Source organism: Engraulis encrasicolus, chromosome 3 (genome assembly GCF_034702125.1).
Source record: "Engraulis encrasicolus isolate BLACKSEA-1 chromosome 3, IST_EnEncr_1.0, whole genome shotgun sequence".
In the NCBI taxonomy this organism is placed as follows: Eukaryota; Metazoa; Chordata; class Actinopteri; order Clupeiformes; family Engraulidae; genus Engraulis; species Engraulis encrasicolus.
In genome coordinates this window covers 9152893-9223767 of record NC_085859.1, presented here as the reverse complement: position 1 = coordinate 9223767, position 70875 = coordinate 9152893, and the positions used below count along the sequence as shown (strand labels likewise).

The following is a 70875-nucleotide window of genomic DNA, read 5'->3' as shown; positions in this document are numbered from 1 at the left end:
AGTAGATTTTAAGATTCTTTTATTTGTTTTTAAAGCTCTTCATGGCCTGGCACCATCTTATTTATCTGACCTACTAAAAGTAAATGCCCCCTCCAGGTCCCTCAGGTCATTAGAACAAGCGCTCCTCATTGTGCCACGCTCCAGGTTGAAAACCAGAGTAGACAGAGCTTTTGCTATAATGGGCCCCAAATTCTGGAATGACCTGCCACTCCATATCTGCCTGTCCCCCTCCTTAGCTGCTTTTAAAGCTCACCTTAAAACTCACTTTTATGCATTAGCTTTTAACACTGTATGACCTCTATGTATGTACCTAGTTATTTATCTATTTATTTCTAATTTTTTAAATCTCTTATCTATTAAACGTTGATCAGCCCCATAGCCTTTTTAAATGTGTCTTTATTAGTGGTGTGAACAATGATCGATTCGGCAATCCGAATCGATCCGGGGCATGGACGATCCAGATCCAGATCCGGCAAGTTCCAGAATCAATCCGGCAATTTTTTTAAGTTTCAATTACTTCCATGGATATTTCGGGAGCAAATGAATGTTAAATTAAATAAAAACACTTCAAAACATTGCAAGACTGATACAGACTGATACAGAAAACAGCCAATAAATTGTTGCTCAGTATCTGACTACTTGTATTTCCTCATCATGGCTGAACATTTGCTTTGCGTTCAGTAGAAATGTAATGCATTGCAATGCATTGTAGAATTGAATCGAATCGGATTGGATCTAATAGAATCGAATCGAATCGGATCTACTACCTCCCGAATCGTGATCGAATCGGATCGTTAGGGCAGTGCCAATCCACACCACTAGTCTTTATGAAACTGTCCTTTTATGCTCTGCCCTATCTAACCTATCCCTGCTTTTTTCCCTACATGATGCTCAGTTTTTAGATCTTACTGATTGTGACTTTCTCTTTTTTTGTCAAGTGGTCTTTGTATTTGTCCTATGTCCTCAAGTATGTCTATGTGTTCTAGGGGGTTGAAATATTCTTTCAAATCCTCCTACTTGTCTAGCACTTTGGACAGCTACCTCTGTTGTATTTTAAAGTGCTTTATAAATAAAATTGACTCGACTTGACTTGACTACCTCACCATATTGTGTGTGTTTCTCTGTGCAGAACATGGTGTCCATCAGTGGGAGGCCTTACAGCACAATTTCAACCAGCGTGGCCTGTAGCAAGAGCTTCTCCTTGGAGCCCCTGAAGAAATCTGTGTCTGCACTGAAGACACAGTTGGATGAGAAATTAGAGTCAGTCTTCAAGCAGGAGATAGTCAAGATATCTGCAGCAGGTTGGACAAACATATGAATGTGAACAGATACAGTGAGGAGAATAAGTATTTGATCCCTTGCTGATTTTGTTGGTTTTCCCACTAATAAAGACATGATCATTCTATAATATTAATGATAAAATGTATTCTAATATGGAGAGACAGAATATCAAAAAGAAAATCCAGAAAATAACTTTGAAGAATATATTTTAATTGATTTGTATTCCATTGAGGAAAATAAGTATTTGACCCCTCTAGTCAAAGAAGACAAAATACTTGGTGGCAAAGCCCTTGTTTTATCGTACAGAGATCAGATATTTCTTTCAGTTAATAACAATGTTTGTGGATATATTAGAAAGGATTATTGTCCACTTTTCTTTGCAGATCATCTCTAAATAATTTAAATTGTATGACTGTAGCTTGGCAAATGGGATCTTCTGTTCCCTTCACAGGATTATTATAGGGTTAATATTTGGAAACTGCCTAGGCCACTTCATGACCTTAATGTGCTTCTGCTTGAGCTACTCCTTTGTTGCTTGGGTTGTATGTTATGGATTGTTATCATATTGGGAGGCCAATCCATGACCCACCTTCAGTCTAGTGGTAGTGGAAAAGAGATGGCATGCAGCATTGTACGTTTACATGTCTCCCTCCATCCATTTCTTGACAATGTGAAGTTGTCCTGTGTATTGGCCAGACAAACAACGTCAAAACATAATGTTACCACTTTTATGCATGATGTTGGAGATGGTGTTGTTCTTGGGATCATAGGCAGCATTTCTCTTCCTCCAAACACATAGAGTTGTGTTAATGCCAAACAGTTTGATTTTGGTGTCATCTGATTCCAGCACCTCCCAATCATATCCTAATCCAGTTTGATGTTCATTGGCAAACTTCAGGTGAGCCTGAACAGGTTCCTTCTGAAGTAGGGGTACCATACATGCACTGCAGGATTTTAATCCGCTGTGGTATTAAGTGTTTCCAATAGTTTTCTTAGTGATTGAGGTCCCAGCTGCCTTGAGATAATTTCCTAGATCCTCCCATACAGTTTTAAGGTGCTTTATCTCTTTTTTTCCCTGATTATTAAATTCCCACAAGGCCAAATCTTGTATGGAACCACAGACAGGCCTAAGATTGATGATTGATAATCATTTTGTATGTCCTAAAATTGGGAAGAAATGCATCAACAGTTTGCTCCTTAATATTCAGGAGTCCATTTCAGCCTTGTTGTGTTCTAAAATTGTCCCTGACATCCTTTGACAGTTTTTTGCTCTGTCTCATGTTGGCAAGTTTAGTTTGATTGATTGACTGATTCTATGGACTGATTTTGGAAGATTCAATGTGTCTTTTGTGCAGGTTACTATTAACAGGTGTGTTCAATTCAGATAACAAGTTGATTGGAAGTGCCATTTGATCTGCAGGATCAGAACTCTTAATGGTTGGCAGGGGATCAAATACTTATTTCCCTCAATGAAATATAAATCAATTAATATATATTCTTTAGAGTTAATTTCTGGATTTATTTTTTGATATTCTGTCTCTCCATATTAGAATACATATTATCATTAACATTCAAGACTGTTCACGTCTTTATTAGTGGGCAAACCAACAACATCAGCAAGGGATCAAATACTTATTCTCCTCACTGTAACTCCAGTTAGATTTTTAAAGTGAGACATGACTCATCTGACTTTTTTTCTCTTTTTTCTTGAAGCTGTGAAAAATATTCAGATCATCGAGAGCATACATTGTGAGTTTTGAAAACACAAACACACACACACACACACACACACACACACACACACACACACACACACACACACACACACACACACACACACACACTGGCTGAAAATGGACAGTATGCCTGCGTCTCTGTGTTTGCATCACCAGACTATTACTATGTGTCCATATTTTATTTGCATTTATCATAATTTCTGTATGGGAGTGACTTGATTGTTGTGGGTTTAAGGTGATGGCGAACTAGCTCTAACGCTAACAAGTTATTTGCCTATTCGTTGAGTCAACAGGACGAGTGCTCTTACTGATTGTAAATCCGACCAGTAACACAAAGGCATTGTCTATGCTGTTTGTCAACCGGTAGTGTACAAAAGCATTTTATAGACTCTGGTTATGCCCTGTTCTGTTTGATTGTCACTTTGATCAGTAGCATACAAAGGATTTTGATTGACACTGGTTTACAGAGTAGCTATTGTGAATTTTGTGATGTAATAGCTTCAGAAACCAGTACCTATTTCTGTTTCTTCCTAAAGATTTTTTTGGGCATTTTCTGGCATTTATTATTATAGAGCAGTGGTTCTTAACCTTTTTTTCTTAACGCACCCCTTTTCCAGTGCCGAAGACAAGCCGCGCACCCCCAACACAAACTTCCACATGTGTATATGCACTAAAAATGGTTTAAACAATTAATTACAATCATTCTTGCTTGAGACATTTATCAATACCTTAATGACTTAAAAATCCCATAACATGTTATAATTTGGTCTTACTTTGACCGAACTATAACGTTTGCAAGCATAATTTTGGTCACAATCTCAACACAAACAAAATTCCGTGCACCCCCTGGAATCTCTGGCGCACCCCCAGGGGGTGCCCGCACCCCAGGTTAAGAACCACTGTTATAGAGGACAGTGTGGGAGTAGACAGAAAATGACTGGGAGAGAGAGAGATGGGGCAGGGTTGGTACATGACCCTGGCCGGACTCGAACCGGGGTCCCCATGGGCAATATAAGCCCAAATGTGGGGGCCTTAGCGCGCTGCACCACAACGCCCCCAGAAACCAGTAGCTATTTCAAGAGGGGTAGTCTTATATTCATGGCTCCCAAGCCATTGGATGTGAGGTGCATGTGGGTGACCGTGTGTCTCTGTGTTGGTCTGCAGCTACTGATCCTGAACTCCCAGTCAGAAGAACAAGCAGCAAGGAGGGCCTGCCACCACACGGTAAGTCATTACTATATTGAATAGGTTCTGCAGTTAGGGATGGGGATGGTGGGGGTGGAGTTAGGTGGTGTTGAGGAGTCTGACTGCAGAGGAGTAAAAACACTCTAGAGATGCCACCAGGCCGCTAGGCTGCCCATCTCCACCAGGCTGCTAGGCTGCCCATCTCCACCAGGCTGCTAGGCTGTCCATCTCCACCAGGCTGTCCATCTCCACCAGGCTGTCCATCTCCACCAGGCTGCTAGACTGTCCATCTCCACCAGGCTGTCCATCTCCACCAGGCTGTCCATCTCCACCAGGCTGCTAGGCTGTCCATCTCCACCAGGCTGCTAGGCTGTCCATCTCCACCAGGCTGTCCATCTCCACCAGGCTGTCCATCTCCACCAGGCTGTCCATCTCCACCAGGCTGCTAGGCTGTCCATCTCCACCAGGCTGCCCATCTCCACCAGGCTGTCCATCTTCACCAGGCTGCTAGGCTGTCCATCTCCACCAGGCTGCTAGGCTGTCCATCTCCACCAGACTGCTAGGCTGCCCATCTCCACCAGGCTGTCCATCTTCACCAGGCTGCTAGGCTGTCCATCTCCACCAGGCTGCTAGACTGTCTATCTCCACTAGAGCATGACACGGGAGTGGATTTGAACTCCTGTCCTGTCACGCTCCCAGAAAAAAATCCTGTCCTGCCCAATCCTGGTCCAGAATAGCTGGCGGTGTCCCGTAGAAATGAATGAAAAAGTAACAAACTAGCATTGGCTGTGGGGGGATTTTGAACAGGACTGACCACGAATGCCGCCAAGGTCAGTGTGAAAGGCTGAGTGGAGCACATCGCCAGAGACTCTGCGAAAAGACTGTAGTCTTCTTGCTGCCACCACGCCATGCTCTGGTGTGTAACTGACCTTATGAAGAGACTAATGGTGGTGTCATCCAGCAACTTCAGCAACGTTACAGACTGTAGACTGGAGGTAGCTGTGTGTGTTTAGGAAGAGGGATGTAGGAGACTGTGTGTGTGTGTGTGTGTGTGTGTGTGTGTGTGTGTGTGTGTGTGTGTGTGTGTGTGTGTGTGTGTGTGTGTGTGTCTACTAGCTGTGTCAAAGTAGCACATATGACATTGGAAAACACATGTCTGATTCCTTCAGGTGACTTGTTGCAGAGCAAAGCTGCCCTGACATTTAATCCACAATCTACAAACGGACCTACAGAGTGCACCCCCATCTTTACCTGTCTGTTTCACAGGAGATGCTGTCCTGATGTCTTTACCTGTCTGTTTCACAGGAGATGCTGCTCTGATGTATTTACCTGTGTGTTTCACAGGAGATGCTGCCCTGTCAGATGTCTAAAGCTGGATAGTCATAGTGTCACTTCATCATATGATCTCCACTGCTCTGATTGAATATAAAGCATATTGTGGTGTTCATGCACTTACTTAGACCAATGTGATGTTTTCTGTCTCAGTGTCCGATGGCCAGGATCTTATTGGTGAACCAGTGACCAGAGAAGACTTCTTACAATGTGAGTTGGACACCACACACACACACACACACACACACACACACACACACACACACACACACACACACACACACACACACACACACACACACACACACACACACACACACACACGAGCGCGCGCACACACACTAGAACTAAAACGTGTGTGTCCTGTCTCCTCCTCCAGATTCCTGTCACTTCGCTCTGGATCCGAACACAGCATACAGACTCCTCCATCTGTCTGAGGGGAACAGGAGGGTGGAGCTGAGACGTGGGGCCCAGTCATTGATTTGTCCATTTTCCATTTGTCCACTGATCCCAGTCAGATTTGCTGAATGGAAGCAGGTGCTGTGTAGAGAGGGTGTGTCTGCACGCTGCTACTGGGAGGTTGAGTGGAGTGGAGGAGATGTTGCTATAGCAGTGTCCTATAAAAGCATCAGCAGGAGAGGGGATGGTAATGAGAGTGTGTTTGGATATAATGATCAGTCCTGGAGTCTGCACCTCTCCGGCTCCAGCTCCTATTTCTTGCACAATGATGAAGAGACTGAACTCCATCTAGTGGCCAGCTCCAGAATAGGAGTGTATGTGGATCACAGGGCAGGAACTCTGGCCTTCTACAGCATCAGGGGAGACACAATGACCCTCCTGCACAGAGTCCACACCACATTCACACACACACTCTACCCTGGGTTTAGGTTTTATGATCTAGTTGGTTCATCAGTAAAGCTGTTGGATTAGGTTATGTTTCTCATTTGGTTCATCATCATCATCATCATCATCATCATCATCATCATCAGTAAAGTTGTTGTGAGGCCCCTGCAGCCCTCTCTCATATGCACAATATGCACTAAACACTCATTCAAATACCAACACACACACACACACACACACACACACACACACACACACACACACACACACACACACACACACACACACACACACACACACACACACACACACACACACACACACCAAAATGTCCACCTTTACCACCCAGGGAGAGAAAGAGAGAGAGGGGGGGGGGGAGTAGAGAGAGAGTAGTGAGAGCTGGTAGGGATGTGTAGAGGTAAACAGAAAAATTCTGTCCTAGCCTGAGATATCCCATGCATGCTGCTTTGCACAATCGTTCCAATCTGAAAGGCAGCATGGAGTTGGATCGTATACAACATTGATGATATTACTGTAGATTCATGGTCCAATGGGACTTTCACATTTTGTATTTCTGGTTTGATTTGGGCATCATGGGGTGCCTGCTATTTTATTCCTGTAATTTGATGGTAAAGATGCTTACACTCGTATACAACAAAATATTGTGTAATAAAATTTGAAACTGTGAGTTATTTTATGAAGACATGGATATGTGACAATAACAGCAAGCACTAAAAGACCAAAACCAGTAGGATGGAGCTGAGTAGAGAACAGAGGGTTTTTTCGGTGTGTGTGTGTGTGGGGGGGGGGGGGGGGGGTGGAGGTACAATTCAGAAAGATTACACACAATATTGTAAGATGTTCTTTCATATGTAAATTGGTTTCAAATATTGGTGTTCATGTACAGTGGTGCTCATATATTTACATACCCCAGCAGAATATACGCTTTCTCTGCGATTTCTCACAAAATGTGAATGATTACACAAAAACCTTTTTTTTTTAAGACATTTATTAACAATCTTCTGTGTTTACTCTTTCAAAAGCATGATCACAACCCAAACTACCCAAATGACCCTGTTCAAAAGTTTACATACCCTAGTTTCTGATGCTGAATATGGCCCTGTTTAACATCAAGGAGCGCTCTAAATTGTTTGTTGTAGTTGTGGATAAGGCTCTTAATGTTCTCAGATGACAAAACAGCACATTCTTCCTGGCAGAATGGTTGTTTCCTATACTATCTTTGGGTGTCTTGCTGGAACCTCACATTTGAGGTTTCCCCTGAGTGGCTCAATGATGTTGAGATCAGGAGAGTGAGATGGTCGCTCAAAAACCTTCATTTTATTCTTTCTGAAGCTAATGACGGGTTGATTTGGCTTTCTGTGTCGAAATATTGCCAAGAAATTCTGCTGGGGTATGTAAACATATGAGCACCACTGTATGTAATAAAATAATGACTCAATACAAAAATACTATAAAAAAGAGTTAAAAGCTTGGAAGTTGAGTTATTTTGTAAATTCTCACCCAATCACACAGTCATAGTAAGACACCTTTGAAGGGACAGCAAGCATTACAGGAGGGGACATCTTGACCGTAACTCAAATCCTAAACACTCCAAATTTTACATATCCAGCAGTGTGATGGAGTGACCATCACTAGTGTCCATCACTAAGAGCCTGGCTCTTTGGTGTAGCGGTCAGAGCCCCAGTTTAGTACCACAGAAGGTCAGGGTTCAAGTCCCGGCTGGGCAACTCTTCTCCCCTTCGCTACAAATGGCATCAGAAGTGAGATGGCTACCCTGAGGCCATCGAAAGTGAACCCATAGTGTGAGGGACCCCCAGGAATTAGGGACCCCAGTGATGGGTGAAACATTGATGATGGGGCACACTGGATGGGAGAAGCATGATGGGCAGTTGTGTGAGGGACACCATGAGTGTGTGAGGCGTGACCATCACTAGGGTTGTGGGTGTGTTCTGACTGTCACGCCAATGAGCCTGGCTCTTCGGTGTAGCGATCAGAGCACCAGTTTACTTCCCCAGAGGGTCTGGGTTCGAGTCCTGGCGGGGCAACTCTACTCCCCTTTGTTACAAGCACGTGGTATTCATTGAGTCAGACATCCTGCAAATTTTCATGTGAAAGATGCATTCGATTTCTTGCATCGTCGAACAACATGTTGCAAAGTACATCAGCGAGAACTTGAAGTGACAATGTGGGTGGTATTAGACACACCGATTTTAAAGACGACCACAAATTTGCATGAGACGTCGCAAAAGTTTGATTTACGAAGTAGGCTACTTGCACATCATGCGTGAGATTTTGTTGGGGGGGGGGTGGCAGGTGGAGAAAGGGGAGTTGAAGTGGCATGGGTGCCGCGAGGGGGGGGAAAGGTGTTACAGATTCTAAGGGCCCAACAGCATTGACAGGGCCCCTAGACGGATGCTGATAACATAATTTGTCATCTTGGGGGCCCAACATGGGGCCCACAATGTTTAGCAGCGCCCCTGTGAAGTGGATTGCAGAGCAAACTTTTTAGCTGTGTGGGACACCGCCTGTAACCTGGTTCTCACGATCTGGAACATTGTCAATCACTTAGCTCTGGAAAAGCGTGGGTGTGTTCAAAACAGCATGGCTTTTTTTGAGTCACGTACTACTTCAACCACTGACTTGTATATACCCTTGTATATGGCCAGGTGACCATGTGATGCCACACCCAGCACACACCCAGGTCTGATCAGCCTGTGGTGGGCCAGCCCTGGATGAGAGTGTCTTGTCAAATTGGCCGAAACATCCAATGAACACAACTGATGATGTTTTGCAATGGTGGCACCACATGGTCATCACTAAACCCCACTCCACCATCACCTGTTATGAACATGAAGGGACTTTAACACCTAGTCCTATAATGAAGCCTGCCCTGTGATCCCACCCCATGATTGTGATTGGACAGGCTGTGAAATTTCTGATTCCATTCGAGCTCATCTAAGATTTCCAGAACCTCTTGCGAGCTCACGAAGTTAAGCGGAAATGGACGAAGGGTCTGCTTGAGGGCCAGGCTTCAACGCCTCTACACACACGTGAGTGAAATTGGTAAGTCGGACAAGATTTCTGACCATCATGCAACATTTTTATCCAGAATGCATTGCTGCAAAAAATAGATTGCACCTATTGTCAACATTCTGCCATATTGCAATGGGAAAATGTGGAGGAGGCGCCGTTGAAAAGATAAAAAAATTGGATGCAAACTCATAACATTCTACTTGTCTCTTACTGTAAAATGTAGTGTTGTGTTGAAGCGTTCATAACATTATTCCTATATTATTTACACTTTTTATGTGACATTGCGTGGCCACCAGTACTCCCATTTTAACATAGGCTATGTAGTTAAATCACAGTAAAAAAAAAAATACATAGGATGTTTTCGTCTATGTGTTTGCATTGCTGAGTTTAACAGTATAGCCAAATGAAGTGTGGCAATGCAAGTCTTTGGGAGCAAACAAAGCATCGTCAAATGTACTTTAAATGTACTACAAAGCATGGTCAAATGTACTTAGACTACTCTAAAATAAATTCAAAATTTACCAGAGTGCAAAGCAGCTAGTAAATCCCGTCCTGTGATCACTTGTGGTATGACGCTAATGCTCCCATTTACTTTCAGTGATTATGCTAAGCTCTGCTAATAATTCTGATACCAATACATCTAAGTGCCCAAAACACTAAGAAGAAAATTATATGCACATTCATCATGAATAATGCTTGGAGATACTACAAATCTGTGAAAATCAAAAATGGGTGGACTGTTCCTTTAAACAACCACCTGCCATCTTCTCCTGTGGCTTGTGGCCTCTTGTCTGGTTCATCCCACCTCTGTGGACAAAGAAAGTGGATCTAACAACAGGTGAAGGTCAGGTCCTTTATGGCAAACATTCAATAGGGGGCGTTTTGAGTCAAATCCGCCGTTCTGGAATGAACAGGCAGTCACGTACGCCACTGTGTAATGACCAGTAGCCATAGCAACGTTCTTTGGCCATAGGAAAAAACGCAGATCTAATGCTCAAGTTAGCATAATATGGCTAGCTACTTTGGCAACTTTAGCCTTATAGATTCTAACTTCTGCACCGATTGTGCTGAAAAAAAAACCCCACATGAGATGGTATGAGCGTTCATAAATGAAAAAAATCATTTAGCTACATAAATGTATGTTAACCACATTATTCAGAAATTCTGTATACATTCCCAATGCATTCCAATGTAATTTGTCCGATGTTCATTCCAGAATGGTGGCCATGCCCGAGGGGTTGAATGTTGCAATGGGACGTTGTATTAGCCTTCGCCTCTTGTTAGCTCCACCTTCTTTGCTATGGAGAACACAATAAAGTTCCCCTGCTGTCAACCCAACCAACGCAGAGCAAGTTTCGCTGACTCGGGGAGAATATGACCTTTAAATAGTGATTGTGCAAGATATTGATTAAAAACTTTGATCATCTGACGCCGAGTCTTGCGTCATTCACAATCCCTAAGGCCCCAGAAAAGGAGGGGAGGAGATAGTTTGACTTACACCCGTGCACTCACCTAACTCACCACACCCATGTCCATGCACTCGCATAACTAAACACACCCATATCCATGCACACAAGGGGTGCATTCCAATATGCGACCTTGCGTCCTCCACTTGTGCTTGTGGCCTCGCCCTGCCTCCTGGCCCCTCCTCTGTGGAGAAAACAATAAAGTTTCCCAGCTGTCAGCCTAGCCACAACAACTTTTGGGGGACCGTTTTTCATTCACCATCCAGTTTACAAATGAGAAAATGACTTAACAGTTGAGCTTTTGTGAGATATTGAAATATAATGCTGTTGTCAGTGATGTCATCATGACGTATTACTTCCTGGTACGCGGTCACAAGCACAAGTAGAGGACGCAAGGTCGCATATTGGAACGCACCCCTGGTCCTACCTTCCCTCTTCCTGATAAAAACAACCATTCTGATAGGCCGATCCCTAACCCCACCCACTGGGCTCCTCCTTAGTGTTCTGAGGAAGTGCTGAGGAAGTCAATTTCTGTATGAGATGCATTAATGGCTGCTGGGATCAGGAGGATTGTAAAAGATGCCCCCTGTGCAAACACAACTTTGACCTTACTATGTGGCACTAATCGAAGATCTCCCTTCAAAATATAAAGCACGAGTGGCTTTTCATGCTGTTTAAAACCCATTTATTTCATTCAGTACTGTATTCAATTCTACAGGTGAGTTAGAACAGCTTAGCCAATGTACTACTGTACCCCCATGCCTTCATGGAGGCTGACTTTTGAAGGTAGCACTAACACAAGTTGCATGGTCAATTTTCACTGTAGTACAGGATGTGCAATACTCTATTATTTTCAAAAAGAATTGACTTCTGCTGACTTCTGTATGCAAATTACAGTTTCCCATGTCTTCTGGGTCTATTTCAAGTGAGCTCGGGTGGATAGGGGAATATTAAACCCCTCTATCATTTGCACACATGAAGCATCCTTAATATGGTCAAGTTTTAAAGCAACACTCCGTTTTTTGGACACAGGACCTCATTTCCGAGTCAACCAGAGTGTTAGAAGTGTGTCCAGATCGTTTTTTTGAAATTCCATGCAGTCATTGTGAAACCACAGGTCGAGGTTGCTAAGCTAGTGCAAGTGATCCACTTTTGGTAGAATGGCCCAAAAAAGCAATCTTAACAAATTCAATAAACAATCAAATCACATCAATTACTTCGCCAGGCTATCGATACAAATACCCACGTTTGAATTTGTTAAAGGAGAAAACCGGTTTTTTGACATTGGGCCTTTGATTTCACATTATTACCTCATGTACTAGTGATCCATGGTAGTTTTGTGTCATTTGGAGCCCTCCCGAAGATATTCGGTTTTGTCATATCCAAGTAACGTCTTCCTTTGGGCAACGAGTTGGAAGGCACAAACTAAACTGTTCATATTTTTTTCTATGTGGTACGCCACCACCCATAACATGTACGGACATCACTACCGTCATTACGTGCAGGTTTCGTCCCGCTTCTAATTTTTAAAAATAAAGTCGCTGTGACATCATCAACGTGCGACGCCGACGCTGCCAGCCAGGCTGTTGACAGCTACTAGAGACAGAGCTCGTTCGCCAGCGACTGCATACAGGGACAAACAGGCGAATCATATGAAATGATCTATTTAGTTGCAATGGGTTGAGTTTGCGCATATCCAGGATACAAAAATAAAATGTCAACTCGGATAAAGTACAGTTTTCACCGGCTTCCTCTCGGCAATTGGGATATTTTGAAGCGGTGGCTTCACGGCAGTCACGGGACATCCCACGCTTACAACCATCTTACAATGCTTGGACCATCGTGTGTAATAGAACTACCCCTTTCTCCGCAAAGGACTTTAATTCCAGGAAAAGATGTCCAGGGTTTTCAACAACAGCATACAAGAATGATGTGCCGCTGACCGCTGAGGAGCATACAGACTAAACTGAGGTAAGATGTTGCTAACTACCTAGCTTTCTAAACTTCTACTAGAGTTGCCAATGTTGTTGGAAGCTAAACACACTATTTAGGGACACTGGAAGCGTCAGTGTTCATCTGGTTGAACTATTCTGTAATCGTTCAGTAACGTGGCAAACGGAGCAGCTAGATTTGCCTACCGGGTAGGCCTACACAAAGATGACATGACATAACATGGGAGTATCCGTGTATAAACCGTAGTGTCCATTAGTCTCTATGTATTATGCAACGCGATCGACTTTACATGTTATCGAATGTGCAGATAACATGTATGGGGAAACGGCGACCTCAGTAAAAAATACTATCGGCTAATACCCAGAGCCAGCTACACTATTCTCGTGTTGCCATGTCAAATTGTATCAGAAACATGTTTCAAACATCCGACAAGACTGAAAGAAAACACAAGAAATGTGCTTAGCCTACCACTAAACTACACAAAGTGTAGCATGTCTTTATAGGAAGTCTTTCAAAGTTGTAGCTAATGCATTCTAAACATATTACCAATAGAGGTCATGTTTGTGGCTTGACAGCTATAGTGTTTTCCCAGTGAAATGCAATGCTGAAGGCAGGTCTAAAAGTGGTTTAATTTCTTGAATACTGCATTCAATTTATTCATGTAAACCTGTAGCCAAAACATGAAAACACAAGCTCTGATCTACTGTGTGTGTACTGACACCTCACACATCTTATTTTTGTAAAGAACAACAATGTCAGTCAGTAAGCATCCACTTCTATCGTTTCAGCGTTGCATCCACAGATGGCTGTGCCTACTGTGCTTCAGCAGTATTCATCGATGGGAGGAAGATGGTCCTCAGTACACCTGACAACATCCACCCTTGACTGATGAGGAGCAAGAGAGAAAACAGCAGATAGCACCAGATCCTCCTGCCACTGCTTCTCACATTGCATGACCTGAATGTGTGCTGGAAGTCTATCACCACAGGTTAGCAGATATTGTTATCATGGTAGATTACATTGCTATTGCTGTCTTTCAGGCTAAACATTACAAATGCCTTTGATGTTCCCAATGGAACAAACAGTTGACATGTATAGTAAAATGCACTTTCTTTGTTGTCATATCATTGCAGGAATTCGGAGGAGTTTCATTCAGTTGCTGCACTGTGATGACAATCAGAAACAACTGGAGACTTTTCTGGCTTCATAGATGCAGAGATGCTGAACATCTTCGGATACAGCTTTTACATTTTCTACATCCTGTCTGCATTGTGATCATATAAAGTGGACACCATCTTCAATATGCCAACTGAGTTACAGAAGCATTTGTAAATATATTTCATGTACCGGTAAATACGTAAATGCCATTATCAATTATTTCTGCTTCATATAAAAGGAACGAAACAAGCACTGTTTTTATTTGGACTTTATTTGAAATGTAATGCAGTTACCAACAGCACAGTCTGTCTTTGCGGTCCATCATTCGTTCAGCACAACAAAGGGCACACTAAGAGCCCATGAAGCTACCTCATTACAAAAAAATCTGTTAGACTAGTAGGTGTTAGTTCTGTCTACCAAAACGACTGCTTCGTCTAGCCACTGAAATACTTTTTTGTCAGGCCTCAGCACTGGTGGAATGTTTTGTAGTAGGGATGTCTTGTAGCGTTCAGTGTATACCAAAGGTGGGGAACCCGTCTAATCCGGCCCCAGATGTAATTGAAATGTGCAGTTTCACATGAATTATGACATGTTTTGTTTGTAAATCTTTGAAATTACATTTGTGATAAAAGTTTCAGGGGGCCTAGTGAAATGAGGTCTGTTGTAAGGGTGACCACCTTCAGTATAGGCCTAAAGTGCAGGGGGAAATCCTAGTTTGAGTTCATAGTACCGCCCTTAGAGCACCACAAATGAGAAGAGTTCCTCGTCGTTGGTATACAATACAATGGTTGGGTCATCCCTCAACTCCAGCACATACTCTTCCTTCCTGAAGTCATGTGTGGTTTTCTCGTAGATGGGCTTCGAAACACAACCTGTGTTGTCTTGAATATGGTTTCGCCCAACAGAGTTCACCTAGAAAATAAAGAGAGTGTTTTGAGGTTCTAGTAAATTATTCGATAGGCATGTCATAGGCGTTTCTGTTCTGGAAAACACTGAATGAGGTGTTATTATTGTGTTAAGCCACTACTGTAAATTCAAGAGAGCCTGTGGGTAGGCCACAGGACTCTAATCCTAGGATGGCCTGAGTAAATGGGAATATACCACAGGGTACAATATGCGACCTTGCCTCCTCCACTTGTGATAGTGGCCTCACGCTTTGCTGATGCAAACAGTAAAATTTCCCCGCCGTCAGCCTAGCCACAATTTTTGGGGGATTATTCTTCATTCACCATCCAGTTTGCAAATGAGAAAACGACTTTACTTCACATATTGAAATATAATGTTCTTGTCAGTGATGTCATCACAACGTATTACTTCCTGGTACGAGGCCAGCAAAAGTGGAGGACGCTAGGTCGCATATTGGAAGGTACACACACTATTGTAAAGGACTAATACAGTCCAGTAAGGCAGTGGTGCACACATTCAAAATACAGGTGCGGGACAAAATGGTCAGACAACAATAAAGTTGAATGTCCGCACGCTTGCTCCTGTTGTGCTTTTTTTTATTATTAAAAAAAATCGTTTTTCCCTTTGGGACGAGAAATCATTTTTTAAAAAGTGGAACAAGTGTGCAGATATTCACCTTTATTTTCAAAGCACAAGTACAGAAATTGTATTCTTACCTTCAGTGGTAGCCTGTTGTCTGTCTGCCAACATTTTCATTATCCAGGGCTACCAACTGTGCACGCTTGCGTGGAATCATGCAGTCTCTTGAGAACATATATCAGCATCACTGAATGAAACTCCTCCAGGATTCCTGCTGTGATAAATGACAACAAAAAAGTACATTTTACTATGCATGTCAACTGTTTGTTCCATTGGGAACATCAAAGGCATTTGTAATGTTTAGCCTGAAAGGCAGCAATAGCAATGTAATCTACCATGAAAGCAATGTCTGCTAACCTGTGGTGAGACTTCCAGCACACATTCATTGCTCCTCATCAGTCAAGGGTGGATGTTGTCAGGTGTACTGAGGACCATCTTCCTCCCATCGATGAATACTGCTGATGCACAGTAGGCACAGCCATCTGTGGATGCAACGCTGAAACGATAGAAGTGGATGCTTACTGACTGACATGGTTGTTCTTTACAAAAATAAGATGTGTGAGATGTCAGTACACATACAGTAGATCAGAGCTTGTGTTTTCATGTTTTGGCTACAGATTTACATGTATAAATTGAATGCAGTATTCAAGAAATTCACTGGGAAAACACTATAGCTGTCAAGCCACAAACATGACCTCCTATTGGCAATATGTTTATAATGCACTAGGCCTATCAACAACTTTGAGAGACTTCCCGTAAAGACATGTTATACAAGTATATTTCAGTGATAGGCTAACCACATCTGTTGTGTTTTCCTTCAGTCTTGTCGGATGTTTGAAACATGTTTCTGATACAATTTGGTACGGCAATACGAGAAAAGTGTGGCTGGCTCTGGGTATTAGCCAATAGTGTTTTTTACTGAGGTCGCCGTTTCCCCATACATGTTATCTGCACATTCGATAACATGTAAAGTCGATCGCGTTGCATAATACATGTAGAGACTAATGGACACTACGGTTTATACACGGATACTCCCATGTTATGTCAGGCCATGTGTAGCCAGTCTGTCATCTTTCTGTACCCGGAAGGCAAATCTACCAGCTCCGTTTACCATACTGAACGATTACAGAATAGTTCAACCAGATGAACACTGACTCTTTCAGTGTCCCTAGATAGTGTTGTTGTTGTTTTTAAATTAACCTTTTTACAGTCGAGTTACATAGGTTTAGTTCCAGCCATTGCACATGCAGATGAGCTTCCAACAACATTGGCAACTCTAGTAGAAGTTTAGAAAGCTAGGTAGTTAGCAATATCTTACCTCAGTTTAGTGTATGCTCCTCAGCGGTCAGCGGCACATCATTCTTGTATGCTGTTGTTGAAAACCCTGGACATCTTTTCCTGGAATTAAAGTCCTTTGCGGAGAAAGGGGTAGTTCTATTACACACGATGGTCCAAGCATTGTAAGATGGTTGTAAGCGTGGGATGTCCCGTGACTGCCGTGAAGCCACCGCTTCAAAATATCCCAATTGCCGAGAGGAAGCCGGTGAAAACTGTACTTTATCCGAGTTGACATTTTATTTTTGTATCCTGGATATGTGCAAACTCAACCCATTGCAACTAAATAGATCATTTCATATGATTCGCCTGTTTGTCCCTGTATGCAGTCGCTGGCGAACGAGCTCTGTCTCTAGTAGCTGTCAACAGCCTGGCTGGCAGCGTCGGCGTCGCACGTTGATGATGTCACAGCGACTTTATTTTTAAAAATTAGAAGCGGGACGAAACCTGCACGTAATGACGGTAGTGATGTCCATACATGTTATGGGTGGTGGCGTACCATATAGAAAAAAATATGAACAGTTTAGTTTGTGCCTTCCAACTCGTTGCCCAAAGGAAGACGTTACTTGGATATGACAAAACCGAATATCTTCGGGAGGGCTCCAAATGACACAAAACTACCATGGATCACTAGAACATGAGGTAATAATGTGAAATCAAAGGCCCAATGTCAAAAAACCGGTTTTCTCCTTTAAGACTGCTTTTTTTGGTCATGCTAGCAAAAGTGGATCACTTGCGCTAGCCTAGCAACATCGACCTGCGGTTTTACAAGGAACGTGTTGCAGTTATCAAATTAGAAATGAGTACATATGTCCCCTAAAACAATATTTTTTCTCGGTTTTCACACTTGATATGTTGTCTTTTCACTATTCTCCATCTAAGGAATATATTGAATGTTTTGAAAATGATAGCATTTTCATTTTATTCTCAGTTTACCAAACGTCCCAACTTCACCGGAGTTGGGGTTTGTATGTGGATCCTATTTCCATCCTAATAATAAACAAACTAAACTCCCTCTAGTGGCCAGCTCCAGAATAGGGATGTATGTGGATCACGGGGCAGGAACTCTGGCCTTCTACAGCATCTCTGACACAATGACACTCCTGCACACACACACACTACCCTGGATTTGGATGTGATATTTGTGGATTACTTATGTATCATTTTTGGTATGGAGGTGGTGGGTTTTACATTTGTGATTGGTCTCAAGGATGAATGCATATGTATGTAATAAACCATATAAATATACATAAAATATTTACTGATAAACCTTGAGGCTGTGAATGTGTGATCTATGAAAGGTTATAGTAAAGAGGCACTTATGGATCGCTTAAATGAAGTAAACTGGTCACCTGTGTTGAAATGTAATGATGTTGATAATGCCTGGCACAATTTTAAATGTTTATTTTTGAGCTGTATAGATAAACTTGCACCTTTTAGAGAAGTTAGAGTTAAACAGAGAACTGAACCTTGGATAAATGATGAGATACTTGAGGCCATACGGAGGAGAAATAGATTGTATGAACAATTCAGAAAAAATAAGAATGATAAAACATGGATAGAGTATAAGAAACTCAGAAATGAAGTGAATAGACTAGTGGTTCATTCTAAAAAGACCTATTATAATGAGAAAATTCTGGAGCATAAAAATGACTCAAAAAAGTTATGGAAGACCCTGAAAGAGTTGGGCTGCAACAAGAGGCTGAAAACTAAATCATGTAATATAAGCCTTGACCTTGGAAATAGGATCATATCAGAAAAGGACGAAGTAGCAAATAGTTTTAACACATACTTTTCAACAATTGCTAGCAAATTAGTTGAAAAGCTTCCTGCCATGTCCAAACATTATGAAGAAAGAAACGTTTCCGAGTTTTATATCCAGCAAGGGGTTCAAGCAAATTCATTTGCTCTAGAGAAGGTGTCAGAGGAAGATGTACTTCTGAAACTTAAACAACTAGATAGCTCTAAAGCAACAGGTCTTGACAATATTCCATCCCGTTTCTTGAAAGATGCAGCAGAGAATATCAGTCCTAGTATCACTCACATAATTAACATGTCTATTGAGTATGGTTACTTCCCTAAAGACCTTAAGAATGCTAAAGTAATTCCACTTTACAAGAAAGGGAGCAAGCTAGACCAGGGCAACTACAGGCCTGTCTCAATTTTATGTACTCTATCGAAGGTAATTGAAAGAATTGTTTTTGAGCAGGTTAATAAATATTTAGCAACTCATAACCTAATATATGAACTTCAATCAGGATTCCGTAAATCCCATTCCACAGACACATGTTTACTGTACTTAACTGATTATATTAGACAAGAGGTTGACAAGGGCAACTTATGTGGTATGGTAATGTTAGATTTGCAAAAAGCATTCGATACTGTGGACCATAGTATCTTGCTGATAAAGCTGAGGGCCATTGGTTGTAATAATACAGCAGTTAAATGGTTTGAGTCATATTTGCAAAATAGAAAACAAGTGGTGGATGTTGGGGGAGCGCTATCTAAACCACAAACCGTGCAATGCGGGGTCCCCCAGGGGAGTGTCCTAGGCCCCCTTTTGTTTCTTTTATATATTAATGACCTCAAATCAGTGTGTTCGTGTGAATTGTTTTTATTTGCTGATGATTCTGCATTAGTATTTTCACATAAGGATAAAAAGATTGTTGAGTCCATCTTAAGCTGTGAACTTTTAAATGTCAGCAAGTGGCTAGCATACAATAGATTATCTCTTCACTTAGGCAAAACTGAATCCATCTTGTTTGGATCTAGAGTGAAGCTGAACAAAAATCCTGGGTTTGCTGTACTAGCTGGTAATGCTGCACTACAGGCTAAGGATTCAGTCAGCTATCTTGGGTGTGTGCTGGACAGTCAGCTGTCTGGAGTTGAGCAAGCCCAGAAAGTCATTACTAAGGTAAATCAACGAGTACGTTTTCTGGCTAGAATTGCGAAGTATCTGGACACAAAGGCTATGATGACCTTGGCAGGTGCTATTATTCAACCCTACTATGATTACGCCTGTTGTTCTTGGTATAATGGCCTAAGTAAGTATTTTAAAAACAAGCTTCAGACCTCACAAAATAAACTGGTAAGAATCATACTAAACCTACCCCCAAGAACCCACCTTGATCCCATTCACTTTCAAAGGCTGGGATGGCTAAAAGTTGAGGAAAGAGTTTGTCAAATTGAGATAACCATGGTACACAAGATTTTAAAAGGAGATGTTCCTAAGTATTTAAGTAACTTTTTTAGGAGAGTGCGGGATGTTCATAGCCACTCCACTAGAGGGAGTGCCACTGATTTTGTTCCTCCTAGAGTACAGACCAAAGTAGGAAAGGACTCATTTTTATCTGTTGCATCAAGTATGTGGAACAGATTACCAAGTAATGTAAAGACAATCAGTAACTTAGATGGGTTTAAACGTGCTTTGAAGACGTGGATAAAGGGGCAGTCAGTGTAGGGAGTCCTTGTTATGCTATATGTTGTTGTATGTTGTTTTATATTGTATATGATATGAAATTGTGGAGCTTTTATATACAAAACAAGTAGGGAGTCCTTATGTTGTGTTGTTGTTGTATGTTGTTGTATATTGTATATAATTTGAAATTGTGGTGCTTTTATATGCAAACCAAGTAATGTGGTATTGCAGTCTTAGTAGTAATTGGTGTTTCTTATTTATTCATTTTCAATGGAGTTTTAGTTGCCACAACGCCACTCATGCCATTTTAACATCTGCTGCCATCCAACATCAAGGACCACAATGGAAATAAGCCCTTGGGCTTTATTGTGTAATCCTGACTCTCTGTTGTTTTCTTTTAGTGAAGTATGTGGTGTGGTTTTTGCTTGAAACTAATCATGTATTTGCTTTTATTCAAGAACTGAGACTGTCAAATAAAATCAATCAATCAATCAATCAATCAATGATCTGTAAACATTTACTCATGTAAGAATCACATGATAATGTGATCCTATTGGAAAGAACTACAGTGGAGCCGCTTTTGATGCCATTCGGTTATGGATTAAATTCTCTGTGGCTTTCTTAACAGTGAGATAGAAAATGTTTGTGTAGAATTCCAGACAGGTGGGGACACATTATTCACTCAGAGTCAGAGACGGTTGCTTGTATCCAGCCTGTTTCCTCTACCAGACCTGTGTGTGTGTGTGTAAGTGTGGAGTCCCCTTGGTGGTGGTCAGGGCTGGACTGGGATCTGAAAAGTGGAGTGTAGTAGTGGAGCTCATGAAGCTGCTCGGAACTACAGGTCGGGCAAGAGCCATGCAAGCTTGCATCTACTGTGCACTTACATATTTGTAATATTTGAAATCACCCTAAGATTTCTCAGACTTAATGAAAGTCTTAACAATTTTTGTCATAGAGGCTGAGTCACTGTAAGACATGTGCATATCTCCATATTGCTGAGTCATTATGAATAACGTGTAAGTGTGTGTGTAAGTGTGTGTGTGTGTGTGTGTGTGTGTGTGTGTGTGTGTGTGTGTGTGTGTGTGTGTGTGTGTGTGCGTGTGCGTGTGTGTGTCTGTGTGTGCGTATGTGTGTGTCTTGTCTGTGTAATGGCTCAGCTGGGGGCTGGGAGGGACTTAAAGAAGGAACTAGAGAAAGTAAGAGAAGAGAGAGAGAGAGAGAGAGAGAGAGAGAGAGAGAGAGAGAGAGAGAGAGAGAGAGAGAGAGAGAGAGAGAGAGAAAGAGAGACAACCCTTAGCATAAACAAACATGGGGTCATAAGTTACATGTTAATAACAAAACGTTAATCCTCTCTCTCTCCCTCTCTCTCTCTGTCTCTCTCTCTCTCTCTCTCTCTCTCTCTCAAAGGTACAATGTGTAAGATTTTTAGTTGTTTATTCCCAGAACTCATGCTACCTATTCTCGAATGTTACCTTTTTCATGAATACTTACCACCACCATCAAATTCTAAGTATTCATTATGACTGGGAAAATTGCACTTTTCATATTAGTCCATGGGCCGGAGCAGAAGTTGGTATCACCTGGGGTGGCAAAGTCTATCAATGTTTTTTGTAATCCTCCATGCCTGAGGGACATTATTTGGTATGATAGCCCTCTGGAAGTGGTAGCGTTCTTATATTTTTACTCACTTTTATAATGACACCCAGTGCATTTCGCAATACATGCCTATATATGGATGTAGGCATATGTAAGTGTCTGTGATGATGGGATATATTTTCATTGATGTTACATCACATGTAGACAACTTGGGGATTTTGAAAATATACAGTTTTGATGTATAATGTGCTTTCCTATGAATTATATAGGTCAAAATATATCAGTCATACACTTTTTCAGCAATATAATGCAAGGTTAGATTGATGCAGAAGCCTGTAGGAGGGTGGGTCAAATCCTAATACTTGCTATATCATATCTGTAGAGTGTGTGCTTTCAGAAAATATATGGGTTTGCTAGTTTAATATAAATTATACACCTATTTAGGCCAAAAACCCATAACTGTCTAATGGATTTCAATGGAAATCAATGCATTTCAATGTAATCCCAAACACATTACATAGTTTAGTTTAGTTTAGTTTATTTAGTTTAGTTCAACAGGGACCATGCACAATACACATTGATTACAGAAGTAAAAAGATGGCTTGTGCCAGATTATAGCTATATAGCTAATTTCCATCTGCAGTCCCTGGACAGGTAAAACAAATATTAAAATACAATAACATAAACAAGATATAAACAAGTAAGCACATCCATAGGCCATAGGTCAAACACACACACACACACACACACACACACACACACACACACACACACACACACACACACACACACACACACACACACACACACACACACACACACATTAAAATGGCATACAGTGCGAGTCATATTCTAAAAACATATGATTAATGTTGACAAGACTGGTTGGTTAATATCCATTTTTTCACACCCCTTGAGAAGGCCTGATAATCAGTAATACTTTTTAGGTTGCTGGGTAGACTATTCCATGTTTTGGTTGCCCTGAAGGAGAAGGCTGACTGAGCAAAAGCAGTTCGTCGGATTGGGAGACTACAATCACCCCTAATGGTGGATCTTGACATTCTGCTCATCAATTCAGAGCAGGGTTGAACAAATGTTCTTAGGGGTGGGGGTGCTGCATTGTGAATAATTTTATGGATTAGCCGCAGATCAGAAAATTGTATGATGTTTTCAAGGCTGAGCATATTATACTTGCTCAGTATAGGACAATGGTGGTACTGAAAAGATCTTCTATCTAGGACCTTCAGGGCCTGCTTGTATAGTGAATCAATAGGTTTTAAGACAGTCTTGTTGGCCTGGGACCAGCTTGATAAACAATAATGCAGGTGGGACATAATCATAGCATTGACATAAGTCACAGTAGCATCAATACTCAGAGAGTTACGGATAGGTCTAAAATTTGATATGCTATACTTTACAGTATTACCCAGCTTTTTAATGTGTTTCTTAAAACTAAGAGTAGAATCTAAGGTCACACCTAAATATTTAAACTCATCAACATTATTTAGCTTTGGTATAGAGGAATGTAGGAAGTTGGGAGATGTCACAATGCACATTATACCACATCTGGAGTGTGTAGACCTTGGAAAATAAATGGATTGGATAGCTTAATAGAAACTACACAGTTATTTTATGCCCACGCCTCATGGCCGTCCATTAAAAATCAATGCATTTCAAAGTACAAAGTACAGAACTTAAACACGGATAGAGGAAGTTGGGAGACCCCAGGGGGATAGGTTGGATTGCAACTTTTGCTATATCATATCTGGAGAGTGTGTGCTTTCAGAAAAAACATGGGTTTGATCGCCTAATATAAGGTATGCTGCTATTTTAGGCCTAGAACTCATAATTGTCCAATGGATTTGTCAAGTCAAGTCAAGTCAAGTCAAGTCAAGTAGGTTTTATTGTCAATTTCTTTACATGCACTGGTCATACAAAGAATTTGAAATTACATTTCTTGCTTTCCCATACAGACATAGACTAATCTAGGTAAGGACATAGACAGTATAGACATAGACAGTACTTATACATGGACTTAAGACAGTATGGACATAGACAGTGCTCATACAGACATTTAAAGTGCAAGACTGGACAACAGAAGACTTGTAGAGGACATACATTAAGAGGTATTGTTGTGCTTTTGTGCTTTTCCTAAAAAAGTCCTTTATAGCGTTCTGACATGGTAATAGTAGCATTTTGAAGAAAAATAAATATTAAAAAGGTCTGTCAAGTACACCAGCAGCAGTGTGTGTGTGTGTGTGTGTGTGTGTGTGTGTGTGTGTGTGTGTGTGTGTGTGTGTGTGTGTGTGTGTGTGTGTGTTTGTGTGTGTGTGTGTGTGTGTGTGTATGTGTTTAGTGCAGGTAGAAGGTGCGGTGTGCGTCTGTGTGTGTGTTTGTGTGTGTGTGTGTGTGTGTGTGTCAGTGTGTGTCAGTGTGTTTATGTTTGGGTTTAGTGCAGAAAGTGCAGTGTGCTTGTGTGTGTGTGTGTGTGTGTGTGTGTGTGTGTGTGTGTGTGTGTGTGTGTGTGTGTGTGTGTGTGTGTGTGTGTGTGTGTGTGTGTGTGTGTGCATGTTTTGAGTTAGTGCAGGTTGAAAGTTCAGTCACAAGTATAGTAGTGCAGGTGGAATGTTCAGTCGCAGATATGGTGGTGGGGGATGGGGGGGGTTGTCAGTGGCCTTGCTGGCTAGAGGCTGACAGTGGAGGGAGAGTGGGTTGAGTGTTCAGCATCTTGATCGCTTGGTGCATTGTGCTGCTCGCCAGCCTGGTGGTACGGGAACGGAGGCGCCTGTACCTCTTTCCAGAGGGCAGGAGGCTGAACAGTTTGTGTGCAGGGTGGCTTGTGTCTTTGATGATCATCAGTGCTTTCCGGGTGAGGCGTGTGGTGTAAATGTCCTGCAGGGAGGGGAGTGGTACTCCAATGATCTTCTTCGCTGTGTTCACAACACGCTGGAGTGTCTTCCTGTTTTTCTCCGATTTGAATGAAAACCCATGCGTTGCAATGTAATGCAAGGTATAGTACAGAAATGTGTTGTAGATTAATGTAGGAAATTGTGAGTTGTCCCAATGCATATCACATCTAGACCTTTAGAAAGTATATGGACTAGATCAATGATTCACGAACTTTAGGCCTGGGTCCACTGGTTGGCCCTTACTGTATTCCAAGTGAGACTTGAAATCATTTTCTAAAAATCAAAATCATATTTGTTTGTAGTGTATGTTTTGTTTTATTTATTCAGTCAGTGATGAGCCCTGAAGAAGTATGAACATTTCAAGGGGACCCCGAGTTGGAATAGGTTGGGCACCCCTGGATTAGACAGTTTGATACACATTACAGAGTTATTTAGACCCAAACCTCATAGCCGTCCATTGAAAATCAAAGCACTTCCAGGCAAAGTGCATTACAGAACTAAGGTATAGCTCAATGTAAGTTGACAGATCTCTCAATGCACATTATATAGCTATGTAGACCTTGGGAAAACAAATGGGCTTGATATGCAGTACAGTTATTTTAGACTCAAAACTCATCTAGCCATTGAAAATCAAATCAATAGGCTATATTACAGAATGAAGGTAGGTCTAAAGTGTAACGGAGAAAACTGGAAGATGCAATTGGAAGTGAATTGAAATCATTGACTGCATGTGTAGAGCTGGTGGGGTCCTGATCTCTATCTTGGAAAGTAATCTCCTTTTCAGTGTTATTTCACAAAGGATGGGCAATCATGCACATTGATACTTTTCAAAGGGTGGCATGTCTGGGTAACACACAGCATGACCTGACATTGAATCCAAACAACTAAGCTGGAAAAAAGAACCTCCATGTCATCTTCATGGTCTTTGGCGCCATACCCCATGAGCTTCTCCGAGTGATGTGCCTCCCCATTTAAGAAAGTGCCCATTTGAACAGCAACTGGAAAGAGGACTTTCAAGCTTGCATCAAGATGTGGCTTGAAGTTTCAAGATGTCCATTACCAATCTCACAACTTGCAGTGCACCAAGGCATGGCTACAGATGACACTGAATTCAGACATACTGTATTGTGAGATCAGTGGTGAGGGAAAAGGCATCACTTGTGGTTACTTAGTAAAATCGGAGACCTGCGATCGGAATGAGGCAGCATCAGCTCCCAAGAAGGCTGGAGATATTGGTGTATCCTTCAGTTTCCTATTCATACAGCCATTTCCTTTGGAGATTGCCCCCACATGCCCTCAGAAAACCAGCTCATTATTTAATACATTGTACCATGGAAAGGTACATCGCAGCCGGCAAGGGTCTCACAGCCACCAAAAGCACAGGTATGATCACCCTGTCACTTCCCAGTAAGGGTTTACAGTATGAAGTTCAAAGACACCCTCAAAAGCCAGAGGAACTGAGCCAGAGGTCGTTAGTGTCATGTGTTCTAAAACCAGCTCATTACTCAGAAATTGAAACTGTTCATGAAACTTACCCCTATCATTCTCCAATTTGTTGCGCCAGCAACCAGCAATCACCAATGATGCTGATTGGATGGGGGAAAAGCCACAGGACCCAACAAATGGCAAACAGCTCCTAAATTCAACTTCATCATTTATCATTCACCACGTTTTCTATACAGCTATAACGCAAACACTGAATCTCTTCATGACTGAGTTTTTGGAAGACTAGATATAATAGCCCAACCTGGCTGATTATGATAATAGTGATGGAGATTTTGAAAATTATAATTCACACACATTATAATTTGTTAAAACAACATACCATAGGTGCAATTGCCATGTTATGTGTGAAGGATTCTGAATGCACTATTTGCTTTCTTTTCATTGAACAGTTAGTGTCATTAAATTCTCATTTCTTCTTTTGCAAATGCCATTCTGAGAGTTACGTATCCTCTTGACCTCTTGCCTTGTCCTAATTAATCTTGTTTTCAAACACTTGAGTGTCCACCTCCTGTAGACTCAAGTTGAGCCATTTTTGCAACCAAGACACTATGGTCTCTATCAAGATCTAATATGCCTGGTCAGCCATTGAATAGTACTTTCTGAAAATAACATCCACATGCCCATCAACTAATCATCCACAGGGTGTCAGAAACTTTTTCCATAACTGCAAGTAGGCTATATGATAAAAGGAGACCAGGCAACATTTTTTCACTTCATGGGTGACCCAATACTACCAGTGCTTATGGGTTTGAGGTTCAACAAAACAAAAGTGGCAAAAGAAAATCTCATTTCATGTAAAGAAGTAAGCGTTATCAAGTTTGTATTGATAGCACTCTGGCCCATTTTAGGACATCTTAGCATGCATCTCCAGCACATGCCTACCATCACTTTAATTTATTAGAAATATAGGCTAAATGTGTCCAGGCCCACTGACTGAAAAAAAGATTATTTAACATAATGTATATAGGCTTTCTAAAGATCCACTGGATGTGACATTTGTGTTGTGATATCTCCCAACTTCCTACACTCCTCTGCCTTAGTTCTATAATGTAATTGCAGAACTTGCATTTACAATGCATTTCAATGGTCAGCATCGCAAGTACCTGAATTATGTGCATTTAGCAATCTAATCCATGCATTTTCCAAAGGTTCATAATGTGCATTTAAACATCTCCTAACTTCCTCTATCCCTACATAAGCTCTGCAAAGTCCTAAAGATTTCATACTTTTAAATGCATTGATTTTGAATGGACGGCCATGAGTTGTGGGTCTAAAATAAGTGGGTTATTCTTAGTAAGCTATCCAATCCATATATTGTCTTAGGTCTATACACTGTAGATGTGATATAATGTGCATTGAGGCATCTCACAACTTCCTACATTCCACTATACCTTAGTTATGTAATGTGCTTTGCAGTACATTGAAATGCATTGATTTCCATTGAAATCCATTAGACAGTTATGGGTTTTTGGCCTAAATAGGTGTATAATTTATATTAAACTAGCAAACCCATATATTTTCTGAAAGCCCACACTCTACAGATATGATATAGCAAGTATTAGGATTTGACCCACCCTCCTACAGGCTTCTGTATCAATGTAACCTTGCATTATATTGCTGAAAAAGTGTATGACGGATATATTTTGACTTATATAATTCATAGGAAAGCACATTATCCATCAAAACTGTATATTTTCAAAATCCCTAAGGTGTCTACATGTGATGTAACATCAATGAAAATATATCCCATCATCACAGACACTTGCATACGGCTACATCCATATATAGGCATGTATTGCGAAATGCACTGGGTGTCATTATAAAAGTGAGTAAAAATATAAGAAAGCTACCACTTCCAGAGGGCTATCATACCAAATAATGTCCCTCAGGCATGGAGGATTACAAAAAACATTGATAGACTTTGCCACCCCAGGTGATACCAACTTCTGCTCCGGCCCATGGACTAACACTACTCTAAAAGGCAGCCATCAGTCTGCTACTTCTCCACTCTACCCACCAAAGGCAACTACGTATTTGGTCAAAACGGAGTTAAAATCGATATAACAAACTTCTTGATTACTATCCCAGCTAGATTGAATGCCTTGTAAAGCTAGCTCTTGGGGGCACGTTGGTAGTTAGCAAAATAGCAACCTCATAAAGCTTTGATAACAGCCAAGCTGTATAAAGCTTATGAAGACAAATGTTCTCTTACAAATGTCTTAAATGCAAGCAAATGTCTAGAGTACAACAGCAATGCGCAATATTGTAATAGTCTTACCTCTTTGGAATGATAGCGTGGCAGGTCCTTGCAGGCGGCACCAGGGGTCTGTTGGGGGGCACCCGGTTGTGATGCACAAACTAAGCGGACTGCTGGAACGGCACGACAGCACACGTTGCTATTTTGGAAATTCAAGTTTAGGCGGGATGAAATGCAAGTTTAGGCGGGATGGCATATTTGGAAATGCAAGTCGCCCTGTTACTGACATCACAACCTCAAATGACTCCTGATTGGTTGGCTATAACATCGGTCCTGGGCAAACATCTTTCACATCGGTCCAGGAGTGTTAATTAAATTACTTGGCGATATCAGATCGTGCGTTACAGCGCGAGAAATTGTGAAACCGGAATATATCCTCTTTAGTTGACTACAACAGCCATTCTCTAATCTCCCTAGTATGCTGTTCAGTCACGAACACTCACTGAGTAAAACTGAACCAACTCCCGCCTCGTCATTCATCGAGCCTGTTTGATACGTCCAGCCTGTTGTGGCCAATTGAGTCGCGGGTATGTGTGTGCTTCTGATTCTGTTGAGGTCTACATTTCTAAATGTTAACAGTGCTCTGCCAACGCTTTAACGTCTCAGTCTGTAGGCTACTCTTAGGGAAATTATTGTCTACAGACGTGACTCTACTATCACTCACTGCGTTACAGCGTACAGTCTTTAAAGCCACTGCTGTCACTCCCCTCGTCTGAGTCACTCAGCAGCGGCGCCCTCTGCGACTTGGTGAGACGAATCCTGACTGAGTTGTTGGTAGCAGCGAATCCCCTACGGATCGGATCAACGCTTAAGTTTCGTTTTTGCCACGAGTGTGCAAGTCGCAAGGCAACTCGGCAGCGGAAGCGAGTGGTCATCTGCTGCTCGCCTCCTGACTGTCCCTGCTCAACTAGACTTCTGCTCCCAAATATTTGACTTTTAGTCTTCTTAAATACAAACACACACATTATTTATTGCAAAATCAGGAACATGCCGTTTCACTGCTGCCAAAGGCTGTTCGAGTTGTGGTTGCATGTTTAGTGAGGAGACCCAGATCGCAGCATGAGTTTAGGAACTGTGACATTCATTAAGTGAGTTTTGTTGATCAAACTGTCTTACTCTTTGATTTATCAACGTGAATTGATAAATGGAACAACAAAGGCGAGGCGCATAGCTACTTAACGGCAGAAACGTTTTTAAAAAATACATTATTATTATTTATTTTTATTTATTTTAAATAAGTGATCCGTGTGATCCGTCTAATCCGGATACCCTCCTTGGAATGATCCAATCAATCCGGACGCCTCAAAGATTCGAGTTAAGCACCTCTAATCTTTGAGTTCATGTACGCGTGGAAGTATTTCAAGTCTTCAGTATTACCACTCCAAATAAAACATAAATCATCAATGTAACGCCAATTTTGTTTCAGAAACTTTGAATAAAGATTATTATTATACACAAAGTCCAACTCAAATTTTCCCATAAATACATTTGCATAATTAGGCGCCATTGGTGAACCCATGGCTGAGCCCCGTTGCTGCAAATAATATTTGTCCTGAAATTTCATTGGTAAGGCTTAACAAAAATTCAGTAGAGGAATCATGTTCATCTCTGTTTCAAATAATATTCCATAGCTTCCAAACCATCTTTGTGCGGTATACTAGGATAAAGACTTGACACGTCCATTGTGCAAAGCAAATCATTTGTGTCCACATGACAGTCACTAAGTTTCTTCAAAAAGTCCATCGTGTCTTTGAGATAAGAGGGTAAACCATAAACCAAGTCTTTAATGTGGAAGTCCACAAATTGAGACAATGGTTCCGTGAGTGAATCAATGCCCGAGACAAATGGACGTCCCGGAGGCTAGTAGGGTTTTCCTAGTAGGGTGACGCCAGAGGTGGCCTTCCAGAGCGGCAAGACAGCAACATGTGAGATGTGTTACAGGAGAGTCTTGAAGCCGCAAACATGCCGACACTCGCCACACTTTTGATATGTGCCTAAACCTAAACCTTCCCTAAACTTAACCTGTCAGGAAAGCAATGTTTCTTATTCTTTACTTTTGCCAAGAACGGCGAAATAAGCAAGGTATTGGCGAATTTGATGCGAAATTGTGCCCAGACCAAAACCCATGTCTAAACCCTAACCTGTCACAGGAAGTTGTGAAGGTTGACCAATGAGAAGCCGAGTTTGGCCATCTGTGGCGTCCCTGTACTAGGGAAAAAAAATTACCGTTCCCGGAGGGTTCAACAAGTTCTTGTGGATTTTTGGTAGTGTGTACATGTACTGGTCTAATGGGAGAACGCTTCCTGCTCCTTCTAAGAATCTGACCGTCACATTCGGCTATTCTGATTGGTCGACAGGAAACACATTTTTCTTATTTCCCTTAGCAGCAAAGCCATGATTGGCTGTTTATCTACATTTCGAGAACGTAGCTGTGTGCGCCCAAGAAGAGAAAGATTTTAGATAGGCTAGATGGGATTAGGCTATATTAGGAATTTCAAACGGACACTTTGACCGGTGATATTTTTTTCCCCGGACATTCACATTTTTTCTCGGCCAATAACCGGTAATTACCGGACAACGAAATGTCTGGCCCTGGCACACCCTGGCCCAGTTGGAGGCTGTAAGCCTATTCCCCGGTGGCCCTATTACTGGCTGTTCTGCACATGGTGCATCGAGAACGTCTGTCTCTGCTCTTGGTAGCACCCTGATGAGGTGGGTGGCCTTAGTTGGCGGAAATTACTAGCCTACTTGCGGGCGAGCGTAGGGAGCTAAACTTGAGGAGGGACCTGCTTTCCCAGGCCTGTGCTGAACTCTTTCACCCACATCCAGAGCGGTGGGCTTTATGGATGTGGCCCGTCCAGGCTAAGCGGACGTGGGCGTGAGTAGGGGTACGACCGCATTACTCAGAGGCGTCTGCCAAAAGATCGATAGGCTGTGCCCTGCGGTGCTCCACTGTTCTCATGGGCTTCATTCTCTCTGCACAGCAACCCCTGGGCATTAGTGTTACGGGAGTGTTTGTATATCCCGTAGAGAGTAGTCGAACAAAATTCAACTGATAAGAGAACAATATTACATGTATATGTCCCCGGTTCTCTGAAGGAGAATGAGAGGGACTACTCTCTACCGTTCCCTTGTCTTTCAGAAAGCTTAGGGATCTTGTGGTGGAAGAGAACTTGCGCAAGTACACGGCCGCCTTCTCGGAATGCGGCAATGTTGGCCCCTTGCAGCCTCCATGCCTATCGGCGGTGATTTTATGGTGTTCGGTGGATGTCTCATACGATGAGGACCTCTCATAGAGAGAGTAGTCTCTCATTCTCCGTCAGAGAATCGGGGACATATCAGTAGCATCTAGTGGGCCCCCAAACGAAGATTAGGATTTGTCTTTCAGATTGACAGTTATCTACTACATTTGATATACAGAAACCTCGTAGTCAACCCATTAAACTAAAGCCGGGCAACTTTTTGCCCGAATTTGCCACGATTTGTCACTTGCACTACTTTTTGGGAGTCGGGCCGAAAATAAAGTCACTGCAAACCAAACAAAACACACAGAAAGCATATGAATACAGCATACTGGTTTTCAAATAATGCCCCAATTAGCTGGGCAAGTTGACACACAGAATCCAGAACACGTTCATGGGTGTAGCGCAGCAAACAATTGAGGGAGCGCCATGCACCCCAGTCCATAGATAGAGCGACAGCCACCGTGAATGGACAGGAGGAAACTTCTTATCTCAGTTGGATATCACACGGCCCCTAATAGGAATGAAAGTACATAATTACTTGACTGCAACATTTGACCATAATTTCAAGAGGAATAGGAGGTGAGAGCCTACCAGGTAGCTGGCACACTCAAGTCACAAGATGCATCCACTGTCACAGAGAGACTTCACTTGCCAAACCTTCTGCTGATGCATTCTGCAAGCCAATATAAAGGTCACTACATTGCCCAACTGAAGTATTCAGTGCATATCGCAAGAACGTTTTGCATAAACTCACCAAGGTTAGAAGCAGCAAGTGCAAGAGAGTGGGAGAAAAGAGGATGAAGCTTAACTGCTAAGCAGTTAGCAAATGGCAGCCAGAGCGAGCAGCCACTGGCAAGAATACGATCCAAGGCATAACCAAGGATTTTGAGCGCAGCCACAAAGGAGTGCCCTCTGGGACACCGCAATGAGGATTGGAGCCGCCGGATAGTGATGGGGAACTTGAAGCGAGGCTTCGAAGCCTGCTTCGAGCAAAAGTGGGCGTAACATATGAAGCCTTGCTTCGAGGCTTGTGTCGGCAACGTAAAAACCACGTGACAATGCCAGATGAGGCTTCACATTTTGCGAGGCGTGTGGAGGTTTCATTGCGCGCCGCTACCCTCAAGTTTTCTAGATTTCTTGTGTGTGTGTTGAGACTGGATATGTAGTGAGTGACTTTGATTTGGTTCCACTCTAGGCCTACAATAAATTCAGCTCATGCCGTAGATTGACCCAAATGTCCAAATAAAATCTATGCACCTCCAATTCCCTTTTGAAGTAGTTTTTCAAAGTGAGACGCTTCCGAAGACGAAAATTGTTTTAGTTCTACCGCTAAGCAACCATAAACGAGACAGTAGTTCTGTCAGCAATTATTAATACTTAACTAGGCCTACAGCTAAATAAGAGAGCAGACCTATTTTATTTATTATAGGTTTTGTGCGGGTTTTAACAGTCTACAAGTTGATTCATGTTGACTACAAGAAGGAAACTCAGCTACGTCGTTCAGAGTCAAGCGACTAGCGCGGTGGTTAAACTGTCCGACCTAGAATCTTAGGATCATCAGATCAAATCCCTGTAGTAGCGACGCGATGATGATAGTTTAACTAGTTCTTGATTTCGCAGGGTAGCTTTCTAATAAACTTGACCAAGTAAACCATGACATCATCTGCCAGCCTGGTATAGTGATGAAGGCGACAGAGTGCTACCTTAATAATTGTGAGTTCGAATATAATAGTTAGGGAAAGATATGGATATTTTGGGAAATCTGTGAACTAATTTATTACCAATAGATTTTTTTACCATGTGTTCTTACAGGTGTCTGGACACACCTCACAATTTATCCACGGCCAAATCCAATGGGAATTTCCGTGACACCCCATCAAAGTTGGGGTGCACAGAAGGTCTATGTAAAAATTGGAACACTGCAGATTGGGGGGAAAGGATGCATAATGGGTCATAACTTCTGAAGTAAACTACATACAGAGACAAATGAACACATTTTTCCATACATTACTGACCCAGTGAATTCAATTCAGGGGTATTTACCACATTTGACCATATTTGAACCCTGTTTTTGGTCAAAAACGGCAAAAAATTGCCTTAAATGTGTAGAAATGTTCATTTTTTAAATCATATTTCCAAGTTGTGTCCGTTATAACCACTTGCTCTTCATTTCTCATTTACAGTATGACAATATACTGTATATAGTCTGGGTTTGATTATTCTATTGGTATTAAGCTGAAATAATAACCCAAAGTTTACCATTTTTAACCCTTTAATGCCCTAGACTGGAACCCAGAAAAAAAGGTTACGAAAGGGGCCATAACTTCTGAAGTAAATTACATACAGAGACAAATTAACACATTTGTCCATACAATAGTGACCCAGTGAATACAATTGAGTGGTTGTTTTGGACATTTGACCACATTTAAACTGTGCTTTTGGTCCAAAAACTGCAAAAATGGCTTTAAAAGTGTAGAAATTCAGTCATATTTTTAAGTTTTATTGCGTCCGTTTTCACCTCTCTTTATTTCTCATTTAAAGGGTGACAATATACAGTATAAGGTATGAATTTGAATATTTAATTGGTTTTAAGCTGAAATTATACCCCAAAGTTTACATTTTTAACCCTCTAATGCCCTAGACTGGAACCTGGGAAATGATAAAACTGTCAGAATGAGGAATAAGTTTGGAGGTAAAAGGCATGCAGACAGAAATAAGTACATTTTTCCATACAATACAGACCCAAGAAATGAAATTGAGTGGTTGATTTTGACATTTGAATTCTAAGACAAAACAGCCTAAAATGTGTTGAAAATCAACCGTCTTTTCATTTGTTCAAATTAAGAATTTCATCAGTGTCCACTTTACAGTCCACAAGTCCATTTTATAGGCCTACTCTGTATTTCTTTTCAGGTTTGATGCAAAAGATTCACTAAAGTGAGATTCTGTTTCAGATTAATACCCAATACAATAACCAAATTGATTCGGTACATGATAGATTAAGAGGTGGTAAAAAAGTACACAATAACATTGGAAACAATGAAAGGCCATTTTAGGCCATTTATTGCTTATTTTGTCCAGAAATGCTGTGCAAGTGTTGCCAAAAGTAAAAAAAAAAAAAAAAAACCCAACCACTTCATGTCGTTTCTTGGGTCATTATTGTATGGAAAATCTGTGTTCATATGTGCCAAGGGCTTAGTGCCAGGCAAATTCTNACTGCGTAGGCNTATATATTTTCGAAACCTGTGTGTCTCTGGAGTATAGTTGTCTGATAGCAAGTTAGACATCATAGCTGTTGGATTTAACGTTTGTACATCCTCTCAAGAACCTGTCCCTGAGAGGGATTTTCTGAAAAGTTACTTTTTGTCTACCCACTAACAACAGGCCACAGATCATTCCAAGCATCACTTTATCATTATCATATCCTTGATGTTGACAGATATAGAGGAATTCATTATATGTAAATTGTATAGCCTAAACCATGGCCGACAATTAGTTTTACAATTGAGAGCCTATTTTCTAATAATAAAAAAATCTCAACTAGTAGAATCATGCTTTCAATCCATAGTGTTGTGAATGTTAACCTTTCACCACGGAGTTGAATTATATGAAAAATGCCATACTATGGGTATACATTAGAAATAGTTTTACTTTTCTGTAAGTAAGCACAACCTAATAAATGAATCAGATTTAATATTATTTAATATTATTTAATGAAATTAGCTCCTCTACTATTGCACTGAAATGAAAAAGGTACATAAGAAATGCATTTGTAGCATGATGAGACATGTGCCTTTAATTCCTAACAGCAATCTGCTGTGACAGGGCTCATCATGTGACCGGTAGGCACCAATACTCATGAACGGTGTGACGTTTTCCATGTGCGTTACGCCCTTTTGTGGGGGAAAACAGCCAATGCAAGTCAATTGGTGGTGTTGGGGTTTAATAAACGAAAGATAAGGACCTGTAGACTAGCGTTGTTCACGCGCAACATGCCGAAAACATGTTGTGTTGCCGGCTGTTAAAATAATATAGCCAAACAGCCTGGACTGTGTTCATTTAGGCTAGCCGATGTAGCATGTAAGTTGATGAGACATTCGGTTTGATTTCCCCCATAAAGGGGCGTAACGCACATTTACGAGCAAAGTACCCGGATGGCCGTTCATGCCTATAGGCAGCATTTGGTGTTTTCAGGTACTCTTGGAGGGGGCAGCTTTTGTTGTTTTTGGCATTGTGACCAGTTTCCTTTCTCCTTGCACGGGCGTCCATGCCCAGACGGATCTGCACTATATGGAAAAGTGGCAGTCCTGTGTAGTCTCTTCAGCTCATGAAGCTGCTTGGAGTGTGGCTGCTAGCCGGTTTCTAGCCAGACTGCTGGCTTTGCTACTTGTGCAGCCACCATGTCGTCAGTAATCTGCCCTGATTGACAGTCATCTAGTTGACGTGAATTGAGTGTCCAGTCCACATGTTTGTGACGAAGTTCACTCACTACTTCATGAAGCAGCTTTTTATGTCTTGGGAAGTCACATTAGATATTTCTGTCCAACTTGTTTGCCAAGCATTCAACCCCACCTTTATTAGACCAAGCAAATCTCATTGTGATCATGCAAATATCTGCGGAATTGCAAACACGAGTATTAACTGCTGGGGGTGGGGTTGTGGCTTGACCTGGTAGACTGGATCACAGACTACCATCTCAGTTTGTCAGACTGGGGGACCTAACATCAGAGTGTGTGGTCAGTAGCACTGGTGCTCAGGACCGCTGACTGCTTTGGCTGTGCCCAGGACAAAGCCATCAGAAAGGGCCCCCAACTCAATACATTCAATGTAATGGAGACCGGATTCTGGGCCACATCTCTCCCTGGGCCCAGGACAGTTGACCCCTCCTGTCAGCTTCCCTGCTGGTGCACCACAGGAAACCACATTCCCCAGTAGCATTTACCCTATTCTGTACTCCACCGAATTCATCTACAGCTCAGAGCACTTTGTTGGTGGGTGCCAGGCTAACCAGATACAGCTGAGTACCACTAAATCCAAGGGAGATTGGCTAGGTTTGAGTATTTCAGAAACACATACATTAGAGCATCTCTGAATGCACAGCATGTCAAACCTTGTGCTGATGGGCTACATTTGCAGAAAACCACACCAGATGCCTCTACACTCAGCTAAGCTAAGAACAGGAAAATTAGGCTATAACTCACACAGGCTCACTAACATTGGTCAATATAAGATTGCACAATTACTGTAGCTGCTGCTTTTTTTATCCAACACACATATTGGTGACAGTCCTTGGAGCAATGTGGGGTTAGGTGCCTTGCTCTCAGTCATGAAGGTGTAGGGAGAGGTATGGGTGGGATTTGAACCGGCAACTCTGTGAACTTCAATCCAACTCCCTAACCATTACACCACGGATGTGAAAACGTTTTTTTGGGGGTGACCATGAAATCCAAAGTTAACCATAGTTTATTGAGCATGGTTTGTGGCTATGGTTAAAACATGGACACAAACCATGCTTTAAAAAAACCATGAAAAACATAAATAACCATGATCCAGTTTTCATGGTTACCCAAAAAAACATGGATAAGCCATAGTAATACTATGGTTGTTTCAGAGTACTTAGAGAAACCATGGTTACTTTACTATAGCAAACCCATGGTCGATTTTCGTAAGGCCTTTAGCACCATTTGAACTATGTTGGAATGCCACAGCCTACCTGAGTATCGTTGAAGGCAGTTAAAGCAGTTCTGTAAGCAAAAGGGGGTTCAACATAGCACTAGCAAGGTGTACCTAATTAAGTGGTCGTAGAGTGTATACCTAGATACAACTTTCTTTTTTTTTTTTTTTAAATCTCCAACAAAAGCTATTATTAGCAGTGATGCAATTATGTATGATTTGCCAAAGCATTAATTGCCATATTACATCATTTTATTTTGAAACAAATAAAAATGACAAACTGGATGGGGTAACCATCAGGTTAAATGTTTATCTTAATTAATATTTTCTTTTTTTTTCTTCAAATGGCATATTTACCAAAGAGGGTGATCCAACTAGCTATCGTACCGATATACAGATATATACTTCAGAGATACATAACTCTCAGAAAAAAAACATAGAGGAAATGTACCCCCCCCCCAACTGCTACCAGTGACCAGCACATGCCCACCCAATTGCACCTCCACCACACTGACGTCTATGACAGTTTGTTCATTTTAAATTTGATCAAAAGTAAAAAAGAAAAAAAAACCACTCCGTTTCATTTCTTGGGTCAGTATTGTATGGGAAAATATGCTCATTTGTGTTTGTATGTGGTTTACCTCCAAACTTATCCCACATTCTGACAAATTTGATCATTCTCTGGGTTGCAGTCTAGAGCATTAAAGGGTTAAAAATGTAAACTTTGGGGTATAATTTCAGCTTAATACCATTAAAATAATCAAATCCATACCTTATTCTGTATCCTTTAAATGAGAAATAAAGAGCTAGAGGTGAAAACGCGGACGCAATAAAACTTGAAAATATGACTGAATTTCTACACTTTTAAAGCCATTTATTTGCCGTTTTTTGACCAAAAGTGCAGTTTAAATGTGGTCAAATGTCCAAACCCACTCAATTGTATTCACTGGGTCAGTGTTGTATGGACAAATGTGTTAATTTGTCTCTGTATGTAATTTACTTCAGAAGTTATGGCCCCTTCTGCAACCTTTTTTCTGGGTTCCAGTCTAGGGCATTAAAGGGTTAAAAATGGTAAACTTTGGGTTATTATTTCAGCTTAATACCAATAGAATAATCAAACCCAGACTATATACAGTATATTGTCATACTGTAAATGAGAAATGAAGAGCAAGTGGTGATAACGGACACAACTTGGAAATATGATTTAAAAAAGAACATTTCTACACATTTAAGGCCATTTTTTGCCATTTTTGACCGATAACGGGGTTCAAATGTGGTCAACTGTCCAAACATAACCCTCAATTGAATTCACTGGGTCAGTAATGTATGGAAAAATGTCTTCATTTGTCTCAGTGTGTACAAACAGAAAAGGTTGACTGAGCGCTCTTGTTCTCCAACTTAGTAAACTCCAAACTGTGGGTGCTCTTGAAGTAAGAAGACTAAAGTCCTTTCATTTAGAGCGTGTTGGCACTAGGGCCGACTTCAGGCAACTCCACAGGCCGACAAGGATTGTCCTTAGTATAAAAACCCTTTATTAATCCATGGGCATTGTTACAAAGATAAAACCGCCAACCGGTTTCAACCCGCACTGGGTCTTCATCAGGGCGTAAACAGAGGAGGAGTCCCATGGGTGACCTATTTATAAGTTCAGGGGGTCACATGGTTACCTCGGTGATGATTGACCTTTCAAAAATTAGTTAAAATAGAAATATATTTAAAGAATATAGTCCATTCTGGGTGTGTAAAATAAACACCATTTCACATGAACATTGCACAATGTATCATGGAATAACCAGCATAATCACAGCAGTTAAATTCTATTCATTCACATAGACATGTTCATGGGCACAAACATAACCATTTCAATTTACAAGGAAACTTAATCAAAATCATAAGATAGTCACAAAAATGGTCTGAAATCTATCTCTTCGTTGAGACCAGGGGGGCGCATTGCGTCAAGTTTGTGAATCCAGTAAGTTTCACGCTGGAGAAGTAACTTAAGCCGATCACCGCCTCTAGGTGGCGTCTGGACATGCTCCAATGCCTCTACTTGGAGTAAACTTGCATCTCCATTATGCGCGCTGTTGAAATGACGCGCCATCGGGTAATCCTCATTATTGCAACGTATTGCGTACTTATGTTCCGCTACTCTATCCTTGAGGCGCCTCTTGGTTCTCCCGACATAAAAATGATTACAAGGGCATATGAGGCGATAGACAACATAAGTAGTATTACAGTTCACAAAGTGTTTGATTTTGTGTTTCTCATTAGTTTTAAAATCAGTGAAATCTTTGTGCTGCTTAATGTTACCACAATGGTTGCAGTTGGACTGCAGACACTTAAAAGTTCCAATAGGCTTCTTTAACCAATGTTCCTTCTTTCTGGCGGGGAGATAGCTGCGCGTGAGTCTATCCTTCAAGCTTGGGGCGCGCCTGTAACAGAACATAGGAAAGTCTTTAAACGTATCATGCAGTGTTGGGTCGCTTTTTAAAATGTCCCAGTTGGACCTTATGATGCGTCTAATCTCTGGTGCGTGTGTACTGTATCTGGTGACAAAGCAGACGCCAGTATTTTTCCTCTTTTTCCTTTTGGTTGACGGCTGCAGTAGGCTACTTCGATTGGTGGAAGCTGCCTTGGTCCTAGCAGCAGACACCACTGATCTTTTGTAAGACCTCTCATGGAATCTCTTTGACATACGGTCAGACTGTTCACAAAAGTCCTCATCTTGATCACAAAGGAAGGAAAAACCTAGGAAAAACCTAACAATTCCTGAACAACAGGCTCTACGTGACCTGCAACTGAATAAAGAAATAGTAATTAAAAAAGCGGATAAGGGTGGAGCTACGGTTGTTTGGCATTACGATAAATACTTGAGGGAAGCGCAACGTCAACTACACAATACGGAATATTACACCGAACTGTCCAGCAACCCGTTGCCAACCATGCAGAAAGAACTCAACACACTCTTAACTAGAGCAAAATTGGCCGGGTGGATTACGGAAAAAGAATATGCCTTCATGCACAATGAACATGCTGTCATATCCACTTTTTACATGTTGCCCAAAGTACATAAAGCACCCAGGGACAGCCCACCAGGAAGGCCCATAGTGGCAGCCAATGGGAGTATGACGGAACCAGCCTCCCAATTTATCGATCACTACCTGAAACCCTATGTACACAAATTGCCCTCATACGTCAGAGACACAACGGATGTACTCAATAAAATTAACAATCTTAGTGACACAACTTGGAACTATCTGGTGACAATGGACGTAGAATCGTTATATACCAACATTGACCATACCGAAGGATTAAGAGCAGTGAACCACTACCTGTCCGAGAGAGAGGAGATGACACCCCCTTCTAGTTTCCTTACAGAACTAACAAGTTGGGTACTCCACAATAATGTGTTTCTATTTCAAGACGTAATGTATAGACAGCGCAAAGGCACCAGCATGGGCGCATCTTTTGCCCCGGAATACGCATGCTTATTTTTGGGACTTTGGGAATCGGAATACGTTTTCAATGCAGAAAAAAATCGCTTTAAAGACAACATAAAGCTGTACTGTAGATTTATTGATGACATTCTGATCCTGTTCAAAGGCACCGAGATGGACTTAAGAGAAATGCATAATTACCTCAACAACACCAACAAGAACATAAAACTGACATTAGAACATTCGGAAAATGAAATCAACTTCCTAGACCTGACTGTATACAGAAAAGACCACCAGCTACACACTACACTATACAGAAAGCCCACTGATCGCAACACCATTTTACATTACCAGTCATATCACCCTCAGCACTTGAAGGACAATATCCCATACGGGCAATTTCAACGTCTCAAAAGGATTTGTGATCAAGATGAGGACTTCTGTGAACAGTCTGACCGTATGTCAAAGAGATTCCATGAGAGGTCTTACAAAAGATCAGTGGTGTCTGCTGCTAGGACCAAGGCAGCTTCCACCAATCGAAGTAGCCTACTGCAGCCGTCAACCAAAAGGAAAAAGAGGAAAAATACTGGCGTCTGCTTTGTCACCAGATACAGTACACACGCACCAGAGATTAGACGCATCATAAGGTCTAACTGGGACATTTTAAAAAGCGACCCAAGACTGCATGATACGTTTAAAGACTTTCCTATGTTCTGTTACAGGCGCGCCCCAAGCTTGAAGGATAGACTCACGCGCAGCTATCTCCCCGCCAGAAAGAAGGAACATTGGTTAAAGAAGCCTATTGGAACTTTTAAGTGTCTGCAGTCCAACTGCAACCATTGTGGTAACATTAAGCAGCACAAAGATTTCACTGATTTTAAAACTAATGAGAAACACAAAATCAAACACTTTGTGAACTGTAATACTACTTATGTTGTCTATCGCCTCATATGCCCTTGTAATCATTTTTATGTCGGGAGAACCAAGAGGCGCCTCAAGGATAGAGTAGCGGAACATAAGTATACGCAATACGATGCAATAATGAGGATTACCCGATGGCGCGTCATTTCAACAGCGCGCATAATGGAGATGCAAGTTTACTCCAAGTAGAGGCATTGGAGCATGTCCAGACGCCACCTAGAGGCGGTGATCGGCTTAAGTTACTTCTCCAGCGTGAAACTTACTGGATTCACAAACTTGACGCAATGCGCCCCCCTGGTCTCAACGAAGAGATAGATTTCAGACCATTTTTGTGACTATCTTATGATTTTGATTAAGTTTCCTTGTAAATTGAAATGGTTATGTTTGTGCCCATGAACATGTCTATGTGAATGAATAGAATTTAACTGCTGTGATTATGCTGGTTATTCCATGATACATTGTGCAATGTTCATGTGAAATGGTGTTTATTTTACACACCCAGAATGGACTATATTCTTTAAATATATTTCTATTTTAACTAATTTTTGAAAGGTCAATCATCACCGAGGTAACCATGTGACCCCCTGAACTTATAAATAGGTCACCCATGGGACTCCTCCTCTGTTTACGCCCTGATGAAGACCCAGTGCGGGTTGAAACCGGTTGGCGGTTTTATCTTTGTAACAATGCCCATGGATTAATAAAGGGTTTTTATACTAAGGACAATCCTTGTCGGCCTGTGGAGTTGCCTGAAGTCGGCCCTAGTGCCAACACGCTCTAAATGAAAGGACTTTAGTCTTCTTACTTCAAGAGCACCCACAGTTTGGAGTTTACTAAGTTGGAGAACAAGAGCGCTCAGTCAACCTTTTCTGTTTGTACATGCCGACGCAAGTTGACGCTTCTACTGAGCAGCCCCGCCATTCATAGTGCGTTGTTCCAAACCTGCAGTTCAAAAATGTCGCAGGCATCGTTTTCATACTCCAACGAACAAGGAAACAACATAATTGTGTCGGAATCTTTACGTGAAGACACTGACACCCCTCCCCCAGAAGAAGATCTAAACGGAGCCTTCTACGATTTACGTAAACTGATGGAACGTGACCTTAAACTACATTGGCACATCGTCTTTCTATCAGACCACTGGAGAGATGGATTGATACCAAGAGGACTACGAATAGCCAAATTCCCCTCCTTCCCGACCGACGACGAGGAATTCAAGACAACATGGGAATCCATTCTAAACAAGTGTTCCAGAGACCTAATGCTTCTACTCATTAAACAGGCGAAGAGCGAGAGGACAGCCGTGAACGAGCGCATCCAGACCCTCAGAGCTTCCATGGCCCCAGCAAATGACGCACAGATCCCATATGAAGAGAAACTAAAGACGGACTTGGAAAAACTTGAAACAAATATAAAACAGGCCAAGATGCGGAAATTAAAGAGAGATGAGGACGACTACAAACGTAACCAGGTGTACCAATGGGAGAAGCGACCCAGACATCCACGCCCCCATAGGCGCACTCCATCCAACCCACGCGTAAGACGCGTCTCCTTCAACCTGACCAGCAGTGAGGATGATCTACGCTCTGAACCCGAAACACCCTCTACACACCACCAGGGAAGACCATCTCGCTCTTTTTTGGAGGAAGAATGGCCACTACCGAAGCCAGGATTACACCAACAACCGCAATACGCAAGACGCGCAGAGGAAGAAGAAAAAAGAGGAAGGATAAAAAGGCCGAAGGAAACTGCAACGGCGAGAGCGGGCCTGAGACACCGAACACCGATGAAGTATCCACAGTAATTAACCTGTCCCCAATAGAACTCACACCATGCCAAATACAGGTACTGTCAAGAGGCTTATCGTTTGCCCCCACCTATCATGCAAATCACTTTGATACAAAAATTGATCTATTCAGATTTTACAGAAACCTGCATTTAAAGGCATGGTATGCACAGAGACCTAACATCCAGGATACACAAGATCATAGTGTCGAAACCCTGTCCTCCACAACTAAATTCAAACCCAAGTCTACTTTTTTCCCACTGAGCACCAACCCAAGTCTATTGGCCTTCACAAAAAAAGTTGATTATGACGTCCAAAGACTGTTTGCAACACCAAACCCAACACCTAGAAAAAACCTAACCATTCCTGAACAACAGGCTCTACGTGACCTGCAACAGAATAAAGAAATAGTAATTAAAAAAGCGGATAAGGGTGGAGCTACGGTTGTTTGGCATTACGATAAATACTTGAGGGAAGCGCAACGTCAACTACACAATACGGAATATTACACCGAACTGTCCAGCAACCCGTTGCCAACCATGCAGAAAGAACTCAACACACTCTTAACTAGAGCAAAATTGGCCGGGTGGATTACGGAAAAAGAATATGCCTTCATGCACAATGAACATGCTGTCATATCCACTTTTTACATGTTGCCCAAAGTACATAAAGCACCCAGGGACAGCCCACCAGGAAGGCCCATAGTGGCAGCCAATGGGAGTATGACGGAACCAGCCTCCCAATTTATCGATCACTACCTGAAACCCTATGTACACAAATTGCCCTCATACGTCAGAGACACAACGGATGTACTCAATAAAATTAACAATCTTAGTGACACAACTTGGAACTATCTGGTGACAATGGACGTAGAATCGTTATATACCAACATTGACCATACCGAAGGATTAAGAGCAGTGAACCACTACCTGTCCGAGAGAGAGGAGATGACACCCCCTTCTAGTTTCCTTACAGAACTAACAAGTTGGGTACTCCACAATAATGTGTTTCTATTTCAAGACGTAATGTATAGACAGCGCAAAGGCACCAGCATGGGCGCATCTTTTGCCCCGGAATACGCATGCTTATTTTTGGGACTTTGGGAATCGGAATACGTTTTCAATGCAGAAAAAAATCGCTTTAAAGACAACATAAAGCTGTACTGTAGATTTATTGATGACATTCTGATCCTGTTCAAAGGCACCGAGATGGACTTAAGAGAAATGCATAATTACCTCAACAACACCAACAAGAACATAAAACTGACATTAGAACATTCGGAAAATGAAATCAACTTCCTAGACCTGACTGTATACAGAAAAGACCACCAGCTACACACTACACTATACAGAAAGCCCACTGATCGCAACACCATTTTACATTACCAGTCATATCACCCTCAGCACTTGAAGGACAATATCCCATACGGGCAATTTCAACGTCTCAAAAGGATTTGTGATCAAGATGAGGACTTCTGTGAACAGTCTGACCGTATGTCAAAGAGATTCCATGAGAGGTCTTACAAAAGATCAGTGGTGTCTGCTGCTAGGACCAAGGCAGCTTCCACCAATCGAAGTAGCCTACTGCAGCCGTCAACCAAAAGGAAAAAGAGGAAAAATACTGGCGTCTGCTTTGTCACCAGATACAGTACACACGCACCAGAGATTAGACGCATCATAAGGTCCAACTGGGACATTTTAAAAAGCGACCCAACACTGCATGATACGTTTAAAGACTTTCCTATGTTCTGTTACAGGCGCGCCCCAAGCTTGAAGGATAGACTCACGCGCAGCTATCTCCCCGCCAGAAAGAAGGAACATTGGTTAAAGAAGCCTATTGGAACTTTTAAGTGTCTGCAGTCCAACTGCAACCATTGTGGTAACATTAAGCAGCACAAAGATTTCACTGATTTTAAAACTAATGAGAAACACAAAATCAAACACTTTGTGAACTGTAATACTACTTATGTTGTCTATCGCCTCATATGCCCTTGTAATCATTTTTATGTCGGGAGAACCAAGAGGCGCCTCAAGGATAGAGTAGCGGAACATAAGTAGGCTACGCAATACGTTGCAATAATGAGGATTACCCGATGGCGCGTCATTTCAACAGCGCGCATAATGGAGATGCAAGTTTACTCCAAGTAGAGGCATTGGAGCATGTCCAGACGCCACCTAGAGGCGGTGATCGGCTTAAGTTACTTCTCCAGCGTGAAACTTACTGGATTCACAAACTTGACGCAATGCGCCCCCCTGGTCTCAACGAAGAGATAGATTTCAGACCATTTTTGTGACTATCTTATGATTTTGATTAAGTTTCCTTGTAAATTGAAATGGTTATGTTTGTGCCCATGAACATGTCTATGTGAATGAATAGAATTTAACTGCTGTGATTATGCTGGTTATTCCATGATACATTGTGCAATGTTCATGTGAAATGGTGTTTATTTTACACACCCAGAATGGACTATATTCTTTAAATATATTTCTATTTTAACTAATTTTTGAAAGGTCAATCATCACCGAGGTAACCATGTGACCCCCTGAACTTATAAATAGGTCACCCATGGGACTCCTCCTCTGTTTACGCCCTGATGAAGACCCAGTGCGGGTTGAAACCGGTTGGCGGTTTTATCTTTGTAACAATGCCCATGGATTAATAAAGGGTTTTTATACTAAGGACAATCCTTGTCGGCCTGTGTCTCTGTATGTAGTTTACTTCAGAAGTTATGACCCATTATGCATCCTTTCCCCCCAATCTGCAGTGTTCCAATTTTTACATAGGCCTTCTGTGCACCCCAACTTTGACGGGGTGTCACGGAAATTCCCATTGGATTTGGCCGTGGATAAATTGTGAGGTGTGTCCAGACACCTGTAAGAACACATGGTAAAAAATCTATTGGTGATAAATTAGTTCACAGATTTTCAAAAAAATCCATATCTTTCCCTAACTATAAGTAGTGGATAACTGATATTTGTTGGTACCCCTTGAATTACATTTAATTCATATAATGTGAATTATAGTAGGCCAATATTTCTTTTTGGTTAATTTAACTGGCTGCTTATTGTGTTGCGTTTATGGCCGATCACTCCCAGTTGCTCGCCGACCTCCACACAATGATGCTCTCTCACTTCCACGATAACACAGGGTCAGCGTTAACCTTGATTTGAGTGTCTCACAATCACGAGTAATTAATTCCATACACACACACCATCACATTTATTGAAACAGAACGGATACAAGACACGAGAAATTGCACACCAGATGGCGCCAGTGAGAACTGAGGCTTCGAGAAAGGCTTCGAAAGCTCGAACCTTTTTGCCTGAAAGCCTCATTGGTTCAGGAAGCCTCATTTCGCCATCACTACTTGGGTGCATCCCAATATGTGACCTTGCCTCCTCCACTTGCCTCCTTCTCGTCATGATGACATCACTGACAACAGCATTATATTTCAATATCTTGCAAAAGCTCAATTGTAAAGTCTTTTTCTCATTTGCAATTGGGATGGTGAATGAAAAACAGTCCCTCAAAAGTTGTTGTGGCGAGGCTGACAGCTGGGAAACTTTATCATTTTCTCCACGGAGGAGGGGCCAGGAGGCGGGACGAGGAGACAAGCACAAGTGGAGGAGGCAAGGACACATATTGGGATGCACACCTTGTCTGTTACTCTCCACAAAGCAAGGATCATGTGCTCAGCCACCTGGTTTTATACAGGTGTGGCTCCTAATCGCCCAATCGCGAACCCAGGTGGGACAGAGCTAAGGGACCGTCAACTAGGCCTAATTGCCATTTCATTTAAGACACAGAGGAGAAGCAGACACAGTCACAGAAGGCGGTTTAACAGCACAACTGCTACATGTATTTTCAGGTCAGTGGTTTCCTGTAATCATTGTGTCCACTGTGGCATCATTTTGATATCATGTCATCCCCTTCACATAGGGTCTTTCTTGTTGACACTCCATGTCATATTGTCATCAGGCTAGGCAGGCAGCCTGGGGTGGGGTCCTTAAGTTAGTGAATAAAACCCACTCAGTAGTGGCGATTTTGATTCCTTTAAACATTTTCTTGGGGCCCCAGCTGGCAGAAGAGTGTTCTATTTTTGTTCAGATGAATTGCATTTATCCATTCATCAAACATTGAAAAAAAACACAACCACTAAAACAACTTAAGTAGTAAAGTTATTAATGAAAAGCAACTCCAGTTTAGTAGCGAGAAATAGGCTTACAGATGATCATGAGTCACAAAAGAAAGTCACATGGTCTGATAGACCCACTGAGGGGACTCTACACAAAGCAAAGGTTGTGAAAGCCACAGAGATGTAGACAGAGATGTGAAAAGTTTATTTTCGGTTTCTGTTGTTCGCTATAAAAATCAGTCATTGTATGGTCAGCAAACCTGTAAGATCTGCAGATCTGCAAAAGTGCAACGGTCAACCACAGCTCTCCTGCGCAGGACAGCCTAAACCCAATGTAAGTTACTGCAGGGTTGTAAATCAGTAACCCAGTTATTTTCAGATATTTTCTATTCATGAGTGGTGTGGATTAAAGTTTTCCGTTGCCATGACGGATTTCCGTCAACTGGATTTTCGTTTGGACGGATTTCCGTCCTTATAATTCATGTCAATTAATTTACAATGTTTACTTTCCAACTGAACTCAAATCGAGAGCACTCCTGGTGATGAGAAGGGGAGGAAAGGTGTGTTTGTTGTACGGATTTAGTTATACACTCCACCACCGGTTGTGTCATACAACAGATTCACTCAGTAGGTTTGAGCCATCCCCTGTTTTTCCGTGTTCCAAAAAAAAAAAAAAGTACACGAGCGGTCAACAATTCGGTTGCGGCGCAGCGCGAGAGATTAAAAAAACAAATAGCCAACATTGTTGCTGATGGCAGACAAGAAAATAAGTGTAATACTATGTCTTTAAAGTGCAATGACAATCATTAAACGAGTTGGACTGGTATTCCAATATGGGCTAATAATGCATATGCAGGGAAAGCAATGCTGGAAGAAGGTAGGACACGTATGTTTCCATTATCATCGCACCTGCCGTGGCGGATAGTTAGAAAAAAAAAAGAATAGTTTACTTCGACTGCGCATGATGTCCTTTTCATGAAGGGTTTTCATTTTAAGCATTGTGACTTTTACTAACATTACTCATAGGTAGCCCCAACGGGACGGCTATCATTGGCAGCTAGCTAGGATATACCATGCGTAATACCATGCGTTTCATCCTTTTTTTTTTAGTTTAGCGCGTTTGACTGGCTACGTGTAGAACTAGCTCTAGTTGTCTTTCTGACAACGGATAATTTACAGTCTCATCTGTAATCATAGTATATTAACTTTGTTGTTGCCGATATATATTTAAGAAATAAGTTAAAAATGGGTTGCATTTTACAGGGGTCACAGTCACAGAGGCTATCCCTGGCAGAGCCAATATTTTATGCCACGTCTTGTTCTGGGAAGCAGTGTTCTGATGGGTGGACTCATGGTCAATAAATGCCGTTTCGGTGTTTGTTTCACTTTCAAGGCTTGTTGTAGGCTGTGTGATGCTATTTTTGCTATCTGGAATAGTGTGCAGCAACAGTTGTGTGTGTGCTTGTTTTTGAGTGGCTCAACGTCTGTGCCCATCTTCTCGGACTATACGTTATTTTCGCGCTCAGGACTGATAGGTGGGTGATTTGTCCTGATTCGAGTGGAAAGTTGCGCGACAAGCTTGGGAAAGTGTGTTACTTTTGTTAAACAATAGACCTATGTCTGTGACTGTGTCGTGTCTGCTTGCGTTGTGTCAGCTTGTGAGAACACGAGTGGGTGTAGGAATCGGGGACGTTTTTAAATAAAATAAAATAATGGTAAGCGTGTCTGGCAACGCACATCGAGAAGCCACAGGTTTTCAAAACGGTAGAACACAAGAGGTAGACTACCGCACCCTGTTTGTAAACGTCAACAAGTTATTTGTAACAGGATGAATAGTGAAAAACATACAAAATAACCCAACAACTAGTTTTCTCCCTCTGATTGCTATGACCAGTGCATTATTTTTTAAATGTCAGAAATACAACTGCAAGCAATGCGCACCAGTGCTTTCACCAGAACAGTGTTTGCCCATTCTGATGGGAAAGACAAAATATAGCCTACTACTACTAAAAAAAAAGAAAATGGGATCACTGTATCAACGCATTGCAATTCCAAGTCAATATTCTGTGATATCAGCTAGACCATTTTGAAGCAACACTCATTGTGAATCCATTCTGCATAATGTTGTGAACAATTCATAAACAATGGGTAGAAATAAGTAAATAGCCAGTTCTAGTCAATCGGGTGCCCTAGGCCTGCCCCCTTTCCCTCTTTCCTTTTTCTTGTATTTAGAAATTGGCATCTGTAAACATAGCATTAAGGTCTACATCTGATTGAGCACATCTGATCTAGTACCTACAGGTACATTCATACTGAGTGTGTATATAGGCCTACTGAGTGTATAATAAATATTCATTGTGAATGTGAAGTGTAAAGTTTTATATTGGTTGAAGTTCTGATTTTGTGGCACTTTTTGGTACTACTGGTGCCTTCAAGACATAGGCCTATTCTGCTCTAGACGACTGCCCTGTCTGCCTATGCCTAGTGCTGGCTCTGGCACCATTCCTTGCATAAACCCAGTGTATGCTACGTTATGAGGGCAGAGCCTGGCTACATTGGTTTTCATTGGGTTACGGAGTGATACTCAATCGGGTGCCTAACCGGTAAAAAAGTTCAGTCAGATGACTTTTTTTTGCTTTAATCCCTGACTGTACTGTACTATATTGACATAATAGACATTGTCCATCGGTGCCTTGTGTTCTAGGAGACACATTTCAATGCAGAAGGAATACTATTATGTTGTGCAGGTTTACCTTAGTTTAAAACAAATGTGATTAATTACAAGTGTTGTAATTAATTCATCTCAATCACTTTTTAATCACCTAACAATATTTTCCTATGAGCAACATTTTAATTTTTATTAGAATTTCTGAAAACTGATCAAGTCGATTTTCACTACTTTCGCAGATTTTGCCTTCTTTTGCCCACTGTGTGCTAACTGTGAGTTAAAATGTCTTTATATTTCAAATAAGTTAATTGCCTTTTAATTTATAAATCATAGTGAATCATCAATGAAAATCTTAATGCTGCCTCTTATGAACTGTAGGCTTACTGCATGTTAGGCCTACGTATAGACGGCTAATGGGCGTGTGGTTTTGGAAATAAAGGCTCAGCTTGGTTTAAGTGAAGTCTTGCCTGTTTTGCTTGTTTTGACAGCTACTCGTTGAACAAAGACATTTCAGCAGATTCAAGACCTCTTCAGTCTCCAAGATCGTCATGGCAATGTAAGTATGATCAGCCTGTTTAAAGGCTGTATCCACTACTTAGCACATGTAACCCCTTTTAACTTCTGAATGTTGTAGTGATGTCAGTAGTGTTTATTTTGTTTACCAAAATACAGCTCAATATTTTGAATCAGTGGATTAAGACATCCAACCAATGATATGTAGCACATATGTATTTAATTAAATTCATATTATTTTACGTTTTGTGGCTGTCAATCAAAACTAAATTCAAAACAGGAATTGGCTATTATAATTGCATTTATTACATTATTAAAGCCAAATACAAATTATTAACAATTCATTTCGGGACAATCATCTTGTTCTATTAGTTTTTGATAAAGGCTGAATGTTTGCAAATACTTTCTCATTAATATTAGTTTTAAAATTATATAGCCTAATATTTAATATAAATATTAATTTAATATAAAATAATTTAATATTATATAATAATATTTTTGAAATGAGGAATAGCCTACACATTAACAGGTTTAACATTGCTTACTTATTTACATATATTTTTTAATATGTTTTAATAGTTTATTACTTCAATATTTTTTAAGTGTTATAAATATTGTACAAGCATATACTATTAAGGTGTTAAATGTGTTAGCAAGTTATGCAAAGACTAAATCCTTGTAGGCCATTATACACTTGGGGACCCTATCCTTCATATTGGTAAAACGTTTCCATCACATATAATTGAAGGATAAATAATGCTGTGAAGAAAGCAAATAATTAATTCATTAAGGTATCTTTTAGCAGAGGCAGCAATTTGATACCACAATTTAAATTCAGTTACCTGTTTCCAGATTCACGTTTGGTAATTTCATTTAATCAAAAGCCTTGAGGGAACATGCCTTACAGATCACTCTGTAAGAAAAAAACGTGCATGTGATTTCCCCTTCCTGTCAGCCTATTGTGGTTAAGCATCGTGAGCTGACAGGAAATCTGCAAGCTTGCTGTTCTGAGCTGAAAGGCCACCTCTGAGATAAAACGGTGGTGTACATTTAATCAAAATATTGCATAATAATCATATATGACGTAGAATAAGCGAGAAGCATATTTGCAAACTTAACAATTGACTTGGTTAAGACTAGAGGTGTGACAACTCTTTCCCAGAACACACATATGAGTGATTCTACGATTCCACTGTGCTTTTGGCAAAAGCAAAATGTCAATTATCAGTATTTTTTTCAACTAAATAACCTAGATATTTACAAAGTGTATATATTTAAGTTTCCAAACAAACAAATTGCCAAGCTTAATCTTAAATCATTTGATAAATACTCTATTGAAAGCGAACATTTGCTTGATTATTTTGTCAACAGTGTTATGGACAAATACTATGTCATTTCAAACATAAAAATACTACAGAGTTGAAACAACATACGTTTGAAAGTGCTTATATCCCCTAGCAATAATGTTGTCATATATCTGTGCCACTGATATAGGAAATGTGATTGTTGAGCTTCATAAGTAGGATTTTATGATTCACTGTGATACAGACTGACACATTTTTCATTATAAATCCCTGTAACGTCACCCTCCTTACACAAGACTTCCCTCCAGAAATAATCCCTAGTGTCTGTTCATAGGATTTTTCAACACATATAGCACAATAGCACAAAAACACTTTCCAAACAGTCAACCGTGTTACTCAACTGTGTTACGGTCAACAGTGCAGGGGAACAAGTCTGCACTTTTGTTAGGAGAAAAAACAGAGCAGACAAACCCATCTCCCTAGAACACAAATAATTTTGCTTGTTTGTCTGTCAATATGGAGATAGATTGGCAAAAACCAGTGTTGGGGGGTAACACGTTACTAAGTAACGTTGTTACGTAATTTAATTACTTTTGGCAGTAACTTAGGAATGTAACTTAGGAACGTACCCATGCTACGTTTTGGTGTTAACTCACCAGTTTAATTCAAACTCACCAGAAATAAAACCCCACTCATTTTCAATGGGGTTTCATTTCTGGTGATTTAGAATTAAACTGGTGAGTTAGCGACAAATCTTGGCATTGAAATCTACAGGGTATATTGAACAGTGAAGTGTGGGACACCAGGTCAGCAAACGAGAGAGAGAGTAAAGAGTAGAGAGAGTAGACTTTTATTGTCACTATATAAATATAGCGAGATTATGTTTAGTAGTAACCCACAAATGCCCACAAAATAAGATATATTAACAGTAAATAAATAATATATAAAAATCCATAAAAATCCATGTGCATCTCACAGTATCGATAGTCCTGAAGTATTGAGGGGGGGCAGGTGACGTATTGAGTTCAAGAGTCTAATGGCAGTAGGGTAAAAGCTGTCGTTCATTCTCGTAGTGCGGGCACGCAGAGTCCTAAAGCGCCTGCCAGATGGTAGCATGGTGAAGAGCCTGTGACCAGGGTGTGTGTGATCTTTAAGGATGTTTAATGCTCTGTTTGTGCAGCGACAGCTGACGGCAAAGCATCAAGGATATCTGGCCTTCCATTACTCCCATGCACTATTTCTGCCATTGACTTCAATGTTAAACGCATCATGGCCGTTATTAAGACAGAGAGAGTCCTAACCAAGTATTGAACATTGCATGTTATGTAGAAAGTACCAAATTTCAACTGATTTGATGTGCACTGATGTGAAACAAATTTTGATGAAGAAAATTGTGATTTCATTACAATATTCTAATGATGCGAATTCCCCAATTCATGGGTTTTTTGAGCTGGAAGACCAAAATGTGTAAAAATAAACACTTTAATGATTGGAATAGTTAAAAAACTGGGCCATGAATGGGTCATTTCACGTGAAATCAGACACTTTGGGACCCGACCGACCCGGATTTCAATCATACTTGGTGTGCCTTTTTAGTAGCAAGGTAGCACCCCAGAACTGCATTGGTTTGAATCTGACACTAATATTAAGGGAGAAACAGACTAGGAAAGGTTGACATGTGAGGGTAGGACACTATACATTCAGCCTTGAATATATCAGTCAGTGTTAGTCACAAAAAGATGCCTGTGGTGTTGTTTGAAAGCTCTTTTCTGGCTCTACATATTACACAATCAGCTTGGAATACAACAACTCTCAGAATATGAATTATGATAAATTGAAAAATTAAAAATTGAATATCTAAAAAAACTATGTTTTAAAATGGCCAGTTCCTTGTCCAAACGTAGCCGGCAATGTCGTTAGCAACACCTCAAATGCTGGTGTTCGGTTCTTTATTCATTTCAGAGAGAATTTGACTCACAAATATGGCATCATACAGACCACTTACTAATAATATGGTAATACCATAGTAGCATCACATGACAAAACAAAAACAAAACAAAAATGGTCAGTTTCCATGGTCCCAGGTTTCAGAAACTAAGGCAGATGTCCATTTATACACACACCAAATGATATGTGAATGTTTGAACATTCCTTCTCTGTGTACCTGTGTCATCTTCCCTTTACCGTACTTTAAAGAGAGAATAAATGGCTACACTCTCATTTTGTACTCTACCAGTGCATTTGAAGCAGCAGCTGTGTCTTTTGTAGATAATGTATAAATACGTCCCGTTGCAGTTACAGGTTCCACTACCAGAAGCACATCCTGATCATCCATGACAAGTCTATCTGGTCTGAAGGGAAACGTGAAGGATGGAGATGGTCCATGAGGATGCAGGAAGTTCAGTTTCACCTCTCCAGTGCTCGGCATACATTCCTCAACACATGCTAGCCACCAGTTGCCATCATATACAGCTACAACATACCCTTTGATGCTTGAAAATGTAACACATTCCTTTACTGAGCTCACTCTTTCAACTCTGCCTTCTCTGAATGCTGAAAATGGCCTAACTTCCACTGTGTCCATTGACAATGGGCAGACGCTGTGTAGTTTTTGAGTACCTGGAATAGTTCTTGCAGATTCCAACCTTTTCAACAGGTTCTCAGCTTCATGATGGTACATCTCTGTTGTGGCAAACTGGCAATGGATGTTCTTGAGAGAGATGCACCATCATGAAGCTGAGAACCTGTTGAAGAGGTTGGAATCTGCAAGAACTATTCCAGGTACTCAAAAACTACACAGCTTCTGCCCATTGTCAATGGACATTAGGCCATTTTCCGCATTCAGAGAAGGAGTTGAAAGAGTGAGCTCAGTAAAGGAATGTGTTACATTTTCAAGCATCAAAGGGTATGTTGTAGCTGTATATGATGGCAACTGGTGGCTAGCATTTGTTGAGGAATGTATGCTGAGCACTGGAGAGGTGAAACTGAACTTCCTGCATCCTCATGGACCATCTCCATCCTTCACTTTTCCCTTCAGACCAGATAGACTTGTCATGGATCATCAGGATGTGCTTCTGGTAGTGGAACCTAACTGCAACGGGACGTACTTATACATTATCTACAAAAGACAAAGCTGCTGCTTGAAATGCACTGGTAGAGTACAAAATGAGAGTGTAGCCATTGATTATCTCTTTAAAGTACGGTAAAGGGAAGATGACACGGGTACACAGAGAAGGAATGTTCAAACATTCACATATCATCATTTGGTGTGTATAAATGGACATCTGCCTTAGTTTCTGAAACCTGGGACCATGGAAACTGACCATTTTTGTTTTGTCATGTGATGCTACTATGGTATTACCATATTATTAGTAAGTGGTCTGTATGATGCCATATTTGTGAGTCAAATTCTCTCTGAAATGAATAAAGAACCGAACACCAGCATTTGAGGTGTTGCTAATGACATTGCCGGCTACGTTTGGACAAGGAACTGGCCATTTTAAAATATAGTTTTTTTAGATATTCAATTTTTAATTTTTCAATTTATCATAATTCATATTCTGAGAGTTGTTGTATTCCAAGCTGATTGTGTAATATGTAGAGCCAGAAAAGAGCTTTCAAACAATACCACAGGCATCTTTTTGTGACTAACACTGACTGATATATTCAAGGCTGAACGTATAGTGTCCTACCCTAAAATGTGAACCTTTCCTAGTCTGTTTCTCCCTTAATATTAGTGTCAGATTCAAACCAATGCAGTTCTGGGGTGCTACCTTGCTACTAAAAAGGCACACCAAGTATGATTGAAATCCGGATCGGTCGGGTCCCAAAGCGTCTGATTTCACGTGAAATGACCCGAATCTATAATCCATGACAGTTTAACATTATTGATGGAATAATGGAAATAAATCTACTTTTTCATGCTATTCTAATAAAGTGGCCTGGAGCTGTATGCTTTATCTGTGTTTTTCTACATGTGATTTATAATTTAGATTCTTATGAATATGTTGATAACACAGTTGACAGGCAATTTTCCCGCTATGAGAAAAAATTAAATTATTGAAGGATGGAGCTCAAAACTTACCAAAAACTCTTCCCATATCCTGCCAAAGAGGTTATGACACCACGTGATGTTATTCGTATAGCCCACGGGTCCCCAAACTTTTTTTCTATGGGGGCCATATTATCGTTCCTGACGGTGATCAGGGGCCGAAATCAATCATGTGGACTGTATACTAGGCGCCTGTTATAGCCATCATTTCTAGCAAAAAATAGTTAATCATTACACAGGCTTTGCAAAAGAAGTGAGTAGCCTACTCCACATGTTTTTCAATTTGAAATACCACAGGTATTAATTTTAATTTCTAATAACCATGTAAAAGGGGCAAGGAAAGGTTAGAAAAATATGATGATTGACAGTTTATGAGTGATACAATAGAAGTGGTAGGCTTGTTTATATTACAGTCAGTGAGATGAGAAACTATCAAGACAAGAAACTTCTGGTGAGTCACACTAGGTTAGTGAAAATTAAACTGTAGGAACGCCCAGGGGCGCTACCAGAAATGTTGGGCCCCATGAAAGATTCCAATTTTGGGCCCCCTTTTAAGGGCCCCTATCAGTGCTTGGTAGTGATGCGCGGGTCACCCATTGACCCGCGGGCACCCGCGGGCCGGGTGGGTTGGGTTGCAGTTTTTGTAAGTATCGCGGGTTCGGGTGGGTCGGGTCAAAATAGTGAAAACCCGCAACCCGGAACATTTGGAAATGTTGGTGAAATTGCAATTTTGTGTTACAGAATTTCTCAATTGCATACTGCCGACATGATGACCTGCGAGTTTCAACAATACTGGCCACAAAAACAAATCGCCTCACTATACTGGCTAAAGCGCTTTCTTCGTCTTGTGCGCTCCCTCGCTCTCTCTCGCTCACTCACTCACTCACACACAGGGAGGCAATTGAAATTGCCTCAGGAGTTGTTGCTTCGTTCGATTTTGATGTTTTGCACATTTCCTCAACTTAAGCCCTTAAAGCCTGTCCTTTAAAATAAATGTAGAAGTCAGTTAATAATAATTGTAGTAATAAGGAACCTATCCTTCAGCTGGCGATTACAAAGCTCTCTCTCTCTCTCTCTCTCTCTCTCTCTCTCTCTCTCTCTCTCTCTCTCTCTCTCTCTCTCTCTCTCTTTGTCTCTCTCTCCCTCTCTCTCTCCCTCTCTCTCTCCCTCTCTCTCTCTCTCTCTGTCTCTCTCTCTGTCTCTCTCTCTGTCTCTCTCTCTCTCTGTCTGTCTCTCTCTCTCTCTCTCTCTGTCTCTATGTCTCGCTCTCCCCCCTCACTCATGCCGTTTTCTTATTGTCTCGAACTGTGCTTTAAAATACATGTATGAAGTAATCAATTATCATTATAGTGTAAGGGATATTCGATGCTACAGCGTTGCTATCTTCATGTTTTCCTGTCATATAGCGTCATGTGGAATGTGTCATCAACATGATGATCAAGAATGAACAGGTGCTGCTTGTGTGTGATATGGTCTAGTGCTGCTTACTTGGGTGTAAGGTATCATGCTGCCTATAATAACGTTAGTATGCCCCATATTATTTATTAATGTAAAAATGTCAGCAATAATTTGCAAAGGCCTAGGCCTATTTACAATTTCTCCTATGGCCCTGCCATTGTCACAAAGTTAGGCTATTGCTCTCAAAGCTCTCACTTGCGCAGTTGTCGGTTTGAATTAGGTTAGGCCTACATAACCTTGGTGTCCACAAATTGAATATACTATAGGCTAGCCTATATTCTGTAAAATGTTACCTTTTAAAACTAATATTTTTTTCAGCTCATGTTTCGAATAGTTGTTTATGCACGCTCTCCTTATCGTTTGCACAGCCAAACTTGTCTGTGGGCTCGAAGGCTCACTTAAAACACGAGAAAAAAAACATGAGAAAACGCGATGCAAATGGTTGTAGCCTACGGAAAGCCGACCGAAAGAGCAAGATTTGTAGCCTATATTTTGGTCAAGGCGTCCTGTGACACAGTTGCAGACTCACTGCTAGACTGTACAAATAGGCCAATGATGGACAAACAGATAATCTGTTACAGACATCCATAGGCTAGCTGGGTCTCCCGACCGCTTATGCAGGGCAATTCTTAATGTCATCGCTCCTAAAGGCACGACACAACTCCATGCAAAGTTTAAATTAGTGCATGACTTCGTATTCTGCTGCGTGGATTTACGCACATTTACTTTTGTCCCGGAAGGGCTTTATGCAGGTTGCATATAAGTGTTTGTACAGGCACACGGTTTGGATATGCCAGATGAAGCGCGAATATAGTCATACAGTCTCGAGGAATGTTACGAGGACGTCATTGGGTTTTGGAGGGCTCACAGCACGGCCGTAAAGTATACCCCCGCAGCCCCCGCGGTGCAGGGGGGCCCTGCTCAGGTGGGGGCCCCTGGCTGGGGGTAGTTCTGAAGAGATTTAAGGCGGGGCCCCCCTTACGCGAGACAGGGCCATATCTGTGTCGTCAACACTGAGCTGATGGACGCTGCGTGTGAATCAACGCGTTCTGGCATGTTCTCGCGATTTAACTTTAATTGTAAAATCCGTTAAATAAACAGTCCGCGCACACAACCTCCGCAAAAAACGCTCAATTTCGCTAACTGTCCGCGAGCGTCGTAGGGTGGGGTTGCACAAGTTATCAATTTAAGATACAGAGGACAGCGTGCGTCTTTTCCCCCAAGCACAGCTCTGTCATAACATCGTAGCCTAGCCCTAATGAGACCACACGCTGGTTTTTATGGGGTGGAGACTCAAGAACAAGTCGGCAACACATTTTGCAGTATTCAGAAAAAGAGAAACTACCAACCAGTGCGTTGCTGCACAGCTGAAAAATGAGCGGACCCCGCTGATTCGGCGACGTCTTCTGCCTCGTAATATCCTCACGTTTCTTCATAAACGTGCGATTCAAAGGTTACTCAAAATAATTCTAACCTACTGAATCTTTATCTCTTATACTTTCCCAAGAGTCCCAAACCCTACACTCCTTTCACCTTTTTCCTTGATACTGGAAAGTTGTCCGTGTTTGCAACACGGCCGGTGTGGAGAGTCTGTTCTCTCGCATCACGTTTGCAGATCAGTAAAAAGCGTCTTGAAATTACGGTCAGTAGGCCTACATTCATTACAAATCGCAAACTTACAGCTGTCACACAAACTTGCTGTTGGAGAGGCATTCAAATGTGTGAACTCAGGTTTGCTACACGGTGAATGGATTTGATGAGTGAAAAAGTAACTTCACTAATAGCCTAGTGGTTAGGGGGGGCCCACTCTAGTATCTTGCAGGGAGGCCTGAAGTGTTTGTGTTACGCCACTGGCTCACTGTTAGGTTTTGTCCCTTCTTTAGATGTTGGCAAGAGCGCAATGTTGTCTGGGATTTGCTCTACTACCAAGCTTCAAGCGAGCGCGCACTCAGTTCGGTAGAGTGAGGGGGGCAATATGCATATCCACTGGACCTCCTAAAATGCATATAGTTCTGTCTGGTTTGGCCTGTAGTGTCACATTAAACATTGCATTAGAAGAATATGTCAGGGTTAGGCTATAGCCTACTTTTGAGAATTCCATTGATTGTCTTGACTTCTATTTGGATTTGGAGTGATGATACATTAAAAAATGTGAATAAAACCATTGATCATGACAGAGCTGCGCGGTCACACTAGATTTCGCCACTAATCCTATTGATAACTGATGCAGTAGGGAATTAAATTCAATTCAATTTAACTTCTATCTACTGTACATCCAATGAGAATGACGGGGGGGTGTCCATTCTGCGGTTATCCATCAGACAGACCCAAAGCTCAAGTTTATAAAGGAGCAGCGGAAAAGGAACAGAGGAGGGGGGAGGGAGGGAGAGAATCACAGGATAGCAAACATGATACTCGCATATGTTTTATGTTTCAAGCGAGGAGGTAAGTGACGTCTGATGCTATAGCGATAGACCTATGAAGCTATGCTTTTATGAAAAGCGATAGAGGGACAACTTCGTCATTGACAATCAGATAGTCAGTAAATGCAGTTGGTCTAGGTCTACAAATAGTTCTGAATCTAAAATTAATCGAAGTCACACATGAATGTATGGTGGCAAGCAACATCATTATTTGGAGCAAGTGCCGAGGCGCGCGGTCCGGCGCAGCCAGCCGCACAGCCCAGCTGCTGCGCATGGAAGGCCTATAGGCCTCCTATGACAAGCAGGGAGAGAGGGAGAACGGCGAACGATAGAAGCCAGAAATTATCTGCGCTGATGATAACTATGCCTAATTGAAATGCACATTTGCTCTACTCCATATGGGGTTTACTTAAATTTGTGATTCATTTATTATCACCCTCAATATAATCCGGACAGGCTACAGAATTTTCCATCATCCATCAAAAGAATCTGTCAATGACGGACATTTGTCGGTTAACGCGACCTATGTGTTAAGTGCAAACCCTTCTCCTTTAGGTTGGCTTAACACTAGAACTACCACGGAGGGGTCAATTGACCTTTTTACCTAAAAGCCCCACAAGAGGGTCATTTGACCCTTTGGACCCCCTGCCGACGCCCCTTTTGTTGTGGAAATGTGGCTGTTAACACCTCACAGCTGTCACTTGAGACACAGTGTGTGTGTGTGTGTGTGTGTGCGTGTGTGTGTGTGTGTGTGTGTCATTTCCAATGCCTGTTGAGTGCTGTATCTCTGCATCTTCGTTCCTTGGAGAGGAGCTTCTTTCACCACAAAATTCTTGAGGGAAGTGAAGCAGTAGTCCACATGCACTGATATTTATCCATCTAACAATTGCCAGGTTGCATTCACATGAGTCGTTATGGTCACATGGCATGGGAGATTCACACGTTACAGTTTTTCTCGATTGGTTTGGCTAATTTCTCGAAACTGAGATGACATTCTCAAAACAACACGGACAAATCCCCAAACCAACTTGCAATTTTCCAAAACAGAATGATATTTTTAATTGCTTTCATCAGATATCAAATGCTTTGTACATGTCTCAAATGTTTAGTACATCTCTGCAGATGGATATGTACAAATACCCTTCAGTTGACACATTCAGCATAGATTTAGCACATTTTCCAAATAAATTGACCTTGCTTATCTAAACGAATTAGACAATTCTCAGTCTAATGGTTGCCCTCTCCAAAACACGTCAGCATTATTTCATTGTGTAAGTCATCATATGCAAAGTGGTCTATGCAATTCCCAAAACAGTCAAGGACATCATATTTTAAGAATTTCATTACATAGTAAATGTTCAACAGGTCAGATGGTATTGTAACTTTACTAGTTAGTAGAAAATAATTTTACAACCGTGTATACTACAGTTTCCTCTGTTATTTGGCTAATTTCATGACATTTTTTCAAACGACATTCTGTTTTGAACAATTGCTAGTTGCTTTGGCATTTGTCCATGTTATTTTGTGAATGTTATCTCTGTTTTGAGAAATGAGCCAAACCCATGAGAAACCTGTGATATATGGGCATTACTTTCTGTATATGAATTTACAGTAAAGAAAGTTACTGATAAATGTCCTTGGTAAATTATCTGTGTTGTCAAACTTCAATGGTTTCACTCACTTTTTCATTTTTATACATAGTCGAAATCTGTTAGCTGAACGTAGATCTATGTTTTTCTGTTTTCTGTATTGTGTTTCGTCTTAACGAGTGTTGCTCAGGGATGCAAACTGAATTTCAGTGCAAACTGACAATAAAGTATCATCGTATCGTATCGTAGATAAAACACCTAACCATTTTGACTGGCAGTGCTTACACAATGGCAAAGGGACACTTTATTTTGGGGGTACTGATGATATATGTGGGGAAGAAATGTAGTTTTGACACATGGGTAAACTGTTTTTGGGGTGATATGAGCGAGTGATGAGGATCCATGTAGTTATGCTGAACCATCCAGTTTATTTTGACAGAAGGACTAAATGAATGCAAATGAGCCAAAGCAATTGAGAAGGATCTATGCCATTTTGATGGTACTGACTATTTATATGTGAGACGGTTTAGTGTTGATGCAAGAATGAGGTGTTTTGGGAGGTATATGACATTTTGCTAGTTATCTGAACTGTTGTGCAGAAGTGTAAGAATGTTTGGCCAAATGACCCAATGGTTTGTCATCTCAGTTTCAAGAAATGAGCCAAACCAAAAACTGTAATTCAACCATTATCTGGTTGCAGTCATATGATACGTCATGATCACATGGGACATTCACAAGTTCATTGATGACTTATATGAAGAAAATGTGCTGACATGTTTTCAGGACAACCATTACACTGAGAATCAACCAATTGGGATAGATCAGCCAGGTACATTCATTTGAAAATTCTACTAAATGTAAGCTGATTGTGTTAACTGTAGGATACTTGTACATAGCCATTTGCAATGATGTACTAAATGATTGAGACATGTACAAAAGCATTTGAAATTTGATGAAAGCAATGATAAATGCCATTCTGTTGTGAGGAACTGCAAATTAGTTTTGGGATTTGTCCATGTTTTGAGAATGACATCTCAGTTTCAAGAAATGAGCCAAACCAATGGAGAAAAACTGTAACACGCTGTCCGCCAAACTGTGCTATCTGTCTTTGCTGCTGATATCTTCATGCAAGTTGCTATTTACCTGTGGTGATTTTGGAGGCTGACAGCCCTTGGGAAGAAGCTGTCTGTCCCTGTTTGTCTTGGCTGTTAGCACTGTAAAGTGTGACCCCCTCACCCCACACACGGCCCCTAACAGCCTCATTACCATAACAACATGAGTGATTAGTGTATTAGGTAAAAGCCGCCGGTGTCCTGTCTAAATGAGCGACCCATCGAGATGTGATTCTCTTCGCTACTGAGCATGCGCACGCATGCGCACACCCTCGCGGTGGTTTTCGCGGGTGATTGCCCATCGAATTGTGAGACCGCAAGTTACGATAGGATCCCTTGAGACTCAACTTTAGTGACTCAAACACTGTAGCGCAAGTTACGATATGATCCCCTGAGACTGTCAACTTTAGTGACTCAAACTGTAGCGCAAGTTACGATAGGATACCCTGAGACTGTCAACTTGACTCAAACTGTCCTATGTCCTCCTGAGGTTACCACCAGTCATCCATATTAATAGTCTAGTTAGCCTACAGCCTGCCCACCGACTGTCATGGACTGAAAGTTACGATATACAGGTATATCCCCTGGGGGGAAATAGCGTGGATCATCCAGCAGATCATTGGAAAATCTGCGAAATAGCGTGGCCTCGTACAGTTGCTACTTTGTTGCCTAACCGTAATCGCTCACACACTCAGCCTCGAACATTGTAACATCGATCAGAAAAGACTATTTATGGAGGCGTTCTCATTGCAAAATGGAAAAAATCGCCACCTCTGATTGAGCTGTCAAAATGCTCCCTCCACCCTTTTCACTCAATAATTTGAATCGACTGCATTGTAAAATGCCTGAACATGGTAATAAGAAATGCACTGGTGGGGATGTTATGAAAATATGATTCCGGTCATTAAAATACAGACATCTGCAAAAACAAAGCCACAATACGCTATCTGCTATCTGGGAATATCTAAATTGTTTATCCCCATAGCACATGATTTCATGTGGCAATTTGCCTTGCGAGCCCACGTCGCATTGAAACCAAATGACTGCATAAAACAACCCGTAGGCCCTGATCCCAAACACCTTCTCCAGTATTTGCGCAAACTCAACTCAGTCTCTTTCATATGGCACGTTTCTTAACTTGCTCAAACCAGAGGCTCACGGTTGTCAGCAGCCGCATGTTCTTATTAAACTCCGCTCGAACGATTGCACACCCCTGTCCGTGAAATAAACTTAGGCCTAATGGTTATTAAAACAGTCCAACGTGGACCGATTGAAACGCCTTCCGCGGAAAGTCAAGGTCGCTCATTTAGATGAGGCATCGCAAATCGATAGAACACCACTATCGAATAGGGCGACCGGTCGCTCATCTCGACGAGGCAACACATCTCGACAGAACACCGGGTCAAATGACCCCTCTCTGGTACTTCTAGGTAGGCAGAAAAATCCTGGTAGTTCTAGCGTTAAAATTAGCCATCTGTACAGGACGTGTTTTTTTATTTCATTTTTTTAATCATTTTTATTTTTTGCGGGTCATATTGGGCGGGACGGGCGGGTTACTTTGAAATCTCTCGCGGGCCGGGCCGGGCGGGTGGAAATATTTGTTGGGTTGGGGTGGGTGTTAAAATAACACCCACCCACGCATCACTAATGCTTGGACCCTTAGAATCTGTACCACTCCAGTTAGTTTGGTATGGCCTAAGACCAAACCATTACTGATTTATGGAGGGGGTTTCAGATCGTGACACGGTTAACACAGTTTTCGTGGACACACACAAAATGGCAAATTTCATGTATAATGGAAAGCACAGTGGTCTTTCTGACAGTTTTGTCATATTGTGATGATTACTGTGAATCAACATTTGCAATCGTCTTGGGCAAAACAAGTTTCTTTACATGCTAATATGAAGACTGAATCTGACATTTGGAAAACAGGATGGCATGAAAACGCCCAAAACCAGTATTAAATATTCATTCTTGCTGAGGGAAATAATGCCATGTCTTCACTTTCTGTATTATATGAAAGATAAATGTGTGCTAATGTCCAAAACATCATTGGATGCAGTTAATAGTTAGTGGAATTGGCAAATAAAATCCATGGACTTAAAAGCGCAGTCGAATCGTAGAATCACTCATATATAAACCAACACAGTATACCAAGAAAGTGACATAGTGCCAACATAATCCCAACGACAGCTGCAGATAGTCATAGAAATGCTTTGATCTCACCCAAAACATGGCAATGTGTGGTTTCATGCTAGTTTAAAACATTCCAAACAATTCCAACTCTGCCATACAAGGAACAATACAAAAGTTAACAAGTAAGCCCAGTAGCAAGCAAATATATATATTATAAGTTACCTTCAAGATCTGACCCTTCCACCAATATTAACCTATATCCAGCCCTGGCAGGGGGCTCCCCTAGGTGGCCGCTGGTCTCTGCCTGAGGTTTCTTCCTGACTACAGGGGGTCTTTTTTTCTCAGACCTCACTGAGCTTTTTTTTTTTTCCCCTTACAAACTATGAATCAAGCGAAAGGGAGTTTTTCCCTCACCCCTGATGCCACCAGGGGCCGCACCTGAGCGCCCAATCTCTGTGTGACTATCTATGACTTATGATAGGCCCAGCCACTATGGACCTTACACATCTAAGAATCCTGGTCCTATCCTACGTTGACCTTATGACTTTACATTCTCTGTCTATCTCTTCTTCCTCTGCCTTCCTGCTTTTTCTGCCTCTCCTCTATACCTCTCCTTTTAAATCTATCTCTAAAAATGTTTTTTTTTTCCATTTGTTAAGCACTTTGAGTTACATGCCTTGTATGACACAGTGCTATACAAATACAATTATTATTATTATTAATTATTATTATTATTATTTGACCTACGTATATTTAACTATACTGCAGTATACTATACTATACTACAGAAGTTGTCTTTCAGTCGACTCATTTCAACATCTCTATGGGGAATAGTCCACTTGTGTGACATCTACTGAGGTCAACTTCTATCACACCATCAGGCCAAGCCTGATTATCATCGACTTTCAAATCTCTTCCAGATTTGGTCTGACCAAGAGCTTAACATTTAACGTTTCCCAAACAGCATTTTTGACCCACCTCCCTTGGTGTGGTACTGTTTGATTGGTTCCTGACAAAGTGGGTGGAGTTCCTGATTTTTTTGGGAGATCAGAAATAATATCTGTATTGCTCTTGGCCTGACTAGAAGCAACGCCGAAGGATGGGGTATATAAACAGGGTCATGCATGCGTAACATCAATGCCAAAGTTTTCTTTACGGTTTAACTGTCCACCCAAAAGCTTGAGAAGCAAATTTACGGACGCCGTATCACAAATTAAAGATGCACTGTGCAGGATGGTGGCTAGAGTGGGTATTGCAACTCTGCTGCTCATTGAAACTGGGCTGCCTATTGCCAAATTTGATCTTTTCATGAATATTTTCTGAATGATATACTACCATATTGATAACACTTTATATAAGGACCACAGGTTCAGCATGAGTTAGTGGAACCGAAGAGGCCAGGGTCGGAAATGGGGTGATCCATGACCGCCGTCTTATCCTTGTCTTATCCTTATCCTTCAGGAACAAGAGTGCCTCAGTCCAACCACGGGCACAGCCACTCGCTTGCTCCGCAGTGTGACGCACAATGAGGTCAGACGCTGTTCTGATATCAGCCCATAGTGCATCAATGGGTCTGCCCTACGCTAGGGCAATGTCCATTTCAGACCCCCAGGCCCCATTTCAGGCCGTTAAGAGGGTGGAAGCACTCAAGGCTCGCGTGGCTTAGACTGAGGATCTGTAAGATCTGCTAAAGGCTAGCAGCAAAGATTTGTGCGGCAGCTTGGGAGCAGTGGCCGCCAGAGAGACTGCCCCCAGGGAGGGGCTGAGATGGTTAGCTAGGGTACGCTCCATTTGTGGAGGGTGATCCTAAATGCCATCCATGCCTTCCATGTCTAGCATAGAGAGGCCGCCAATGAGCAGTGTTGCCAGATTTTCTACGAGAAATAAGCGACTGACGTCCTGAAGACAAGCCCAAAAGAAGCGACTGACGGGCGTCGTGAAAACAAGCCCAAAAGAAGCAACCGAAGCGTCAATCGCATGCCTAGTGAGGGAAGACCTTGTTCTTTGCGGGGGTCTGCGTAGCAGCTAAAATCCCCACAAGTGACCACAGACAGTGGGAGTTAATAATGCTGTAGTAGGGTCACTTGTAAGGATGAGTGAGAAAAAACGAGTTGCCATTGAGAAACACATTCAAATGACCGGCAGAGCAGGAGAAAACAGCAAGCCCAACCCTGAAAAGAGCAAGCCCAAAAAAACCGCAACCCGCGACTTTACAAAATTCAAAGCGACTGCTCAAAAAAAGAAGCCCAAGGTCGCTTATAATAAGCGGACTTGGCAACACTGCCAATGGGAGATCTGGACGAAAGTGGGCATTGCCACCACTTTTGTACTTCAGAAATAATGTCCCTAAAAGGAGGCAGCACCTCCTGGACAGATGGCATCGCTCGGGGGAGATAAAACCCCATCCAAGAACGAGCGCTGTTTTTGAGGAGGGGCCTAAGGCCAAGGAAGCCGAGTGTAGTCTCAACAGCCTTGAGGCAACACCAAGTGATTAGTTGAGGTTTGAACTGCCTCTGGTAGCCTTGACTAGTTATCCAGGGAAGGTTAGTAATCCCACAGTAATCCCACAGGTGACCAAGCAAATGAAATTGCTGATGAGGCAATCATTTTGCATTAAGTCAAGAGGACCGTAGGTAATCAAATAAGAGCAGACATTGGGGTAACGGTGGTCAGAGCTAGTCGGATCTCTGGCTATAGTGCCGAACTGTTAGCTCTCGAGGGTAGCTAATAGTTTCATCACGCCAAGGCAGAAATGCCTGCGTGAATAGGACTGTTAGCAATTTGGTCAAAACAAAATACCTCAGACCGAGTGACAGAGCCGTCGCTTATCAGGTTAAGCGAATTAGGCCGCAAATCATGATTTAGCAAAGTTACTAAGCTTAATTCAGTCTTGCAAGGCTCCAGCCTTAGCAGACCCCAGACAAGGTAGACAGGTAGACAAGACCGTGGAAGTCTGAAATCCACACTTACCTTATCCGCTGACACCGAAGTAGTTGGAGAAGTGATGAAAAGGTGAATCCTTTGTAAATCAGCACCCAAAAAACAAGCCAGGCAAGTTTTATAGTTGGACAGTTAAGCTGATGTGGAAACGGTTTGCTCATAAAAAGCGAAGAGGAGAAAGAGGACTTGTGCATGCGCTGCCCCGCTTGTATACCCTTTGAAAGAGCAGCTACAGATCCCCGCAGCTTACAGTATGCCTTTGGAGGCGATTACAAGGTGATTCTGTGGCTGTCTCATAAGACGAGGATCTCCCGTAGAGTGAATTGTCAAACGAAATTCGACTGATAAGAGAAGTCAGTTAAAGTAATAGACCCTCCAAAATTACATAAATACCACAAATGCACGATTTCTAATACAGTACTTTCACAACACTTTACAAACTCAAAAAAGGGAAACTTCATAAACTGTGCCTTGTTGCTGAAGTGTAGAGTCAACTTNACTTCTAGAGTTCTCCAACAAACAACAATGACAAATTGCCTTGAGGACACCTTACAAACACAAACACAACATGACAAGAAATGACCAATAATGCAGGTCAATTTAAGAGATACAAACCATACCGTATTAGACAGTACAGTATAAAATGGGTTTAAGACAAGTTAATACTTGTAAAAAATAAATTAATACTGAAGTGAATGCAAACACTTTTCATGGTGTGTTAAAATTGTGAATTTAAACTCTATATTTTTCAGGCTCAATGTGTCTAAATACAAGGAGATCATCTCCAAAAGCACTCTGGTCCATCCAGGATGTCTCAAAGTCTACCAGGTGTACCCAAAGGAAACCAAGATTGGAAACTTTACTCGGATGACTTTTGGAGAAAAAAATGTGAGGCAGACAAACAGGACCATCTTACTAGTAGGTGAAACAGGAACTGGAAAGTCTACACTCATCAATGCCCTGGTAAACTACACCATGGGAGTGACATGGAAGGATGAAGTCTGGTTTCAGGTGGTAAAAGAAGAGGGGAAAAGGCAAACTGAGAGTCACACATCCGATGTGGTTGTGTATGAAGTGTTTGGTTTTGAGGGCCAACTTTTGCCCTTCTCTCTCACCCTCATAGACACCCCTGGGTATGGAGCCACAAAGGGGACCAAAGACGACCACATTGTTACTGCAAGATTATATGATTTGTTTCGATCTGTGGATGGAGTCAGGGAAATCCATGCAGTGGGTTTGTTGGTGAAGGCATCAGAGAATCGTCTTAGCGAACGACAGGAGTACATCTTGAATTCTGTGATGTCACTATTTGGAAAAAACATGGAGAAAAACCTTGTATCGCTCATCACACACTCAGATGGCAATACACCTAAAAATGCATTTGAAACTCTGGAGAGGGCAGGTGTTAAATGTGGCAAAAACGAAAAGAATCAGCCCATTCACTTCCTGTTTGACAATTGCCAGGAAATAAAAGGAGAACAGAAGGAACGTGCCTTGAGGTATGCTTATGAAACATCAACAGAAGGAATGAAAGGGCTCAAAACCTTTTTGGAAAACATAAAGCCACAGTATGTTGAGAAATCTATGAATGTGTTGGCAGAGCGCATCAGACTAACTGCCTGCATCCAAAACCTACAGGAAAGAATACAGAACATCACAATGAAGCAGACTGAGATCAAGAGGGCTCAGGAGGATGTGAAGAAATGTAAAGAAGAAGGGAGAGACATGGTAGACATTACGGAGACACACACAGTTGAAGAATCCATTAAAGGCGGGTGGTGGTTTTTGGTAGCATTTTATAGTGGGGCAACCCGCTGCACTCACTGCAAAGAAAACTGCCACTATCCTGGTTGCACATATGCCCCGAGTGCTGCAACATGTGAGGTTATTAAAGGTGGAAAGTGTACTTCATGTACAAACAAGTGTCCAGCTTCTGTCCATGTGAAAGATGACAAGATGTATGAGACCAAGACGAGACAAGTGAAGAAGTCCCTATTTGATGCTGAAGAGAAATATGGCCTGCTTAAATGCAAGAAAGAATTGGAAGATCTGAAAGCAGATAAGAAACGCTGGCTGGATGAGGCCTATCAACATGTTGTCAAGCTGGATGACATTGCCCTGATCACTAATTCACTGTCCACTCATGTCCACTTGGACGGCCTGATTAAGGGGATGATGGAGGAGGGAGATGAAGGCAAGACCAAGAAACTGAAGGAGTTTCAGAAACGACTGGATAGAGGACTTCAGGCAGCACTCAAGTACAAGCTTATGGGTGAATAATTTACGCAGCCTGGAAAGCCTGATGTTCAAGTGAAGAATGTCAATGTTGCTTCAGAGCAGATTATTCCACATAACTGTATAATCATAAATATAATCATTGTTATGTAGTGACATGACCAGTGTGTTCTCGGTCTTTCCTTTACCACCTTTCAAACTCGGTATTGATGTTACCATGTATGCCAAGACTGTATCTTCTCTTATTTTTTTCTGTATCGTCGTCTTCCATGTCATAAGTCATGAGACTCTATTTCAAGACTGTTTGCTGTCATTTATTCATCAACTGATTTCTTAAACAATTGGTCAAACATGTTTATTTCTATCAAGTCTATTTGTTCTGGATTTTGTCCCTTTTATACTAATATTTCAAGTTAAAAAAACAGTTGCTTTTCATGAACAACATAGCCTAACCCATAATGGAGTTTCCCAGAGGCCTGGCCAGCCTCCCATAGACATAACGTTCTCATGTATGAACTAGACTGCCTGTGCAGTCGCCTTCGACTGCTTAAATTGATACTGTCCCATTTTTTGAAATGATCCCAGACAGCAATTAGATTTGGGGCGGGTCCGTTTGCTATGCGGATCTGCTGACTTGCAGTCACAGTCATTTTGCCGATCAGCGGCAGCTCCGAA

General features: G+C 41.5%; 1 protein-coding gene across 1 annotated transcript; it reads left to right on the top strand.

Annotated features, from left to right (window-relative positions):
- Positions 1 to 42805: 42805 nt before the first annotated feature.
- LOC134446518 (uncharacterized) lies at positions 42806 to 70487 on the top strand. Its single transcript, XM_063195881.1, has 4 exons — positions 42806 to 43313; positions 43469 to 43650; positions 50928 to 50995; positions 68718 to 70487. Exons 1-4 carry the CDS (start codon positions 42806 to 42808, stop codon positions 70243 to 70245), a joined length of 2286 nt encoding a protein of 761 aa, XP_063051951.1. The 3' UTR covers positions 70246 to 70487.
- Positions 70488 to 70875: the final 388 nt, after the last annotated feature.

Coding starts and splice junctions, on each gene's coding strand:
- LOC134446518 (XM_063195881.1), top strand. CDS start 42,806: ATGTCGCAGGCATCGTTTTCATACTCCAACGAACAAGGAAACAACATA. Junction 43,651..50,927: donor ACACCGATGAAGTATCCACA/GTAATTAACCTG, acceptor TTGTTTTGACAG/CTACTCGTTGAACAAAGACA. Junction 50,996..68,717: donor TCCAAGATCGTCATGGCAAT/GTAAGTATGATC, acceptor TATATTTTTCAG/GCTCAATGTGTCTAAATACA.